Genomic DNA, 70,202 nt, shown 5'->3' on the forward strand with positions numbered 1-70,202 from the left:
CTGTTTCCATCATATTTTTGTCTAGTAGCAGGTTTTGCTGGATTATCTTCAACTGTAAAGGCCAGTCTTGGGTCAAGGTAGGTAGTCCTTTTGTTTATGTGGCTGCAAAAGAACACAAAAATTCAACTGCTTGAACCCTTCTGTACTCTGCATGTAGATTTTAAATGTATTTCAACCACTCTTGTGTACAATTCCAGTGGATCCTTTAAATTCAAAAAAATCAAGTTATTTTTTTCAGTTTTGTTAAAATCATCTCAATTACTTTTTTTAATCAAACATTTTTCCAGGTGTGACAACATCCATTACTAATTGTGTTCACACACATCACAAGCCATTCTGAACTTCATGTGAACCCCTGACATAAAAGGCAGAATTTTGTCAGGGAAAAATAAAAAATCTCATTATATTAGGGAAGATCATGTTCTCTTAGGAGGTCTACAAAAGGGGACTACACTACTCCTTGAAACAATACACCAAGGGCAAATGCAGCTCAGCACTTTTTGCTCAAACAACTGAAAAAAAGCAGCTTCACATCAGTTCAGCAAACAGCACAATTTGGACCAGGCTCACCTCTATAAAACCATGTTTTAGTTTCCTTCAGACAATTATCAGAAAGACACAATAAGCAACAACTTTCAGTCTTCAGCCCTTAGGTACAGGACAGAGAGGCTACACGTGCTATTTTGGCCTGGGAATATTCTTTATTCTAACAAGTCAGTTTAAGATAATTACCCCATTTCACTGTGCCATTAAACAGACACAAACAGAAACATGCCCAGAAATATTTTTCTGCTTCTGTGAACTTCCTCCCCTCCCACTTCTCTAAAAGTCTTTGCTAGATCTGTCCTCTTCTCTGTCCGTGCTTTACATTCCAGGCGAGTCAGAGCTGCAACAATTTTGGTTTTGCCTTGTATGTTTAAAGCATTACTGCAATGTTAACAACCAGACACAAAGTTCTGGGTAGGTTTTTAAAGTTCCTGATACAGAGTTTATCCCTAAAGGTACACAAACAAAATGAGCCTACAGAAACATTGCCTGAGGGTCAGCTCACATCCTGAGACGTGGATGTGCAAGCACTTCACCCAAGCGACTATTTCTGTGCACGTGGAAGAATTCAGAAGACCAGAAATGGGTGTTTAGACACTGCTACAACTCTAATATGTGCATATGGATTCTGAAGCTGTACTTATTAATCTCTTTGCCTTCCCAGCTCATACTGTCACAGCATCATAACTCAAAAGGCTACTCAGCATGTAACAGTTGTCCTCCTTGAACACATTCTACAGTTTGAGATACTTACTCTACAAAATAGACTTGTCCATTTTCATCAGTCTCCTGCTCCCATCCATACGGCAGATCTAGGAAGCACATAAAATACTAACTTTATTTTCAGGCATTACAGTACACTCCAATATGAAGTTTAAGTGATTTCCCAGACAGATGTGACACAATTCTGCATTATTTCTGTAGATGGTGTACTACATGCTGCACTTGAATATCAGAACTTGAAAGAAGGATTGCTTCCCTAATCACACACAACTGCTCTCTCATAAAAGTACAACATACAGGAGATCCCATACAAAAGTAACAAGTAGCAGGTTAAGTATAATCTAAAAGAAATCTTCATATAGATTATTTCATGTTATAGCACAAACCAGCAAAATGCAGTCATGCTTCCTAGTACACACACATCTACACTGCTCACAGTTTAGTATCTATCCCTGACAAAGTAAACAGCAAAAACCATTGAACTAAATGCAGGAAAAATTGAAAGATCACAACCCTCAAGTGGGCACGAGATACATTAAATCAAACGTAAATGATTCTATGAAGTTGGAAGGACAGAAAAAAGAACAAAAATGACAAATCTTTACAAAACAAATTCTTACATAAAAGATCCTACAGAAATACTTAACAGATGGCACTCTCAGTATTTTTAAACCCGGCTGAAAAGTCCTCATTTTAATTTGATCAACACAAGATCTGCTGAAAACATTCCACTTATAGTCAGACTGCCAGTGCCAAAAGAAATACGGTTTGCCAATAGTATAGTACCCCCAGGTGCACCACACAGAAGCTTCTGGGAAGATCTAATTTAAGGCACTGATCCAAGGCCCTTAAGAAGCCATTTTCCTCTGGAAGTGTCCTGCAACATTGTCAGCCTCCTGTTCCAGCACAAACATTCAACTGGGTTGGGGAAAACAAGTAAAATGAAAACTAACGAGACTTCCTTCTGTGCCAGGGATATTATTTAATGAAATACAGTCTTTGAAGAATATAATTCAACTATAAATATTATCTGATAGACACCAGGAAATCAGAACCCAATCAGAGAACTCCAGACTTGGACTATATGCTTTACAAGCCACACTAAAACAAACTCTCTAACCTAGAAATGGTACTTTGACTTTATGGAGCAATCCAAGAAAGCCATAAAACTGCAAAGTGATCACCCTACTTCAATCACAGAAGCAAAACCCCACTGAAATCATCTGTATTTTGCCAGCTCAGTTTGCCTTGGTGATTAGTGTCAACTAATGATCAGCTGAAGTTTGTGGAGGAAATTATGTTTGTAACATAATTTCAGTTCATTACAAAAGCTTAACACAAACCTCCTGCAACACGTTTCCTCTTCCCAGATTTAGGATGTTCCCACTGTGTTTTTTCTTCCAGGTGGCTGCAGGAAAAGAAAAGTTCAAGATTTTAGAAAATTGCCTAATAATCTTTCAGATGGAATCCAAAATATTGCCGCAGTTCTGAAAGTAACTAACCGGAGAGCACAGGAGTCTATAAAAATTCAAATAAATGTTTGACTTCCAATCTAAGTTTTGTTACTTATGAGAAGAAAGAAAACCCAAAACTTATTAAAAACTAACATTAACAGACTCAGAAAAGAATTCAAAAAGATGGTGAACCTTGGCAGGAATAAGAAAAAAAAAAGCCTAAGCTAGTAATAATAACACTAGAAAGTTTTCAAATTACAAAAGTACCTTTCTAAAACTCTTGCCTAATAATACTGATTTGCAGGCTATAAGCTAAGTAAGTTGGATTTCTACATGAGCAGTTGCAGCTTTGGACAGTTAAGTTTATCCACAGGCCTTGAATAGAAGAATATTTATTTAATATACTTGATAATGGTATCACATTACTCTCTCATAAGGTTTTCTGGACTACAGACTAATAGGTAAAGTGGTCTGCACATAAACAAGGTCTTAAGATATGCAACCTGATTTTAGTAATTTGGATATTAAAATCTTATCTTTCATTAAATATTTTTAAATAAGAACCAAGTTGTAATATTAAGAGTCAGGCAGGGATTATTTGAGTGTCCAAAATGACAGCTGCCCAAGCATGAAATAAAGACTGACAACAGCACTGAATAATATACATAAATAACCACTAACTCCCAGACCTAGTACCAACAGCAAGTTACACACAACATAAGCAACTTTCCCTTCTTACAACAACCCCACAGTGTCAACCTCAGGTATTACAGGAATCACAGCTGGGGATCTGAGACTAAACAATTGCACCTGTGTGACCTGCACAAGCTGCAAGATACTGAACCAAATTACTGCAGCCTGACAAAGAAATGACTGTCCACCTGTGTGCACACCGAACTCATCATAAACACCTTTAAAAGTCTAAAATCAAAATCATGCTATTCCAGCTAGGTTCATATTGTTGATGAGGTTAAAAACAGATTTCCAGAATATGCAGAGGTATCACAGATACAGAGCATACATTAAAGGTAGCAACACCTGTTCATGTCAAATATATTTTTAGACACACTGGGATAGATTTTCAGGCAGTAAAGATACATTCATTTCATGTCATTAAATTGAATCGGTCCAGATTCACAACAGTTAAGAAACTGTCCTGTTGAATTAATTGTGTAGAAATTACACCTAGTAGTATCTCATTATCTTGTAGGTATGGTACTTTCAGCAAGTGATTCCTTTGAACAAGAGCTTTTGAAATCAAAGGAAATATATAGGCATTCGGCCTAAGAAAAACAAACATCTAGAGAATTTGCAGGGTTTACAAACAAAGCGTGGATAAACAAAAACATTCTCACCAGTGTTTGTAAAGCAGAACTCGGGAGGGAGATGCCAACTCACCACAGGTGAGAATAAACTATACTTTCCCCCCTTTTTGTGGAAGGGAATAAATTTTGTAGCTCTAAACAGACTAAAACATATCCCATGATCAGCATGGCTACAGAAACTACACAAGAGGAGAAAGTGTATAAATATACATTCCACTGAGTTAGGTCCCTCTGTGGCACAACCCTTTGTAACCTGCGAGGACACAACCATTTCCAGTGGCACGAGCAGATGGTGCTAAACGCGAAACTTTCTCTCTTGCTCAAGTTGTGGCACATGAAGAGGTGAGGGACTGCACCTACAGCTCCTAACTTCCATCGGACCTGCTTCTCCTCTGCTCCTAGACGGAGGAAAACTAAGAAACCCACAACACTGTGTGAGGCTCAACACGGAGAGCCACGAGGTGCGCTGAAAACAGCTCCGCGACGGCTCCCTCCCGCATCCAGGAGCGGCTCCAGCATCATTCCCACGCGGGGCGGGCGGCGGTGGCTCCGCACCGCTCCGCACCGACCGCCCCGGGCTCAGCAGGGGCGGCTGCCGCTGTCCCTGCGGCTGTCACAGCCCAGCCCACACACGGAAACCGAGTCCCACGGACGCCGGTCCCGCCGCCCGAGCCCCGGCAGCTCGTCCGCGCTGCACCGGGCGGGACGCGGCGGGTCCTGCCCCGCACCCGCGCTCCGGGGCGGCAGCGCCGGCGGCTCCGGGTGGTCAGAGCGCTCCAGGCGGGCTCGCCCGCCCTGCCTCCCCTTACTTGGCGTAGTAAACCCAGCCGTCCTTGGTGGTGCGCTCCTCCCAGCCCGGCGGCAGCTCCTCCTCGCTGTCCGTGTCCTCCAGCCCCGCGTATTTCAGCGCCGCCATGGGCACGGCGCGGGCTCCCCCCCCCCCGCAGCGCCCGCGCTTCCGGCCGGCCCGGGCACCATGGGAGCTGTAGTTCCACGGCCGGGCCGGCACACCCCGGCCGCCGAGGGGCTTGCAACATCCAGGGGGTCCCGGCCGAGCTGAGCTCTGGGAATCTCGGGGTTCTCTGCCCCTGGAGCGCTGTGTCCAGTGCTGGGCTCTCCCCAGCACGAGAAAGACAAGGAGCTACTGGAGAGGGTCCAGCAGAGGCCACAGCGATGATGAGTCTGGAGCATCTCTCTTACGTGGAGACACTGAGGGAGCTGGGCCTGTTTAGTCTGGAGAAGAGACAGAGAGGGGATCTCATCAATGCATATAAATATCTCAAAAGCGGTGCCAAGGGTGCTGTGCCAGACTCTTCAGTGGTGCCCAGAGACAGGACGAGGAGCAATGGCCATAAACTAAAACACAAGTTTCACCTCAATATAAGAAAGAATTTTATGTTGAGAGTGTCAGAGCACTGGAACAGACTACCCAGGGATTCTCCCTCTCTGGAGACATTCACAACCCTCCTGGACATGTTCCTGTGCCACACGTTCCTCCAGGTGACCCTGCCTTGGCAGGGGGGTTGGACTCGATGATCTCCAGAGGTCCCTTCCAGTCCTAACAACTCTGTGATTTTGAGGGCATTAAATGCTTCCAGCCCTCTCTTTTCAGTGATGGGTGTGAATGTAGTGAGGCCTTAGAAAACCATGGGAAATGAACTGTTCTTTAAGCTTTTTGCTTTTGGGTGTCACCACCTGATCTCGGGGATGAGACTTTTCCTCGTGGTCGTGTTAGTCAGAGCTCCCCCATGGCATTTGCTGAAGGCCTGTCTGGAGAGGAATACCTGGCTGTGCTAACACCCACGGGGGAGGCTGTGGGCTGCCTCACCTGCCCGGCAGTACAAACACAGTAACCTTTGCCAAGCCTGGCTCACCTGGCGACACAAACACAGTCAGCTGTAAAGGCTGAAGCATTCCTGGCCAGTGAATTGGCAGGAATCTGCAGTAACTCTGTCCTGGCAGCCCCTGTGCAGCTGTGACAGATGGAGAGGGAATGACTGTTCCCATTGCTCAGCTGCTTTTGATTCCCATACTTGTATGCTGACATATTCCTATCTATTTACATAACCAGACGCAATTATCAGCATTTGTATCAGCACTGTTGTCCTTTGGCAGGTGTTTTAAACCAACGAGGCAAAGGCAGTGCTGGGTAGAGGCTGTGAGCACTGCAGACCACACCAGGTGGCAGTGCAACCCCACAGAAGCACCACAGGCTCTGACCCTTTGAGTCGCATTTTCATGCACTATTTGAGGCACTGACCTATATGGCTCCCTCACTCCTCACTAATGGCATCCATATCTGGCCAGAAAAAGCAGCCTGAACTTTTTTTTTCTGCCCTGCTGCTCCTGTCCCTTTGCAGGTTCCCCTGAGGAATTACATGTATTAAATTATCTCCTCCTGCTAGAAATAAAAACCCGTGCATCATCAAGAGCCAGTTTTCATGTGAGTATTACTGGCAGTATTAAAAAAAGCTGTGACCATACTTTCTTGGGTAAACATAAGGGAAGAGAAACTTCAGTGACGTGCTCACTTCTGGTCCAGAAAGCTGCTGAGATACTCCATAGTTGACTGAGTGGTGAGACGTGCCAGATCCCAAGAAAATAGATTATTTAAGTCAGTATTTGAAGTACAGAAGAGGAGTTTTAATCTAGCAATAGTACTGTAGGAATAGATAGTTGTTAGTTTTCTTTCTGTTGCAGTCTGTTAGCATTCAGCATCCAGTGCTCTGTGAATTGCATTCAGTCAGAATGTGGAAATCATTTGTCTGACAGTTATCCCATCCCAGCCATCTGTATAGCACAAAGTATGTCCTGAATGTGTCCAGCAGCATTACAGCATTTCAGTGATAAGGGTGTACAGTGTAACACCCCCCAACCCACAGATGAGGCTCACCCTGCCCATGGGGGGCAACCAGCAGACCCCTCCGGGCAAGCCAGCCAAGAAAGGCTCCTGGGCTGCCTGCCCAATTCTCAGCTCAGTCTTGGCAGTCTGCATTCCCTTCCCATGTGTCCAGGCTCTTCTCTGCCCACCCCAGGCAACCATGAATGTGAAGAGGCTCTGGGACCCTCTTCAGGGACTGGGACCAGTCTGGACCTGTACAAGGCAGACATAGACACACTGGAGCAGGGACAAGGACTAGGATGTAAGGAAATGATCCTTCCCAGGGAAGGCTTCATGCATTTGGAAAGGGCTATGGCCTGGAACATTCAGACCTTGATGGGGAGACAAACAGGAAGCCTGCAGTCCTGGTAGAGGACAGTGAGGCTGGATCTCCCAATGACTCTGCTCATCCCCTGAGTTGTGCAGCCATGGGTCTTTTTCCTCCCCAGTGGGTACCCCTTGGAACCAATCTCATTGGGCTACAGGTGGCAGCTGTCCAGCCTCCATCCACTCCTGACATATGGGGCATCCCAAAGCCAAAGCACCCCACAGCTTCCCCCCGTGCACCGTGGGGTGCTGGGCTTTCCTCCATGGGCATCCCTAGTGAGGTTGGTGGACAAGGTGTCCCCTCTTCTCCTCCCTGCCTGCCAAATCTCTGCAGGCAGGCCCCAGGTGGGCTCAGACCCATTTCCCTGCAGCATGTTGCAAAGAGCACAGCAGGTTCTCAACATCTTTATTAGTTTGTTGGTGTATTTCCAACACAGTAAATCCTCTCTACAGCAACAGGTTAGTTAAATCTGGTTTACATATTGCTGTCTCATGAGTGCTGCAGCCTTGATGCCGCTGTGACAAAATCAGGCTGCACTCAGACAGGAAAATGCATTAAATTCCGCTGTGACTGGGAAAAAAGGAAAACCAACAAAAATCAAAAGAACAAACCACCAGGGAAAAACAAACAAACCCACCAACAAAACCAAGGTGAGGAACTGAAGGCGAGCACAGCCACACCACCTCCAGGGAAACCACACGGCACTGCTTGGACAAGAATGCGAGGAGGAGTGAACCCAAAAACGTCAGGGACTGGGCAAACCCTTATATATATATTATGTATAGGTATTTATATATATATATCATCTGGAAAGACACGCTGAAAAAACAAGAGATCGCAGCAGTATCTACCATAAAAAGGAGCTACGCAGCTTTCAGAGTCACACCAAGGAGGAAGCACACAGCAGAACAAAGTGGGGGACAAACGGGGACACTGGTGTTTTGGGGTGGCCTTTTAATTTGTGAGGGGTCGTGTGGGGCACGGGTCTCAGGGCCAAAAGCCCTCATACACCCGTTGGGAGCCCCAGGACCTGTGTGTCCTTCACCGGGGAGCACAGATGGGGTCGGGGTGGGGGGGGACACGAATGCTTTTGTAGGGCTGGGTGGGACCTGCTTCCAGCAGGCTTGTTCTGCTCGCCCAGATGGTGGCACCTGGTGAGTTCCCTACAGGTGCCTGCTCAGGTCCCCCATGGAACACCTACAAAGACCTGAGCACCCATCACCAGAGCCAGGGCCTTACCTGTGCCTTACACCGGGCGCAGGAGGGGCTGGGCTCTGCTGCTCTGGCAGCTCAGGCCAATGGTGGGGTTATGGGATGACATGGATCTCCGTGCCGACTGTGAGAGACCAGATCCACCCAGAGTCCGGATGGGGCCCCACGGCTCGGGGGGAGCCAAGCCCTTGAGAGACGCCTCGCTCAGCGCGCAGGCGGAATGCCGGAGGTGGGGGCTGTGGATTTGGAGGGCCATGGTGGGTCTGGCCAGCTTTGTAGGCAAAGCCAAACACTGGTGTGCTCCCCATGTCCCATGGGTCACCCCACACTGCCAGCACCTTGCGGGGATGCACCCTGTGGGGCAGAGGGTGCTGAGGGTTCCCCAGCATGGCAGGGGGAGTGTCTCATCTTATTGCTAATGGCTCCACGGTGGTGACACCCACAGGCTGTGGCAAAACTGGAGGTGGGATTTGCTGTGTGACATCCCCAAAACCAGTGGTCTCTGGGCCCTGGCAGCCTCAGCCCAAGAGCTGGGAGGGGAACTGACAGTGTGGCAGGGACCAAGCAAGCTCACTGCCCCCTTCCCAGTGCATTTTTTGTGGCAGGCGGTGATTATCCTTCTTGCAACAAGGGACCAAGGAAGTGCCATCACAGGCAAGGGCATGGGCAGAGGCAGGGGGACACTCATGCCACCCTCCTGCCCTGATGGCTTATGGAGCAGGGCTGACCCCTCTCCACTTGCCCTGGGGCAGTGGTACATGACTAGGGCAAAGAAAGTTGGGGATGTGATTTCTCACAAGGCTCAGCCAGCTCTGGGGCAGCAGGTCCTGGGTGTGCTGGGGGATCCTGTGCTAGCTCTCCCCAGAAAGGGCCATCAGGGAGAAATGGAAGCTGCATCCCTAAGAATGGACCAGTGACCTCCCAATAAGCGCTGCTCCCTGTTCCTGTCTTCCTTTTGACTTGGTCAGCCATCAGTTGACCTTGGGGGACCAACCTACCTCCTGTGTCCTCTCCACGTCCTGTTCCATCCCACCATCCCGTCCCATCCCAACATCCCGTCCCCATCTCACCACCCTGACCCTGCTGTCCCATCCTGGCCCTGTCCCCTTGCCACCCACCCTCCCAAGCCGGGGCCAAGCCGATGCTAGGGAGGGTGAGGACCAATGCAGAACCATGTGTGACTGCTGGACAAAGCCTCTCTCCTTCTCCTGTACCAGACAAGGGGGTGAGGCCAGCGGCAAAGAAGACAAATTGACCCCAAAGAAGCGAGGGCCCTGGAGGATGTCCACGGGGCGGGTGGGTGCTGGCGGGATGCTGACGGATGGGAGATGGCTCTGAAGGAGACGTCGGTGGCGGGCGTGGACCTCAGCACGATACCTCCATGGTGTGGTTGATCTGCCCCATGGCCTCGGTGCTCTCCGAGTGGGTGCAGGCACGTGGGCGGGTGCCATCCACAGAGCTGGCGCTGGTGAGGGAGGCCGTGCGGGAGCGTGCCAGGCGGGTCATGCTGGCAGATGGCACTGCACGGGCACAGAGAGACAGCCAGGGTGCTCAGCTCCCTCCGAAAACCACCAGCACCTGAGCCAACACTGCGGCCGGTCCCACTCCCCGATGCGAATGAGCCCGGGCACAAGCTTGCAGCAAGCGGTGCTGTGGCAACATGAGCAGCTCCAGGCTGGTAAGGGATGGCAGGGCAGGGCCGGGTGGCCCTGGGACAGGCTGCACACCAGACCCACTCCTGGGCATGCAACCTCCAGGCATCAGGCAGTGGGGACCCCTGGCTGCCAGGCTCCAGGGAAGGAGCGAGCTGGGATGGGAACTCCCCCGGCTCCCCAGGGTGTGCAGGGAAGGTGACACCCTCCCCCAGCCAGGATGCCCCATGGGCACAGCTCCTGGACAGCTGGAGGAGAGCACAGTGGACACGCTGCTGAGGCTGTGCCTGCTTGGAGGGGGGCTTCTCCAAGTGCCATTTCTCAGCCCCCAGCCCCGGCTCAGGCAAAGCGGAGCGAGGCAGTGGGCATCTGGCTGGGAAGGGCCAGTCCTGCACCCAGGCTGCTCCCAAAGGTGCCCAGGCAGCTCGAGGGCACAGGCCAGGCAGGCACCATGCAGCAGAGGGCATGGGCTGAGCAGCTCTGAGCGGTACCTGTGCCTCCACTCAGCCTCCGATCCTTCAGGTGGGTGACTGGCAGGGGTGGAGCGGGAGAAGGGCAGGGAGGTCAGAGAGAGAGCATCAGCCCTCTCTGGGCTCCACTGAGCCAGGAGCCCCCACCCAGCCCCAAGTGTGCCTGCACACGGACCCGCACATGGGCACACAGAACTGCACACACACACACACACACACACACGCAATGGACCTGCAAACACACACGTGTGCACATGGACTTTTGCATGCACGCACAGGTATGCACAGACCCAAACACATACACACACGTGGTCATGGACCTAAGCACACACACGTTCACACAGACTTGTGCACATGGACTCGCTCGTCTTTGTTGCGCACACACAGCCCCTGCTTGTGCACACACAAACACACACACGTGTGCACGCTTGCACAGAGACCCTGTCCACACACGTATGTACACACAGAGCCCTTGTACACACGCCTCTGTGCACACAGAGCCTGTACATCCCATGCCCCTGCGGACACACGGACAGACATGATCCACACCTGCACATACAGAGTCACAGACACATGCAGCTCTCCATCAGGATGGACACACAGCAGTGCCAGGCTCCTCTCCGGCAGCAGGGTCAGTACACGTGCACAGAGGCACACACACATGTGCACACACAGTCCCACGCCAGCCCCACGCCCAGCCCCGGCACTCACTGTAGCCCATGCCTTGCAGGAAGTACTTGAAGGCTTCGGTCAGCTTGCCTGGCTGTAGGGAGAGAGCTGTCTGAGCTGAGGCAGCACCAAGGCTGAGATCCCCGCTCAGCCCCAGGCCACCCCTGGCAGCCCCTGCACAAGACCCCTATGCCCTCATCATCCCGTTCCCAGCTAGCCAGGGACAGCACCAGTACATGTCTCAGAGCCCAGTATATCCAGTTAACTGGGGAAGTTGTGGGGGCTCACCTGTGTGACCTGAGGCAGCCCACCGGAGTCAGCCATCTGCAGAGAGAAGGTCCTGCTTAGTTTGGGAGGGTGTCTGTACCATCCACCATCCCCTGGTACCCATGACAGGATGCCACTGCTGGGGCCACCCTGCTCTCCCCATACATCCCCAGCCCCAATGGCCAGGAGGGACCTGGAATGGGGAGATGGGGACATTCTGCAGCCCTGGGGCAGAGGGTAGTGGGGCACTTCATGGGCAGCAGGGACCTCCCAGCTGCCCCTTGCCACTGGCCTACCTTCAGGAAGGTGGTGTTGGTGGGATCCAGCTTGGAGTTACACTCCACCTGTGGGCGAGAGAAATGACATTAGCCCTGAGCCAAGCAGAAGTTGCCCACGTGCACCCCCAATGGCCCACAGCATTCCAGCAGGCATACCCCACCCTAGCCAGGAGGAGACAGGACACTAGGCGAGCCGTGAGCCTGCAGAATGACCATCCTGTGCCACGGGACAGAGGGGACTTTCCTTCTACCAGGCAGTGGCTGGGTGAGGGCTGGAAAGGGAGCTGAGGGTGGCTGGTGAAGCATTCCGTGTGTCACACACGTGTGTACACACACACACACAAGGGTGCTCATGTGCACGTTCACAGAGGTACATATGATGGAGGAGGGGGGCGAGTGTGCAGTAACACATTCCATACAAATGTGGCCACCTGCACACTACTGTGGCTGACTGTGCAAGGGTGGACAACCATGTGGATGTGTGGAAGGACCCCAGCAGCTGTTTGGGTGCACAAGGCCAAGCAGGGAGTGTGCCCGTGTGCCGACACATCTGAGTGGGCACACTGTGAGCACGTCTGGGCATATGAAAAAGGGGAGGTTTTCCAGGTGTGGCAACCATGCACAGATGCATGTGCACAGGTGCCCACACGAGCATGCTCCCACGCAGCTCCCATGGGAGCTGACATGTGTCTGAGCAGGCAGTGAACATGTGCGTGCCCACGCATGGGCATCATCTGTGCCACCCGACAGGCACTACACCATCACTCACCACCCCCTCTTCAGCAGGCGCGTTGTCTCCGACCACCAGCATCACGGGGCAGCTGGAAGTGAGAGGAGGAAGGGGCACAGTCAGGGTTTGGGCTGGGTGAACTCCACTGCCCTGGGACCCCTCCATGCCAGCACAACTCTTACCGCAGCGTCTTGGCATTGGGTACAGTCCCAGGCCGGTTGATGTCCAGGTCCCTGCGGCTGATGGAGGAAAAAGAGGGCCAGTGTGAGCCCATGGGCAGATGCCACCACCAATGCCATAGCACAAGAACTGTGGCACTGCCAGCCCTTGGAACAGCACCCAGCCCCGCTGTCCCAGCACCTTGTGGAAGGAGGATGCCACAGTCATCCCAAGCAGAGCCCATGCCATGGGATGCAGCACCCAGCAGAGTGGCAGGGCTCTCAACCCCCTGCACACATGGGACATCATCTCTGCCCCCTTTCCCAGGCCTGTGCCAGCATCCAGTGTGAGAGGAGACCAGGGGATGTGCACCCATGGTGGTGGGCTCTGGGACATGGCAAGCCTCTGGCACAGGTACCACCACTCCCACATCCCCAGCCAGCAGTGGCAGACAACTTTGCACTGCTGCCTGCCTATGCTGGTGATGACAGCACCCAACATGGGTCTGGGTCCCCACAGTGACCTCAGAGCCACCCACCAGCACCGCAGCCCCCCACCCTGGCACAGACAGGGGCTGCCTGCAGCACTCACCTGTTATACATGTTGAGGAAGAGCTGGAGGTTGAACTGGTTCACCACGCTGCCAATCTGCTGCCGGTAACTCTGCACCAACTCCGTGTTGTTCATCAGCTCTTCCTGTGCCAGGAGGGAATGGAGATCAGGTGTCAGGAGCATACCCTGCTCCCCCAGTCCTGCCCACGCCATGCTGGTTAGCAGGGACAAGGAGGAGGATGCTAGGCAGTGCAGCTGGGCACAGGGGTGCTGCACACCCAGGCAGGACGTGGGCATGAGTCACAAATTCTTCAAGGCTAATCCCCAGGTCAGGCAGGGCTTGACTAACCCTGACCCTGAGCATGGGTCAGGTCCAGAGGCACTGCAGCACCCGGAAGGGCACAGCCCAGGTGACCCAGCCGGGTGCTGGGTAGGGGGCTGGTGGCAGGGGGCCAACAGGATGCACAGCCCTTACCTGGCTGAACAGGTGGGACAGGACGATGTCCGGCAGTGTGCTGGTGAGGCCAGAGAGCTGTGGAGGGAGCACAGGGAGTTACAGCACTGCCATGGCTGGCTCCTGCCTCAGGGAGCCACCAGGACCAGCAGGAGGGGTCGGGTCCCTGCCCACCTTGGCAGCTGCCCAGTCAATCCAGCCTTTGCCATTGGGGTCGATGTTCATGAGGACCAGTCCTTCGACCAGGTCAGGGAAGATGAGCTGCAGTGAGCAAGAGAGGAAAGGCTCAGAGGGGAGGAAAGATATGCCCTGGGCAGCCCCCACTAGGGTCACTGCACAGGCATTGCACAGAGCTGATGTGGTCCTTGGAGCGATGGGAGACCTGTGGCGAGACTGCCCAGACACCACGGCCATGGCACTGCCATCCTGGCCCCACATCCCTCCACGAGCCTTTGCAGCAGCAGAGGCTGCCTGGAGGTGTCAGCTCCTGCTTTTCCCTATGCCCTTGGCTGACAGCAGGTACCAGCAACTCAGGGCCAGTCCATCCCAGCCCCAGGCTCACCGCAAACTTGGCCAGCACGTAGGCTCCTGCCCCAACACCGATCCCGATCACGTACTTGAACCTGCAAATATGGAGAGGTGAGTACATGTTCCAGCTCCAGTACATGTTCCCTGGGATATCCCTCCACCCACAGCATTGGGCAGAAGATTTGCAGGCTGCCAGCTTACAGGGACAACTCCCAACCCCAAACCCTTGCTTTCTACCCCTCTCCCTGCCCAGGACCCTCAACCAGCAGCCATGGAGGAGAAGCTGACTCACCCGAAATGCTGCACCACACTGGGTAACATGGCAGCCAGCTGGTCCATGGATGGATACTGGTACCTGTGGCACAGGGAGGCACAGAATGTTGGTTATGGACCCTGTTCAGAGTGGGGTATCTGGGGCAGCTTGCCTGCCTGAAGTGGGCAGGGAAATGCCACCCACTTGCAAACCACCCCATTGCTCACCCTGGGCCAGTCGTCTGCCACGGGCTTTGACACAGTTTGGAGAGACCCACAGGCAGGGCACGACTGCCAAGCAGTGACAACCCAAAGGGCAGGGAGGTGACATCCTGGTGGGCACAGTGGGCCACAGAACAAACTGGCACCTACCCCTGAGGGAACTGTGAGGCTCCTGCCTGCTGGCCCGGCGCATCCACATGGCACACCACAAAGTGCTTCGTGATCTCCTGCATGTCCTCGTAGTTGAAGAAGGTGTTGAAGCAAAGCTTGTCTGTCAAAGGGCAGGTGGAGATCAGAGACCAAACACCCTGGCACTGGGGCCTGGTGGGTCAGGGGAGCATGGAGAGAGGCTGCATGCCCTCCCTCTGCCCTTCAAGCGGGAGGTGAGATGCCACCAAAGCCATCCCATCCCCTTCCCTCCACACTCCTCATCCCTGCAGCAGAGACCACAGCTGCTGCAGCAAGGGCTGCATCCTACAGGTGTCGGGAGGCACAGAGATGGACAGACACAGCCAGGAGAATGAGGAGTTTGGGGTGAGCCTCACTGATGAGCCTTGGAGGGATGGGACTGGGGGATTCAAAGCCCAGGGCTGCAAGACCACCCAGCAGGCAGTGGGATTACCAGCCTGGAGTATTATCGGCCCCATCCAAAATCCCCAGAAAGGGCTCAAGCCAACATGGGATTTGAGAAACAGCTGCAAATCTGCCTGCTTGGAAACAGTCAAAGAAACAGGCACAGTGCTGCTGTGGACAGGCCCCTGCCATTGCAGTGGGATACAGACACTGCTGGGGCTTGGAGGGGTCCTGCCCCATGGCATCAGTGCCAGGATATCCCTCCCAGAATGTGAGGATGAGGCAGTTGGGGCCTATTGCAGCCAACATGACGTGTACCTGGACACGACAGAGCTGCTGTGATGCTGAGGCAGCTCACGTTGCGTGTCAGTGACTCAGCCTCAGCTGCCAGCAGAGCAGGAAATGCTTCTCCCTGCTCACAGGGAATTGGGCATCCTGGCTCAGCTGGAGGGCACAGCCCAGGGCAGGGGTCTGGGGTGCAGGACCAAGGCTGCAGGCTAATAGAAAGTGCAGCGTCTCCACATCCAGAGCCTCTGCCCAGGGTCACTCCTTCCCCTCCTGACAAGGTCCCTCCTTCTCTGCCATTCCCAGTCTCTTTTGTCCCCCACTACATCCTGCTGCCAGCTGGGTCCATGCTCTGAATACCAACAGGCTGGTGGCAGCAGTGGGGACCAACCCTGCACCCCCTGTGTGCCATCCCTGCCTGGTGTGGGCAGGCAGACAGACAGCACCAGGGTAGCCAAGCACTCCTGGCTGTGCCTGGCCTGGGCTTTGGGCTCTGAGCGTCCAAACTCTCCCGGTGCTTCCAGATGCCTGGGGGGACCGAATGAAGCCAGGGGACCCTCCACGGGAGGAGGCAAAGGAGCTGAGCCAGGGGTTTTGGCCCTATGTCCTGGCACCCCATGCAGCCTCGGGCTCACTCCCACCTGCCCTTGCACCCTCGGCCCAGGGAGCAGCACTCACGGTTGAGCCCCACGTCGTGGTACGTCAGGATGGCCGGGCGGTTCCCCTTGGGAGAGCCCCGGATGACCACGTGCAGCAGCCCATAGGGGGTCTCAATGTCATGTTCCTGGGGGAAGAGGAGAGATGGGGTGATGCCCACCTGCCCTAAGACATCCTCTCCTGCCCTGCCAGCACACCCTTCGCTGGGTGCATGCTTCCCCACATGGCTGGTCCCATGGGAGGACAAGGGAAAGAGGGGCAGCTGTTCCAGGGAAAAAAAAAACACCTTTGGGCATCCCAGAGGTGGTAGAAAGCAGGACAAATCACATACAAATGCTCCCAGCTTCCATCAGCTCCCGAAGGGAAGGGAAGGGATGGGAAGGGAAGGGAAGACTTTGGATAAGATCATAGCATTTAGGTTTGGACATGTGTATCATGGGATGGGATCGCAGGGTGGGATCAAGGGATGGGATCCAAGAGGGCTTGAGAAAGGAGGATCATGGGATGGGACAGGTGGACCACAGGACAGGACAGGAGATCTTCAAGGGCCTGGGACTGAGGAAATTTTGGCAACAGGGTGGGGCTTCGCAGCATGGCCTAGCTGGGAAGTGATTTGCTGTGCCTGGGACAAACAGGCAGAGGTCAGAACCCAGACACCATTCCAGGAAACGCTGCAACCAGCTCCCAAAATTACAGCTAAAGTAACTTTAGAAACCTTTGGTCTGAAATGCCAGTGCCCTCATACAGGGAACAAGACTACCCCGTGTCTCAGTTTCCCTGTTTAGGAGGGCTCCAGCCTTGCTGCCCTGGCCCTTGTTCCCAGCCAGCAAGGGAAACCAAGGCTGTGAGCCCAGGTGCTGCCCAGGGACAAGGGACCAGAGGTCCCCTCCAGATGCTCACACCTGCCAGCCAGTCCACTGGCAGTGACCTAGAGGCTGGGATCTGGTGGGTGCAGGAGCATCATGTGCTGGGCAGGGCGGGCAGGAGATGATGGCAGGGTGCCCAACCATCACGGTCCTCACTGCTGGCACCAGCAGCCCCATGGATGGGCTGGTGGGAGGGGAGCAGGTACGTGGATGCTCACGCGGGTTACGCGCCACCAAGGACTCTGAAGGACACAGGCCTCGGGTGGGAGGAACCCCCTCAGGACAGGGTCTCCTCACTGCAGTGCCTCCCCTCACTGAGATCTGCTGTCCCTGGGGGAGCACAGCACCTGAAGGCAACTCAAGGACTGTGAAGACAACTCTCGGCCCCCAAGGGCACCCTGACCCCACCAGCCCTCATCCACAGCTGTCCTTCCATCCCCTGCAGCTGCATCACGCAGCAGTCCATGAGCAGGGACATCCCTCTGCAAAACAGATTAGGAAACTGAGGCAGAGGAAGGGCCTGGCCCAAGGTCACAGAGTAGGAGGCATCCATGTGGTCTGATCCTGGGCACAGGGCTGCCTCCTTGCCATCACCATGCTCACGGTCCCCATCAGAGCCCAGACAGCTCAGCCTTCAATCCTACCCCAAAATCACATGCCCAAGGTAGTGGATCCATCCTCAGCACTGCTACCTCCTGCTCCCCACCCCCCGCCAAGCCAGGCACATCCTGCCCATGGTGCAGCCTCTGCAGCACCGCTGGGTACCACAGCCCTGCCCTTTGCCGCAGGGATGCTCTCTGGAGGGGAGAGGCTGGGGATGCAGGGGATGCAGGCAGCAAGGAGAGAGGGGCATAGAAAACCCACAGCCCCAGCGAGGAGGGGCGTGCAGGTCTCAGCACCCATAGGTGTCTGACAGAGCCCACCCATGTCCAGGTTACCTGCTCACCGCTGCAGTGCTCCCACCTCACTCACCAGCCTGTTGCCATCGGGTGTTGCCATCACCCAGAGGCCGGAAAGCAACCGAGGGATTGCTTCAAAACAGCAAGAGACCTTCTCCCTCTGCAACCCAGGGGGTGGGGAAGGGGCAGTGAGCCCCCCCATCAGCACACAACCCCAGCACGGGACGCAGCCACTCACCCTCAGCCTCGGCGCAGCATCTCCGCCGGGCTCGGGGAGGACATGCTCAAGGACAATGCGTCCCCAAAACCTGCGGCACGTCAGGGATGCGGCAGCAGGGCTGGGGGAAAGAAGGGCTCCCCAGCAGTGGGTCCCACCTGCCTCAATGCCTGACTGACCCACACCGAGCCCTGCTGGGTGCAAAGGCCCAGCCTGGGCAAGCAGGAGAGATACTGGGGCAAAATTCCCTGGGAAGGGAGGGCAGCGAACACGGGGACGGCAGTACCTACCCCATCCCAGCACTCCGGCATGGTGAGGAAGTGGGTGGATGAGGATGCGCTGGCAGTGTGGGCCAAGCAGGGGCTCCCGTCAGTGCAGAGGGCTGGGGCGAAGCAGAGCTCTGCGCTGGCTCAGCCTCTCGCCTCGATTTATAGCGGAGCCCCAGCCCTGCGCTAAGCCCTCCCTCTCCCTTCCCCCTCGGCAGGTTTGGCCTCCATTGCAGGCGAGCGCCGCGATGGAGCCAGCACTCAGCCATTGGCTGCCGCGGGAATTATTCATGCTCCAATTGGCCCCAAATACCCTTGTTTATGAAGAAAAAACGCCTGGCACCGTGCGGTACCTTCTCCATCTTCCCTCTTTCGGCAGACAGACGCAGGCGGGGTGTCTGGACCGGGCTGCACTCGCACCCCTCACGACAGACCCAGCACGGTCAGGGAAGAGCCCATCCATGCTCCCTGCACCCACTGCACACACATGGAACCCAGCCCCACACAAACATGCAGAATCATGGTCGAGCCCACAGCCAGCCGGGCCAAGGCCCCGCAGCGATGCACAGGCAGCACACACACAGCCACAGATGGACATGGGTACACATGAAACAAGCAGGAGGAGGACGAGGCAGGCATGCTCCACGTGTGCACGTGACCACGCATGTACATGCACAGGAACACGTACCAACATGGGCACACAGGGACCAGGCAAAACCACATCCGTGCATGCAAACTTCGGAAAAATCGATACGATACCTATTGAAGCACATGCACCCCACAAAATACTTGTGCACAACCCCCACGGGGCCAGGCCCAGTGTGTCTGTGTCAGCACATGTTCCTGTACACGTATGTCCATGGTCATGTGCATACTAAGAGCACGCCTACTGCATCCTTCTCCCGTGTGCTTAGCATGTATGCCATGGCCATCACTAACGCTCATGGGATGCACAAAAACCTGCACACATGCAGAACCTTGGACATATGTGCACAGAGGGGCACACACATGTACACACGTGAACACTGCACAGACACCTCTGTTACCTTACCCAGCAGCACAGTCATCCCACCTGCTGCGGGATGATGGCAGGCAGGGGAAGTGCAGGATTTAGCCCCGACCTGGACATCGTCAGTGGCAGGTAAATAAGGCAAAGGAAAGGTAACCCAGCAGCACCAAGGGGTTGGATCCTGTCCCTGGACTGACACATGCTGTGCACACACACACACATACACACACACACGTGTATCCCCATGTGTACATGCATGCAAGCAGATGGTTTCTCCCCTGATTCCAACAAGACTTTGTGAGAGAACAATTCCATCTGCCTGCAACTCTCACCCATGGACAGCCTCGTGCCACCACAGCCCCAAACCCCCCCAGCAATCTCTGGGTGCCATCCCCTTGCACCCTGCCTGTCCTTACCCATCCCAGCACCACTGCCAGCTTTGCAGAACTGGCACAAAGCTGGACAATCTCAAATGGAGAAGGAGTCCCACGGTCTCTTTGGTGCCCTTCAGGGAGCCACTAAAAGCTATGTCCTGCAAACAAGTCAGGGCTGGGCAGCCAGGGGGTCTAGATGTGGGAAAAAGGACAGACAGACAGGCAGAGGGGTGGCATTCACCTCACCTCCACCAAAGAGGCTTTATTCTGCTCTGCTCTGTCCTGCAGGGAGCTCAAACCCCGGCCTGGAAAGATGCATCCCTGCGAATGAAGGACTGGCTGTGTGAGGAAAGCCCAGCTCTCAGGTGGTTCCTGGCACAGGTACAAAGCCATTCACACCTCCAGGTGCCATTTTTGCTTTCCCCAGCCCTGCTGCCTGTGGAGCCAAAGAGCCTGAGCAGCCACAGCCCGTGGGAAAAAAACAAGAGATGCAGAGGGGCAAAAAAAGACAGAAGGTGGCAAAGGGGAGGAGAGAAGGGGTGGAAGAGCCATGGTGAAGTAAAGCATGAAAGCAAAAGGGTTGCAGGGAGATGGGAGGGCTGAGCGAGGCTGACTCTGCTTGAATAACATCAAATGGGATTGCCACCCCTTTGGCTACTAGCCCACTTGCCTGGCGGGTGGCCCAGACCTCCTGCTGGATGCAGGGCATCCAGGTCTCAGGGCACCTGCCCCTGGCACTCCTGCACCTTGGCTTATGTCAGCAGCCCCCAGGGCTTCACTTCAGCTGGCAGCAGTGGGGGTTTCCCACTCCCCACCACTGCCCCAGCCAGGCCTGAGCATCCTGCCAAGGGAGCAGTGACTGGCTCTGGGGAGGAGCAGAGGGACAGGAAAGACTTAAACTGGGGGATAGATTGAATTATCCCAAGGAGGTGAACCTAGAAAATAGGGTAAGATCTCCCCAAGAAATGGCAGGCAGCCCCCAGCCTCTGCACAGAGCCAACCTGCAAATGCCAGGGTGGGCAAAAGGAGGGGGTTGCCCTGGCACAGCCTGAGAAACTCATCCCATCCCTACCCTGAGGCTCTTGGAGTGGAACCAAGAGGGCACAGAGCCCGGCTGGCTTGAGAAAAGTTTCGTTGATCTTTGCCCAGTTCCTTTTTTAGGTCCTGAGGGGATGGAGACGCATCACTGTGGCATTTGCCGCCCATACCCGCTCCACTTGGCACCACCAGGGACGTGGTTCGGCATCACCGTGGGCCTATCCCTGAAATACTGGCATGCAGATTGTCCTGGGAGGGTCACTGCTCTTTAGCATCCTGAGTGCCAACCAAGCCCTGCCCCAGCACAGCTGAGCAAGAATCATACTGGTCCTTGTGGTGCTACTGGGAGGTCTGAGCAGCCTGGCACGGCCACCTCCCTCTCCTTCCACATCTCCATCTTCCTCTTTGCCCTCATTTTGGTGATACCAGATAGTTTGGTCTCCCCTCCAGTGGCCAACAGGAACCCTGAGCAAGCAGAGCAAGGAGCAGCCCAGCCCTACACACTCTGCCACTCACAACCCCAGCATCTCACCAGCTTTGGAGCTGCTGGAAAGGGCACCATTTCTTTTCTGACCACTGCCATTTTTTAATTATTTTGTGGCTTTCAAGAGGGCCACAAGAAGTCTGCCACTCTGTGAACCACAGCAGCCACCACGCAGCATCCTGACAAAAGGTCTCATTCCCTGATCAGCATCCTGCCACCACACAGGTGACAGACACCAAGCAGGCCAGCACCAGAAGTCTGGGCACTGATTTGGGGCTGCTAAAATAGGGACCTGTGCTCCCCTGTCCCTCTCCCAGGATGAATGAAATCCAGATTTATTTTACCCTTACAGGTGCTGTTATTTCAGCGCCAGACCTGTCAGGGCTCAGCCAGCACCACTCAAGCCCACCCTCCCAGTGGTCCCAGTTGCTAGCAAAGTGGCAAAATACAACCTCAAGTCAATTACTGGTGTCCCCTGGGAGAAGGGATGCTTTAGGAGAGGGACAGGCAGCAAGCTGGGGTCTGGCAGCCCAACTACCCTCCCTATCTTCCAGTCTCTGCAGAGGGAGCCTGGTGCTCGATGAGCCTGGGCAGAGGTGTGAGAGGGACAAAGACCAACAGAGGAGCCAGGCATGAGCTCTCCCCACCACGATCCCTGGAGCCATATTGTGGGGCTCCTCTGGAGAGGTGAAATGGAGGTACAAGGCAGGCAGGTGCTAGCCAAGGTAGCAGAGGGGCCATGTTCTCCAAGAGAGGTGGGTGGTACAGGGGGCAATGCCCCAGCCCTCCAAAAAAGAAAGAGGCTTTCAAATATCCTTATGTAAGCAGGGAGCTGGCATTGCCCAGGAAACCATTGCCATGGCAATGGTAAAGGGGCTGGAAAAGCAGCTCTGCCTTCCTGAGAAGAAATTGCCTGTTTTAAAGGTTTTGTCCCCAGCCTGTGGCCAAGTGCCCACCAGCCACATCTGAGCGCCAGCACAGAGCATGGCTGGCAGCATGTCCCCCATCCCCTCCTGAGGAGGACCACGATGGATGTGCAGCCCCATGCACAGGCACCAACCAGGCACTGCACCCCCATGGAAGGAGGGACAGCAACGTCCCCGGGTCCACTCAGTGCCCCACAGCCTTCCCCAGCCACAGGACGCTGTCCCACACAAGACCCAGGGTGGGGGACATCACCCATGGCTGGTCCTACCTTCCAGTCTGTGTCCACAGTGGAGAGGAAGACATCCGAGTTCTCCTGGGGTGAGAAGGAGCAGAAGGAGCCATTAGGGACAGAGACATCCCTTCCCTGCACCTCAATTCCACAGCGCCCTCTGCCCACCCAGCTCCCAAAGCCCCCTGACAACACAGGCACCCACTCCCCAGAGCCCACACATGTGCACACATACACCCACATCTACAACACCTGCACACAGGTGCACACACTACCTGTGTGTGCACACACACGAGTGTGTATGAGCATGTATGTGCCATGTCTGCACACACACCCCCCATCCCGTCAAACCCAACCCCGCGCTCACCCACACACACTGCACACCACACATGTGCACATACGTGTGCCCAACACCAGCACACACGCACAGAGTACCACACATGCCCCATACCAGCACACAACCCCTCCCAAGCACCTGCATTGTGTGCAGGAGCTGGAGCCAGTGAGGTCACCAAACTCACCAGCTCGGCGTCCTGTCCCCGCAGCAGCGGCTTCTCCTCGGTGAAGCGCAGCTCGTGCAGCCCTGCCATGGTCATCTCCTGCAGCAGCAGCCCTGCCCAGGGAAGGGAGGTGTCAGGGCAGGTCCTGCCTCTGTCCCCTTCACCCCAGCCCTCTGGAGCCTTTTGGGATGGGACCCAAATCAGCTTCACTCCACCCAGCTGCCATGGGAACTTGGTGCTTCAGCTTGTCCAGGGGCCGCAGCGAGCCCCTCCACTGAGAGCTGGAAGCAGGCACAGTGCCTGGATGAGCTCAGCTCCCAGCTCCTACCCTGGTCCAGTTCTCCCAGTTAAAGACAAACCTGTCTCCAGGGCACAGTTTTATTCAAACTGAGAGACCAACCTCATCTGTCCATGCTGGTCACCTCATAAGCACCAGGGCAAGAACATCCCAATTCCCATCCCAGCCTTCAGCATCAATCAAAGAGAGAAATTCCAACTCTTTGGCTGGTTTTAGGCTGCAGATAGGTACGGATGGGACAGAGGAAGATCTCCTTGCACAGCCAGAGCAAGGGGTGATGTTTCTCAGCCATGCCGGGAAGGCAGAGGGATGTTCCAAGCAGAAAGAGAGCAGAGAGACAGCCTGAAATTTGTATAGTAATGATGGGAGAAAACAGAATGTGCAGCCTTTGCTCCCAAAGTCTTCTCCTCGCCCATGAAGCAGGTGCTGGCCAGCCAGCACCTCAGCCCCAGGGCTTGCAGGGACAGACTTCTCCATGGAGCTGCCGCTCAGTAGCACTGTGAGACTTCGTGCTGCTGACCAGGGACTTTGTACCCCCAGTGCTGGCATCTCCACAAACACCCCCAGGCACAAGCCCAGCTCAGAACCAGAGGGATTTAAGGAGATCAGCAGCTGGCTGTGTACAGAGGGTGACAGACATGGGGACACAGGGAACGATCCTGTGTGTAGATGGGATGGGTAACTGGCAAGTCCCAGTGCGAGGGGATTATCTGCACTCAGGCAGGATCCAAACCTCAGGCATTGCCTTTGCAGCCTCTGTTTCTACCCATTTCCCAAGGCCAAGCCTTCAGACAAGTTGTTGCTGCTCCAAATCAGCCATCATTGATCCCAGACCCTCTCCACTGGCTCCCCACCCTGTACAATCTCCCTGGACATAACAGGGATGGTATGGGCTGTGCTTGCACCACAGCAGACACAGGCTCCACTCCATCTGCACAGCCTCAGCCAAGCCTGCTCCACACTTTGTCCACCTCCAAACCTAGATCAGCCTGGGCTGACAATGTGGAAAGTCCAAGCAATGCCATGAGCATTGACAGGGCCCCACGAACACAAGAGCTGGTCATAAACTCCCCTCTAAAGCCAGCTTTTGCTCATCTGACCGGGTTTTCTATTCAAAACTCAAGCAGGCTGTGCCACCTGCCTGCTTTCTGCAGACACGGCACTTTGCCTTGCTCCTTGGGAGCCATCCAACAATCCAGAACTGTTTGGAGGGAGAAACACCACTGTGAAGCCTCTCGGGAGTCCCAGGGCACCCAGCACCAGCAGTCTCCATGCACAGAGGGTCCCTCCAGGCCAGAGGCCACACAAAGCCCAAGTGGGGAGAGGTGCCTTCAGCCCCATAGGGAGTGTGCTCCAGGCTGGGCTGCTGCTGCTGGAGAAAGGGCTTCATGCGTGGGGAAAACCCTGGCCTGGAGCCCACCAGCACAGCTGAGACAACACAGCCTGCAGAGCCACCGACCCAGCAACCCCACAACCCCGGGGTAAAACATGGGATAAAAATGAGCCTCACCGATAGCTGGGTCTGGAAGAGAGCAGGAGCCGTCCCGCGCTGCCTGTGCCAACCCACCGTGTGGCCACGGCCCCAGGGTGGCCGGGAACAGCACTCAGTGTATGGTGAATGCCTTTATTAATTAAAGCCTCCAGCTAATATGGGCGGGAGGGTGGGTGAGCAATGAGCAAAGGCCCCGTGACCTTGCTCCCGTGGGGGGGCACAGCTGGCTCGAGAGGGACATGGCAGAGCCCTGCACCAACCAGCATCCTCAGTGCACGATGGACAGTCACCTGAAGTGGTGCTGAGTGTGGGAGCAGAGGAGGGATCAGTACGTAGGGGAGTCCCATGGGTGCCAAAGCCTGTGAGCAGGGTCACAGCCACTCTGCCACCTTCCCTGTGTGCTCTGCTTCCCTTGCCAATCCTCACCCCTGCTCCTGGCAGCGCAGCAGTGGGGCTGTGGGCAGTCTCACCCAGCCCAGTTGGGCTGCTATCAGTGAGGAGTGCTGGTGAGGAAGCCAAAACAACTTGGCTCCCATCTCATGCCAAGGTAATGTGTCCAAAAACAAGCCCCTTTCCTTGCAGCTCACCCCAATCCCCTCCAACAAGCACCCATTCACAGGGTGCCACCCCAAACAAACCCATCTCTGCTCCCACTCTGCCTTCCCAGTGTGATGCCACCATTTCCTGCACACAGCTGGGACACACCTCTTCCCTAATTCCCAATTAGTCCCAAACTCAGCAGGACATAAGTGCTTTGGCCCAACAGGGCCCTGGCACTGCGTATGTAGATGGGGTCAGGAACAGTCACGCTGGCTTACCTTCCCCAGGGATCTGCAGCCCACTGCTGGATTATTGGAGGAGAACCAGCTCATAGCACAAAAATATATTGTTGATGTTGTTGTTATTATTAATAATAATAATCATTATTATGCTGGTTGGAGGGCAGGGGTCACTCAGATATTGCACCAGCCTCACAGGAGTCTCCCCACTGACTACCTGTGTCCTGCCCTGGCACGGATGTGGCACCCACGGGATGTTGGCACGGATACTCCAGGCTAACTGAGCAGTGTGCAACAGACAGGGAGGCAGAGCTGGAGAAGTGAGGGTTGGCCCCTGCCAGGCAGTGAAGCCAAGGCAGCCTCCAGCAAGGCTGGGAGAGGGAAGAAGGGAACCTGCAACCCAGTCTGAGACACGGCTGCATGCCCACAGAATTGCCCCCCCCCCCCCCCCCCCCCCCCCCCCCCCCCCTCCGAGCAGGACCACTGTGTGGTCCCCACACTGTGGGGAAAACCCCAGTGTGACACCCCCGGGGCCACATCCCACCCCACCAGTGCAGGGTGAACACCCACAGCTTGCTCTGCCCCCATGAGGGGCACAGGTGTTCACCCCAGCAGCCTCCACAACCCAACCTAACAGTGTGGTGCAACTGGGGGAAGCAGAAACGGGCAGCCACACCACCAGAGCCACCAGGCCAGGGGACCCGGTGCCACTGACGCAGGGGCTGAGCATCGCAGGGTCGGGGAGGGGTGGTGGCAGCGGGGGGCTTTGTGGGGGCTCAGGCTGTCTCACAGTGGCTGTTGCTAAGAGCAGCCTCCTTCCCAGCCCAGCCCAGCCCATTCCTCGGGGCACTCAGGCAGCGGGGAGACTCCCGGGGGAGGCTGTCTGAGGAGCAGAGAGGCACCGCAGGGATGCTCCAGCAGTCCCCGGCCACCCCCACCCCCCGGCTGCCTGCTGTGCCGCCCCCCCTTGCCAGGGGGCTGCCGGCTCCGTCTCCCCTTCCCCCAGCGCCACCGGCCTGGGCTTTCCCCGCTGCAGCAAGGTATCACCCCCCGTACCCCAAAAACGATCCTACGGGCGGCAGCCCACACCTGGGGGAGCAAAGGCAGCGGGCCAGAGGGGTGGGGGGGCAGTTCCATCTCCCAGGCAGGGGCTGAAGGCTCCTACTCCCCGCACCCCATCGCCCCTCCTCGCTTCTCCCCCCTCCCCGCTCCCCAGCACGGGGGGACCGGGCCGTACCTGTCAGGAGCTCGATCTTGTGCCGAAGCACCTTCATGCCGGGGCGGCGGGTCCCGGCGGGCGGGGCGGGGCGGGAGGGGCGGCGGCGGCCCCGGCGCGGGGAGCGAGCGGAGCCGGAGCTGGTGCCGGAGCCGGAGTCGGTGCCGGTGCGGGGCGTGTGGGGCGGCGCAGGGGCTGGGCTGGGCACGGCCCCGCCGGCCGGATCCTCCCCCCGCCGGCGCCCGAGGGGAGGGACGGGGCCGCGATCGGGAGCGGGGGCGCCCGGAGAACGGCGGGCTCGGGACGGTGCTGGGGGAGGAGGGAGCGAACGGGAGATGGAGGCACCCTGGGGGCTACACAAGGGATGGAGGCTGTGGGGGTTTTCACGGGAGATGCAGCGATAGACGCTGGGGGGGGGGGGGGGGGCACACGTCACCCTGTAGGGTACCATGTGGATCCCAGAGCTGGACTGTGATGGTCAATGGGACCAATGGGTCCCTGTGGTTATAGGGTCGCAGGAGCAGGGCACAGTGGGAGCCTTGGGGAGCCCCAGGTATGGAGCCTGGGGTACAACGGGGTCTGGGTCTCCCCGAGAGGAGGGGGTGGTGATAATCAAGATGCTCGGGGAGGATCCAGGGCAAGAAGGGGCCTCTGCAACAGTGATACCTGGAACATGGCCATTATGGCTAAGGGGTCTAGGGAGTCCTAGAAAGTGGGGCCACAAAGGACAAAGGGCCTGGGAGTATCCAGGAAAAGAAACACGGATGACCTGAGGGTCCTCCGAAACATGGGAATGCAGGTTCCCCTGAGCATGGGGTGGTCACGGTCAAGGGGGTCGGTGGTCCTGGGATAAGGAGGACCTGTGCAGTGAGGGTCAGCACAGCAGGGTCTGGAGGTGCCAGGGAGTGCAGATGGTGATAGTCATGGAGTCTGAAGGAACACCCAAGAGTGAAGGCCATGACTGGGGGCATGACTCCCCCCCTCGTATTGATGCTGGGGGTGTTGGGTGGCAGCTGTTTGGGGCAGAGCAGGAGGTTCTGAATCACCTGAATTGTTCTGAATTGGGACAGCTGGTCCAGTGAGGATAGAGGGTCCTAGCCTGCCCCTAGAGCAAGGGCTGAATTCCACTTGTTTCTAAGCTGGGCAGACCCATTCTGCCACTATTCCTCTTTGGTATCAAGTTAATTCATTTTTTTCCCCACAGTTAGGGATGTAACAGCCTCCACTCCCAAGTTGCCTGAGGAAACTGCACAGGACATGCCATCCAAAACTGGCCCTTCCTAAAACAACCCCATGGGGAACTGCTGAGGACCCCATCACCTCCCCTCAGTGTGCCTGGTTCCTCAGCATCTGGGTTGAATCAGACCTCAGCCTCATCACTCCTCAGCCACGGTGGCAACAAACCCCTCTGCTTTGGGGCACCTTTCACTGCTGGGCACCTTGTGCCCACTTGAGAGAGTGGCCACGGGCAGCTCATCCTACAAACAGCTGCTGAGGGGCTGGAGGAAGGTCTGCCCATGCAGACATTCATCTCCATCCCCAGTACATCCGTTTTAACAGCTTGTCCCAGGCTTTTTGGATGGCGACCAGTTTTCAGCTGATTTCAACCTCTCCCGCTGAGTCACCGGGAGCTCTGCATCCAGGCTGCGTTCGCCCTCTCACCTCAAGGGGAGGAAAAGCCCGTGATGTCAGGGACCACAGGGACCCTTTAATCCCTCAACTAGGAGCCAGCCCAGCCCCCAGCACTTAAATGGGGCCAGATCTTCCCTGCATCCAGGGCTGCCTTCCACTCTCTTCTGTGGGTCCAGCAGCCAAGGCGTTTCCTCTGAACTGGTCAGGGATGAGATATGGTTGGATTCAGATCTTCCTGGCATTGGGCGAATTTAAACCTCCCTCTCTTTCAGTTGCCAGGGATCTCTATGGGAATAAACCATTTTTCATGCTTGGGATTTATCTCCTCCTCACCAGTCACGCCTGCAAGTGATGAGGCAGAGGGGCCAGAACTGCTGAACCCATTGATGCCATCGATGGCAAGAGGGAGGTGGCAGGACTCCGGAAGAAACCTGGAGAGATTTTATGAAAAAGAAGGAAAAGTCCGTGAAACTCTAACAAAAATGTTCCAGGATGATCCCATTCCTCCTCAAAGCTCCTGCTGCAAGAAGCACAGTGCTGTCTTGACCTGGCAGAAGTGAGTTGGGACGCCTAACCCCACTGCAGGTACCTCTGCACCCCTCAGCTACCCTCCCCACAGTGGCACCCAGCGCTGGCAGTGCCACAAGGACCCATCCTGTGGAGAAAGCTGGTGATGGACAGAGCACACAGCTGCCAGCAGCAGACAGGGACCACAGACGTGACCAGCAAGGGAAGCAGAGGTCTGAATCCAAGCCCTGAGACAGGCCAGGGTTTGACACACATCTGACAGCCCCAGGCTGCATCCTGTGCCGCACACAGGACTAATTTGGGGGCAGGAGGAGAAGCAGCCTGGGGCAGCTGTGCTGGCTGCCCATGTTGGCTGTGCAGGGGATCAGTGCAATCAATGGCCTGTATCGAAGGGTTTCACGGGGATTCGGTTCCTCCCCGAGGCACACACAGCCCAGTGACGATTTGCAGTGGAGTCAGAGCTAAATTTAGCCTCAGTTGTGCGTGAATGTGATGTTTTTATTGTTGCCCTTAAATAAACACATTGTTTGGAGCACGTGGCTTCTGGTTCTGCCTTGCTCAGCTCCGGACCTTTGATGGGCTGTTTCAGTCAAGCTGCTCAAAAGAGGGAGAAACAAGGAGAATTAGCAGTTGGTGAGATATATCCCAAGGACTTATTTCCAAAAACGCCCAGGAGCCATCTCCCAGAAAACAGCAGTGCGCTGGTGTGACTCTGGTGGCTGTGGGGAGGTGCTTGTGCTGAGGAAGAGGTTTCTGCTAATTAGAGCTGCTCCATGGGCATGGGATCACAGGCTGGAGCCATGGCCATAGTGATGGAGCTACCAGGCTGGCTTGGGCTGAAGCCAGCAGTGCTGGAGTACCAGCTGTTGGTGATGGGGCCCCTCCTGCATCCCACCTAGGATGGGCATCCCACCCCTAGGGCAGGCACAGTCTGCCCCAGCTTTCCATCTGCAAGGTAGCAAAAGGCCCACAGTTTGCTGGCCCCAAAATAATCAGTCAGAATGACAGCGGGGCAACTGGACTTTGGGCACCTCAAAAGAGACACCTCAAACCCTGCCCGGAGCTCCCAGATTGGTCCCAGGACATGTTGGTCCCCCCAGAACTGCTGGGCTTCATGCAGGACAAGGGGAGGCTGCACCGTGGCACTGCCTGTGTGTGAGCTCAGGGCTCAGGCTGTGGGCAGGGACAGGGGCAGACAGGAGCCAGCCCTGCTACTCCACAGCCTGACACCACACATTCCACTGAAGCTGCCTGGGAAGGTACAATCCTGCAGGGAGCTCAGCATTGTCTCCCTGCAATGCAGCCTGCGAGCCCAGGACAGGGAGCACGGCCTCCGTGACCTGGTGCAGGGCAGAGCTGTGCCCTGTATGCCCCACAAAGCATGTGCTGGGGCTGGCGAGCTGCCAGTCCCCCCTGGCTGCCTCCTGCCCTCCAAACACTGGGCTACCAGTAATTTTCCATCCTGGCTGCGGGCTCTGCCCTAACGAGATGTTCTCCTGTGTCCCTCTAATAGGGCTGGGCCCCATTCAAGTTTCTCTGTTCATTTAAACCCTGAGTCCCCCCCTTTTCGCTACTTGAGCCTCCCAGCAGTTCTGCAGGATGGCTGCTCCTCCAAACCCCGTTCTTCCCTGTGCTCACAACCCCTCTGCCTCAGGGCAATGGGATGATTTTGTCCAAAAGCCAGAAGAAAAAAAAAAAGCCCAACAACCAGCCAAGAAAAATTCCCATGGCTCAGCTGCACTCGGGCCAGGAACAAGGCAGCCCTGGGGACTTCACAGTCAGCTGTTTCCAAAGCTGCCTCTGCACAGGCACCTCTGTCTGGAATTGAAGGTCTGGGTCCATCAGCTGCACTGATCAGCCAAGCACGTCAGAGCAAAGTTGATTTACAGAGGAAGGTGCCTGGCCCTGGAGCACAATGTGCCCACAGCATGTGTGCAGCACTGCACTGACTTAAACTCCTTCTCTCAGTGATGAAGCTGCTCAACTCTGATCTCAGCTTAGGTGTTCCCTTTGTGGGTCTGGAGAGCCACCCACCAACAGGAGACACCTCTTCTGGAGGTCCCATTCCCATTCCCCAGAGCACACCCGCAGCCCCTCTGTGACTTTCTGGGCTGCCTTTGGGCCCACGGGACAACCTCCTGCCCATCTCTCTGGAGCAGCCCCCTCCCTCCCTTCCTGCCTCCTCCCAGCCACAGGAGCAGCAGCAGTGCCTGGTCGGGCTGTGCTGCTTTTGTCACGGCTGCATTTCAGAGCCAAGCCAGGCTTTAAATAAATACCTGTCAGCAGAGCCGAGCCCGGGGCTCAGAGCGACGGCATGTGTGTGTTTAGCAAGTTGATAGGCGTGAGACAGAGCAGTGACAGCAGGGTCTCTCTCTTCAGAGGCCAGAGGCTGGCACGTTCTCAAAGGCAGCATTAATCAGCATTTTCAATTGCACAGCACCTGTCACAATGGAGCAAAGTTGCCCACCCTTTCCTTCCTCTGGAGAACGGGATAATGCCCTTTCCAAGGGCTGACTTCTCTGGCTGCAAACTGCTGTGATGGTTTAAGGGCAGGGTGATGGATTGGGAAGTCTCAACTGTTCTCAGAGTTTCCACAGTTCCCCAGTCTCCAACTGTGTTTTGGGGACACAGGGGACAGGCGTGCATGGGCTGCAGCTCCACTGGCTGGTTAAGTGCAGCGTGACCAGAAGTTGGGGAGGGGGTCACACTCTTGCCTGGGTACCAGGGAGTCCCACAAGCACATACCAAAGTCACCTCATGCTGAGACCAGGACGTGGCAGCAGCTGAGGGCACTTGGGTCTCGGAACACATATCACTTTCCCAGGAGTGTGGAGGCGCTCAGGCTGGCCAAGGAGATTTTTTAAAGCAGATTATATTTGTCTTCTAATACTGGAAAGATAAGAAGCAAGCACAGGTGACCTCAGCAACCCTCCCACTGAGATAGCAAAATGCTGCTGATCCCTGCACAAGGCTGGATCTGGGTTCTCCCCTCTGTGCTCAAGCTGCAGCCCATTGCCTGCAGGCTGCCCATGAAAAAAAGCTGCTCTAGTTCAAACCTCTGCCTGGCTGGACACAGATGTCCCTGAGGGGGTCTCTCAGGGAGTCTTGCAGATGGTCACAGAAGCCCTGGGTGGCTTTGGCCCTCCTGTGCTTCTGCAGGCAGAGATTGATCCAGGCAAGCAAAGCCTGCTCCATTTGTGCTGCCCAGACTCCCAGGACCTCATCAGCACATCCAAACTAAAGCCAGGCAGGGGCCTTGTCCCAGCTTCTGGAGTGGGTGGCAGAGCCAAGGAAGGTCTGTCACAGAGGAGGGACAGCAAAGCCTTGGGCAAAACCAGAGGGGGAATGAATTCCCTGTGCTTGGGTGTGGGAGGAGGACTGGAGGGCTGGGGGCTTCCTCAGGTCACAGGAGTCTGGAGCATCAGGGGTTTTCCGGGGGTGCCTGGGTCAGGAGGGGATGCAGCAGGGCAGACCAGTACACATAGGAAGGGTTCCAGCACAGACAGTCCTTGCCCAGGCAGAAGAAGGTGTCTGGAGGGGCCCGAGCAGCCACCTGAAGTCTTTCCTCCTTGCTGGTCCCAAAAGCCTTTTCACAGGAGCAGCCACCCAGCTCCCCTTGCCTGCACCCCACCAGCTCCACCCCTGACCTTCTCCTTGGCCCTCAGCTGATCAATACCTCTGGCTCTGGGGGGATCCATCAATCCTAATGATTTCATCCCACTTCTCACTAATGCACTCTCCCATTGCACTGCATTTGGGCCACGGAGCTGGCAGATGCTGGGAGAGAGGCTGAGGGCTGGCTAAAGGCATGTCACCACTGTCCCAGGATGGCACTTTAACCCTTTGCAACACAGCCCTCTCCACCAGAAGCAGGTCTTCATCTCTTCCTCCCACAGCTCCTGGCTCACAGGACAACCATAAACTTTCCTCTCTCAGCTCTCCAGCTCCTTGGAAAGGCACGTTCAGTATGTTTTGAGTGCCCCAGCCAGGATCTTGGAGCTTTTAACCAAAACCCACTAATTTTTCTTCACAGTCTCTCATTGCTTTTTCACTCAACAATTGCTCCTCTCTGGAGAGCCTCCATCAAACTCCCTGGCAGCTTGTACCCTCCTTCCCTTTTTATCCCTGGCCCTTGTAGGAGAAGCACAAGACAAAACTAAGATGAAGTCGCCAAGCTGGTTTAGGGAGAGCTCGGGGGTTTTACATCCAATCCTTGTGTCAAACAGCCCTGGAAAGGGTGGGTTGCACCAGTGGGTGCCAGATACCCATCCAGACCCACTTCCCTTCCACCCTCCAGGTTCTCCCAAGTCAGGGGGTTGCACATCCCCGGGGTAAAATCACCCTTGATGTTGCTGCTGCCTGTGTGACCCTACTACTGATTTACAGCTGCTCCTGGCAGGGCTTCTCAAGTCCCATCCCACATGCTGGGCTGGACCAGACAGGGGCCTCTGACCCAGCCTGGCACTGACCTTTGCTGTGAATCTGATCACACGCACCCCATCAATAACTGAGTGCAGGATAACGAAATGAGCTGTCACAGCCAATTAACATGCTGGGCTTAATCGGCTTGTGGGCTTTCAGGGAGGAGGTGAGGGGGCTGGCTCCAGGCTGAAGGGGCCAGGGAGAGGCAGGGTGAGGGGTTCCATGGATCATATGGCTGTGGCATCATCTCACTGGTGTGGGGACACCCCAGCCCCGGGCAGAGCCAGCAGAGAGGGATGGGCAGCAGCGGGGTGACTGGTGTCAGACACCCCACACAGGGCTTTGGCCCCAGGGCAGACCCTCTCGCTAGGAGAGCAGCCAGCCACAACTGCCAAACCCAAAAGGGTTCCACTTAAAGCCAGGAGGGATCTCAGTGGCTGTTGCTGAGTGCCTCTCAATTAATTAGCATCCTGCTGATTCTACAATTGAGGCGATTGCTCAGGAGATTAAATCGGTCTCTGCTATGAAGCAGATGCTGTTCCCAAGGCCTGATTCGTAGTGATTTTCCTTTTCCTGTGCTGTCCTGCCCTGTTGACTCAGCTGAAGCTCCAGGGTGCTGGGCACAGCCTGGTCAGCCAGGATGCAGGGGAGCCCCAGGAGGGTGGTATTGCTCAGTTAAATGCCACTGCATGCCCAGGGAGGGCTCGCTTGGAGGATGCTGGTGTGAATCCAGAGCAGTGCTCATCAGGGGAGGCCTGACCATCCAGAGAGGCCACGATCTGCTCACCCCATTCTGCCTGCATCAGCAGGGACAGGCTCACAGCCAGGCAGCTAGAGCTGCATTTGTGCACCTGAGAGCCCAAACTGAAAGGAAAAATCACAGCTCAGCCTCCAGGCTTAGTAAGTCCACCATGACTGCAATGAACCCTGCTGATTTGGTGCAAATCTGGGGTAACACAGCTGGTCTCACTGGAGCCAGCCCAAATTCATGGGCAGTACAGTAGAGGCTTGGCTCCACTCCATCAGCACTCCTTGGGTCTCCACCAGCACAGCTGAGGGGAAGACTTTTCTCTGAAAGTCTTTGCAAAGGGTGACTCCCACCAGTGACTTTGTTAACAGTGCCCAGGGGCTGTGCATGGCTCCCCTGCCATGCCCAGGAGCCCTCCACTCCCTGACCCCTGATGCAGAGCTGCCCCAACAGTAAAAGTGGCCATTCAGCCACCCATGGGCACAAAGAGCAGTTAGGAAAGAGGCTGCAGGATCCACCAGCTCCCACTCCCCCAGGGGTCAATTAAACACCCAAAACCCAGGAATTTCATATTTGTAAGAGAGGTGAAGGGAAGAAACTCATCTTAAGTCCTTGCTGTGATGGGAGTCTGTGTGCTAAGATACACCCACCCTGCTGAAGATGATCCCACAGCAAGAGAAACAGGCACATTTGAGGACTGCTTTGATGGCACTTGATGACTGCATCTGCTTTACTGCTTCCTCCCAAGTGCACAGCTGCCAAGCCCCCCAGTCACAGGATGATGTCCTCCTGTGGTCAACTCCTCACTCCACTTTTGCCCTAATGCCTGAGAAAAAAAAAAAAAAAGCCACATTGCATCCCAAGCATTTCACAGTTTCTTGGTCTGAAGTCAGGGGAAAAAACTGTCTTTTATGTCCAGCAAATGTTTGAAAGGGTTTGTCACAATCCTCCTTGTGCTTCTGCCTTCCCTAGGGAGAACCCAGGGCCCTCAAAGGACCAACAGGACAGCTAGAGACAAGTTCAGTCTTATAAGCCACACAAGCTGAGAGAGGAGTTTTCAACCTCCATTTGTTTTTTGTCACATTTTTTGGTATCACAACATCACAACAGAGATGGAACAGCACCATCATGACTCTCAGGAGACATCTCCTTACCTATTCCTAGGCACAGAGAAATCTGAGGGGAGTAAGCCTGGGACTGTCTTGCAGTTTCTCAAGCTCAGCTGCAGGAAAACTGGTATTTCTTAGAGTAAAGCTGTTTTTCACTGATTTTACAGGATGCCAGCATAAACTGAAGACAGTTTCCAAGCTTTAAAGCAGTTTTCACCCTATAGGTCCCTCCTCCATTTCTTAGGCTAATTGAAGGTAACATGGTTTTAATGAGTAGCTGTCAAGAGGAACTTGAGCCTGAAACAGAGACAAGAGCAGCATGCAGAGCATTTGAGTGCCATGACTCCAGCATAGTTCTGATACCACATCAGGCATTAAAGACACACTAAGAAGAGAACAGCAGTATGAAATGGTCCTGGGGTGCTGCTGCACTCCTACACCTTCCAGCTAGAGATGGAGAGAAGCAGGTTCCATGGTTCATATTTCCAAGGGGGCTGAGCTGATGAGCAGAGGAACCTCCCCTTCTCTCAGGGAATGCCAGCTGCTTTCCCCGTGACTTCAGCATCCTGAATGCCACATCCTGACCCAGCAGGATGCAGTGCTGCAGATGTGGCCCTGCCCAGGAACGTGCACCAAGGCAGCCCCATCCCTCACCTGCTGCCTCAGCACAATGTGCTGCTCCCCTGAGACGCCGTGCCTGGAACTCTGCACCCAGACCCAGGCCCAACCAGGGAGCACCCTGAGGTGGAACACACTGCACTCTGCAAACCCCATCTCTGTCCCTACATGCTCCTCACACCCCAAACCCTGCTCAGCCCAGCTGCTGCCCATGCCTTGCCTCAACCCAGCAGAGGAAAAGTGGCTTCCGTCCTAAAACACAAGGGATTTCTGCCTTGCACAGGTTTAGCCGAGAAACCCGAAGAAGGTACATTTTCCCCAAGGTGTGGGGGAGCACTGCAAAGAGCTGCAAGTCCTCATAAAGGCTAACAAAAGGCAACAGACCGCTGTGTCCTGCCAATCCAGACAGAAAGGATACTAAGGCCACTGGCACTGCATGGCAGCCTGCCACGAGGAATAACTCTTCAAAAATAGAAGCATGCTAATCTCAGGAACCTGCTGGTATTGTCAATGACATTAATGAAGTGTTTCGAAAATCAGAACAAATGCCTTGGCTTTTTGGGGCTGTGCCACCCCTTGTAATCTTCCACACCAGCCGAGGAGTGGTCCGGGGGCAGCCACTGTTCCTGTGCTGCTCTGCTCCCCTGGGAGCAGCCCCCCGGGAGCAGCAGCCTGGGGTCGGCTCTGGCAGGATCCCAGCGAGCTCGGAGCCTGCACAGGGAAGCCTGGCCAGCCCTCAGGGAAGAGGCTCCCCCAAGCAATTTCCTCTGTGAAGCAAACCCAACCAAGCACACTCAATGGAAACAGTGCCCAGGGGAGGTGGGAGCTCACTGTCTCCTCTTCCCTTCTTTTCAGTCCTTGTCTAAAGCCCCCTCTGGGTTCTTTTTCACTCTCTCCAGCTCCTGCCTCCTCCTCTCCTCTAACCTGCAGTTTATCTCCTGAGATGTTACACTGTTTACAATGGTAAGTGAAGGCGCTGGAGAATGGCTTCAAATGCTGGGGAACTGCACTGAATACTACTGACCTGCCCCCTGAGAGCCTACCCCTCTCCCTTCCTCCCCTGCTTCCCATCTTCTCCCCTCTCATCTCCTGCCCAAGCAGACCCAAAGGGACTGCTGTGGCTGACATTCCCTGCCTTGCTCCATGCAGCTGCCTGCCTCCCCAGGCACACTGCTCCTATGGCCAGGTGCTTCCAGGGATATTGTGGGTGGCGACTTCTCCAAGGCTGCTTTTCTTTCTCCTTGGCACCCAGGACAGCTCCCTCCAACAAGTGGTGGGGAAAAGAGGGCAGATGCAGCTTTACTTCTTTTCCCTGTCTGTCATTGTCCCAGTAAAGTCATCAAGAATGTAGAAACGGGAAAAGCCAAAGGCAGAGCACATCTCCATCCACCATGGCCAGGGCCCACAGGACAGTAAATTTGTCCCTGGCAGAAGGGCTCTGAATTTCTGGGTAGTATGTGTTGAGCACTGGGCTCAACAGACAGAGAACAACCTGCTGGTCTCTTGCCTTTCTGATCTCTCTGAATCACAGCCTTTAAGCGCACACACAGTCAATCCTAACACTGCTTCCCGGGCTTTCCAGATGAGGAAGAAGCAAGCAGTACTTTGTGAAAGAAAGAACAGCAGAAGCCAGGGTGTTAAGACCTCCACAGCTCACCAGAGTGCTATAGGGCCCCTTGGAGCACTGACTGCTCCAGCACGAGGCAAGTCCTGCCCTCTCTCAGGTAGTCCCCAGGACAGTGCATGCTCAGCACATCTCACACCAGCTGAAGTGGCACAGCCAAGTGTCTGTCCATCTCCTTCCCTAGCTACTCTTTCTCGCCAGCTTTCTCCCCACTTCCCTCTTTCTGCAGCAAGCAGTAATGCTTCGTTTTCATTGCCAACCATGACATCCACTCTTCTTGTATGCTCAAATCTAGGACAAGGCAGCACAACTTAAACTCTGCTTTGAATCTCACTTGACCTGTGTTTTTGCCTGGCAGATGCAACAGAAAAGGCACTTTAGGCACCTAGTTTAATCTCACAGGCCTAATAGGGTTCTCATTACCTACAGCCAAAAGCAGTTGTGGTGGGACCTGCACAAAGCCAATGGCTTAAGCTCAGACTTGAATTAGATTGCTTCATCAGCACAAATCACAGCAGGTTACACCCACTAGAGTTCAGCTCCCAAAGCCAGTCCTGCAAAGCAAAACTATCAGACCTAAGTTGGAGCACACACGGCCTTCCCCCATCACTCATTCGTGTGACAGGATGAAACCAGACCAGTCTGTTATCCTTGCACCAGTTTTTGCCCAAAGTCCCGACAGTTCTGCTCAGGATTTTGTGCTCAGGCTCCATCAGCTCTAGGAAATGCACTGCTGTGCAGGCACAATCAGGAAAACAGAACTGTGGGCTGAGCACTGCCCACTTGGCCACCCTGCAGGGCAGGGGAGAAGAGCAGAGAGCGGGAAGAGCACTTATAAGTTATCAGATATGTGGCAGCCTTGAAGAAGCTTAGCAGTAAGGGTTTAATGGGACTGACCAAGGAAACCAGAATGATTTGAGGTGGGGAATCTTTTAGCTCTGACAAGCACTTATCAAGTAGGCATCTGAGCTCTGGCAGATGCAGCAGAGCAGTGGAAATCTGGTTGGCATATTTGCTGTAGCACTGCCTACAAACCAGAGGACAAAACACTCTCAACAAGGGAGTGTTACCTTCACTTGCCAAGAAACTGAGGCAAGGAACAGCTTTGGGTTGCCTCCTGCCAGGCAGAGGCAGTGCTAGATGAATAGCTAGGTTTATTTAAAAAATCATCAACTCCTGTGCCATGTGCTGTGTTCCTGGACAATGTGTTTTATAAAAGGCACATCTGGGGACAGAGGCAGCTCTGTGCGAAGAAAGCATTCACACTGTGAATTCACACTGCCTCTACTGAATTACATCACATCTCTGCTAAGTAACTGGTTCCACTAAAATATTGAATGAAGCTTTTGTAAAGTCTGGTTACCAAAAAATGGGTAGGAAATCACTGATAAAGATCAAAAAGGCTTGTGCTCCTAATTCAGCTGGGTGCCACCACTGTGCCTCTCATAAAAATAATATGTTGTGTTACAGTATGTCAGTTCTCAGAACATTTCTTCCTGCTGCTCCTCCTGGTTGCTGCTGGTCCAAATGACACCACCCATGGCTCCCAGGCTGGCAGGAGCAATCAACCTCTCCATTCTCTGACCGAAAATAAACCAATGCCAGGGGACAAACTAAGAAGTTGTGTAGAGCAAAGGAGATAAAGGAAGAAACATGAATGTTTTGTGAAAAGGTAATTTAGATAGGTGAGAAATTGTGTGTGTGTGTGTGCTGGTTGCAGAGCTCTTTGTATTTAACTGGGATCAGCCCTCCACGGCTGCCACTCTGGCTTGAGAAAAACACACAGAGGAGATAAACGAGAGGAGCTGAGAGTTTTACAAGAAGTTAATGTGAAACCAATTGAAAAAAGCTTCTTGTCACAGATGGACTTACACTTGCCTCCCTTGCAGCACTGAGCACAGCTCTGACATGGTACATGAAGTCTATTCCACAGTGCACAGCCACGTATGGATCCAGAGACAGCCAATTCCCACCTCCCACCCACCACTCTGCAACAAAGTCGAGGTAACATGGAGTCATCTCAGTCCATCTTGTGTTCCTAAAAATGCAATTTATGAAATCAATAGCATATTGATTGGCTGGCATAGTCTCTCCCACAACCTGAGCAAGGAGCCAGTACCCACATGGGATAACTCAGACAGGAATTACTTCTACCCTCACATGACTGCACAAATGTAGCTCCCCACTGCACTACCTGTAAGAGCAGAGGGATGATAGAAGCAGGATTGCATTATGTGTCATGGCCACACTTTATAAAAGACCTGGACTTTTCAATTTGATTTTTCTGCTGCAGGACGATTAGCAACAGACTTTTCACACTACGAGCATTTCCTTACAAACTATTTATTCAGCATAAAAATTCAGAAATGGACAACAGACAAAAGCTTCATGAAAATGCATAAGCTATTATGTGCCATTAAGTCATTAAGTGCAGCAGCATTTGACCCTGCCACATACTTAAAATACTTTTGTCAGGCACAGTTTCCAGTCTCCTGTGGCAGGACAGCTGGCCTCCTGCAGCTGAGGTGGAGTCACCAAGATGTTTGTGAAGCCAGAACACTGTCCCCTCTCACCACCTCCACAGGCTGAGCTTGAACTTCTCTGGCCAAGGAACAGCCACACACCCTCTGTACTTGTTTGAAGCATCCGATATCCAGGTGCATCTGCAAGTCCAGTAACAACTCCTCAGAGATCTGGATCTTGGTGTCACCTCCCAGTAACTCCCACAGAAGAGGAAGTGCTCAGTTTCATCAGGATCTGGCTCCTCCACTTAGATATTCTGCAAGGTCCACCTTCTACAGAGGCTTAGAAGCACCCATAAGATGTCTCATACCTGCTTCCAAAGGACAACCATTCTGATGACTGCAGGAACCAAGTCCTATGGAGATAACCATCTGTTTTCCGTCTGCAATCCAGTGGGACTTCAGATGATCTAGGTTTAAGGGCATCCACCACTGTGCTGTTTAGCAAGTTCCAAATCCAGTCACTTTTACTGGCAAGGATTACACTTAATAGGGTCATTTTGCTAGGATCATTTAGATGGATCAAAAGGAAGGAAACTCAGTTCATTTGCTCTGTCCCTTCTACTAACCAAACTTAGTAATCAAAAGAATTTCTCATGGGAAAACAGATAGCTCAGAGGTTGATAATGGGGGAGAATTTCCATTTTCTTGCCTTCTGCTGTCTCCTCTAAAATACCCCTCACAGAGACACATCCATCACAAAAGCCACTGGCATCAAACAGGAACATTCTCTACCCTGTGCAGCACCAAGGTCACAAGAGTCAAAAAGGGAGAGAGAGGACAAGGCAGCACATGAGACCTGTGCTACCACTTGTTATGTGGGTTTGAGGAGGTATTTTTCTCCAGGGCACTGTGTACAGAAGTCAGCAAAGCAAAACATTCCTGCCTCACAAAGAGTACCTGCTCCACCACAGTGTGTAAGAAATGAAAAAAAAAATTAATGCTGCTTGCACTGCATTTTTTTCCACATCACTGGGGCTCTCCAAAGAACAGGGAACCTGGAAACAGCTGTTCAAAAAATCAACAGCTGGTTCCAGGAGGTTGGAAGGGGAAGGGCAAGACAAGATACATAAATTACACTTTCTTCCAGATCTGGTATTGTAAACATCAGTTTGGAAGAATAATAAATATTAATTACCCTTTTAGAAAATCCTCTCATAGCCTTTCAGCCACCTAGCAAACACTTTATCTGCAAATCCTCAGGAGTGCAATGAGTAAGCTGTAAAGCTCTTCAGTGATGTCATGTGATCTATTTTTTATGCCCTTGCCCTCTGCCTTTAAAATTTGCACTAGTCCAATCCAAAGATGTTACAGAGAATTCCCATTAATGGACAGGGAGCCTGCCCCTCCCCAAATTGATTCACTTTGCTGTGACAGACAGGCTGCAAATCTCTCCGTGTCGCCCACTGTAGCTTCATGTTCTTCAGGCTTTTAACCATCCACTTCCGTGAACTTTCTCTTCCCATAGTTCTGGACCAGACTGGAAGCTGTGATTTGAGAAGCCTGTCCCTTTTCCCAGCACTGGAAATCATTCAGCCCTTTCTGGCCAACCTGAAACAAAGCTCGTTCCAACTCATCCAGCCGGGCCACCAGCGCCGACGTGTCCTCGTTGTAGGCGTTCTGAGAGGAGTCCATGATGCGACGGAAACGGCTGATGAACGTCTGAAAGGTGATAAAACACAGTTACTGACAGCTGACACAGAGGCCCCCTCAGCTCAAATGCTGCAGGCCCGAGCTTTCAAGACTGAAAGGCCAAAGGTTCAGGCTCCAGTTCACAACCAGCCCACGGTCTGCAACCAGCACTTATTAACCTTGGATACAAAGACAAAACCACGCCGTGCCTGAGCTGGGAGAGCAGGTGCCTGATATACTGGATGGGAAGCAAACACAGAATTAGATTTTGGCTGCTTCAGGCTCCAGGAGACCACAGGGCACAACACACAATCCACTCCATCTCACTTCACAAGCAACTGTTGCTTTAGAGCGGGTGGAACGAATCTCATGCCACAGCATCTGCTGCAGGAACGTACAGGCTGCGACTTGTGAACAACTTGGCAGTTCAGCCAAAACGCTACTGAAAAGTGGGTTTTTTTCAGTATGCTAGAAAAATTATGCTAGAAAAACACTTAGCTGTTACAAAAGTCAAACCCCCCCCATTCTACGACTTATAAATATCATCTTCAAAAGCTAAGCAACAAGACATATTTAAGGATTTTTACTTCCCTCTCTGTCTTTACTTTTGGGAGTGAAAAAAGAAAGGGTCAAAACTCTTTGAAAACTGTGCTGTGTTATTTCAGAAGCTGATTTTAGAATCATCAGAACTTATAGGAGAAATATAAATTAATAGCTCTGACTGTGTCACCAAACAGTTATACTTTGCATTTATTGTTCCTCAATATTTCAGAGAGGGTTTGTTTTTTTCAGTTTGTTCATTTTTCAAGTCAGCAAAACTCCCCTCCTGTTTGCTTTTAACAAAGCAAAAACCTTGTGTGCTTTGATTTTTCTGCCAATAAGTAATGAGTTCTACTGTGGGGTTTTTTTTCCCTAAAATGTCCATTAGCAGAAGGAGAAAAGACAAGGAAAGGCGTGGTCACCTCCTCAGTGCACAAAGCACGTTTTCAGTGGACAGCTCCAAGAAAACAGCAGCATTTTAAAGCCTCTCTGCATCAGCCTTAATGTAAAGTACAGAGAATGAAAAAAAAAAAATGCAACAGCAATCATCCCCAGCCCACTTAGAGACCTGGCTGAAGAGATGTCAGAGCTGTTAGTGGTTATGGTTAAAAGCTCAGGGAGCACTGAAGTCCGGAAGCTGGCAAAGACGGAATCTATCTTTCAAAAGAGAAAAGGGGAGATGGAAAGGGAGGAAGGAAGAGCCAGGGAATTATAAATCCCTCAGTATCAATTGCTGGAAACATAATGGAACGAGCAGACTATACATAAACTTCTGCAAGAGAATAAAAGAGTAACAGCCAATGTGGACTTGCCAAGAACAAACTCCGAGGGACCAGCCTTGGTTCCTGTTGTGGAAGGATGCCAGGCCTTGCACAGGGAGGAAAACAGTGGAGGGGTATCTGTCATGGAGTGTTCTTGGAAGATTTAGCCAGGCCACCCCATAGATGGTTGGGAAAGACAACCATCACCCATAGCTCCTGTCAGGAGGGAAGAACACACTGAGTGGAGTTCCACGGGGGTCTGTCTGGAACCAAGTACTGTTTGAGTTGTTAATTAATAAGCTTACTAAAGGAATAGAAGTTGTGCTTATTAAATCAGCAAATAACATGCAGGAGAAGGAGGAGGAGTGACTGCAGGCATGCTGTGGAGCAGAACTCTAATTCATAACGATCCTGACAAATTAGAAAAGTGTAAAAACAATAGGATGTAATTCACCCAGGACTAACATAAGGTTTTGCATTAAGGCAGAAATAGGGAATTGTACAAAGTCAGGAAGAGAAACAGTTGTCTGTGTATGAAACCTGTACCATCTCACTGTGGGCTGCAGACCAACCACAGAGCAGTCACTGCATCGTGACAAACAAGATACTGCACCACGATGAACAATGAGCATCACAGCCTAAAAAGTTCACAAAGGAATCCTTTTGTTTTCATCAGCACAAGTCCTGAGCACGAGACTGTGCTGTTCAGGGCACGGCAGAGCGGATGCAGATCCACTGGAAAGATCCCAGACATAAGGACAATCAGAGATTAGAAAACACGACCCACAGACAGATATCAAATGAACTGGGACTGCTGCAGGAAGGAAGAGAATACTCTGTCCTCAGCATTTACTTTGTGCAAGACAAACAGAACAGAGCTTTGTATTGCTGTGAAGGAGCTTTGGTTTAGACATCAGAGCAAACCTGCTATGATTAGGGTGAAGAAGCACTGAAACAGATTGCCCAGAGCAGTGTGAGGTCTCATTGTTACACAGTTTTAAAAACAGGGTAGAAAAACTGAAACAGTGAGTGAATTCATTCTGCCTTGCAGCGCAGGCACAATTAAATGACCTTACATCTCATCTACTCCTGTTTTATAACACTTTTTGAAACACCATATTGACAGTGTGGAAACTCTAGGCTAAAGTTACGCTCCTGGATGCACACTTGAAGCTTCCAGCAGTAGCCAAGAGGGTCATCCTACAGCTTGATCTAGAAATTCATAATCAGTCCAGAAATCATCTGGATAAAACCAGGATATTTTTCCTGAAGACTGCTGAGCAGCTGGGAAAAACAGGAAGACAGAAAAATGCAAAACCAGATTTCGAGCCCTAGTTCAGATACTTGCCTGCAGGATACTCTGAGCTATCTCAGGATTCTCTGGATTGTCAAAATTCAGGAGCTGTGAGCCAAATCCATAGTAGTAGGGCCCCATTTTATGCAGATCAACCACATTGGCATCAGCACTGAACACTGTCCTCCAGGCTTCCTTGTAGATCTTTGGCAGTTCCACCGAAATGATTCTCCTTTTGCTGTCATGCAGCCCTTTAGCAAGCCACAATGGGATTTCCAGCTTCGATCCCTGGAGGAATGAGAGAAACCAAAAGTTGTGCTTTCCATGAAAATACACATTAAGCAGCCCCGAAGACAGACGATGTACTTCCTTAATGAAGATCCAGCATTACAGAAACACAGTTTTCTTTTCGGGACAGCCTGCTGTGACCGCAGCACAAACCAGACACGCTGTAGGGGCGTTATTACTGCAAGACTCGGTAAGTGGGGTTTTTTATCGATGCTCTACAGCCTAAAAATTGTCAGATTATTAAACACCAGAAGGGAAAAAGAATAAAAATCAAAACCAAACAAAACAAAAACAAACAAACAAACCAAAACAAACAAAAACAAAAACAAAACAAATAAAAAAAACCCCAAACATACAAAGTGCATACGATAAAAGTAAAAATAACTTTTAAAAAAGCAGCGAGAAGAATCGATTTCATTGCGGTGACCACTGGGGGGTGGGACACGAGGTGGGGGCGAGGCGGCGGCCCCGGGGCAGTCCCGTATCCCCCCGGGGGCTGTTCTTGTCCCCGTCCCCGTCCCCCGTTACCTCCGGGACGGACTCGGCGCTGCCGGCCCCCTGCCCCAGCGCCAGGGCCAGGCGCGGCAGAGCGCTCTCGGCGCGCCCCGGCAGCTTCTCCTGCGACATCAGGATGTCGTCCAGCGACAGGAAATTCTCCTCTAGCCCCAGCCCGGGGCCCACCGGGAAATACGCCTCGGACATGGCCCGGAGCGGCACCGGGAGCGGCACCGGGAGCGGGACCCGCCGGCTCGGGGCTCCCGCGCAGCCCGCCCGGCACCGCCCGCCGCCCGCACTGCGCATGCGCGGCACCGGCAATGCGCGAAACCCGGCCTGGAGCGCGCCGGGATCGGGAATGGGGGGAAACAAGGACTGGATCGCCGCTGGAATCTCTAATGGGGAAAACCCGGACGGGATCGGGTCTGAGATCCAGAATGGGGGGAAACTCGGCCTGGATTGGGACTGGAATCATGAATGGGAAGAAACACAGGCTGGATCAGGGCTAGTATCTCTAAGGGGGGAAACCCGGCCCGGATCAGGGCTGGTATCGGGAATGGGGGAAAACCAGGACTGGATTTAGGCTGGAAGCTCTGATGGGGGAAACACGGACTGGAGCGGGGGGTGTGATCAGGAATGGGGGAAAACCTGGACTGGATTCGGGATGGAATCATGAATGGGGGAAACCCAGCCTGAATTGGGGCTGGAATCCAGAATCAGGGAAAGCCAGACATGACTGAGGTTGGAATCTGGAATGGGGGGAAGCCCAGACTGGATCGAGGCCAGGGTTGGGAATGGGGGGAAACTCAGACACGACTGGGGGTGGGATCCTGAATGGAGGAAAAATCAGACTGGATTAGGGCCAGGACCAGGAATGGGGGAAAATCTGACAAGGAAGAGGGATTGGATTGGGAATGGAGCTGGAGGTGTGGATCCACACAGCACCGTGTCCTGGCATCCCCCCGCTCAGCACCATGGTGGCTGCCCCGCTGCAGGCGGGCACATCCATCCTCCACACACCAACCTGCTGTGCCACAGAGCTCCAGGAAAATGGGGTCTTGGAGGTGCATCCGGGCAGGACAAGGGGGAATGGCTTCACACTGACAGAGGAAAGGATGGGACTGGGTATGAGGAAGAAATTCTTCCCTGTGAGGGTGGTGAGGCCCTGGCACAGGTTACCCAGAGAAGCCGTGGCCGCCCCATCCCTGGAAGTGTCCAAGGCCAGGTTGGACAGGGCTTGGAGCAACCTGGGCTAGTGGAAGGTGCAGGGACACCTCCATTCATGTGAATCCACCAGTGAGCCCACGGAAAGCCAAGCAAATGCTGCCCGGGGGGTTGGTTATGCCCAATTTTCCCCTTGGCAACTAAGGACACGGGTCTTGCAGAGCACATGATCAGGCTGAGGGATGTGGCTGTGCTGAGCAGGCAGAAGGCAGTACTAATGAGCTGTGCATACCTTGGATTTCAAGGAGAGGCTACATCCCAAAGTAATTTATTTTAGTGCTGCAAAGTAAATAATCAAGTCACATTTGGATGGCAGAATCAAATACCCCGTGCTAAATTCTGGGTTTGGTTGTAAAAGGATAAAAAGATGTGGTTATCCTCCATTCTCATCTGAATTTTACTTCGTATTAGAACATGACCTTGTGCTTTTTTCTTTTCTTTGTCCTTGTTTTGTTGCTTCAAAATTATTTCATTTTTCAACACTTTAAAGTTTTCTTGCTATTCCCTAAGCTATATATGCTGAAAACATTACTCTTTCTGTAGACAGTGGTCTATAAAAGAACATTGAAATAATCCATAAAATAACATTTAAATAAGATTTAAATAATCTAGTGAGCATTTCAGTCTTTCTTCTGCTGAGGAAGGAAAACAGACAATTGAGCAGAGTTGAAACACCTGACAATTTCCCTGAAAAATAATCAGAGAGTTATTTATAGGTGGTTTGATGATTTCTTTAATGACATTTTCAGTCCATGACTAAGGCGTAAGCCAATGCATCTTTAATTATCTTTTAATTCTTACGACCTCAGCATTCTTCCTGCTGCTGTTTCCTCAAGCTGGATCCACTGTGATTTGTTATTGTTTTGTCATCATTAATTAGCATGCTGGTACTTTAATACCTTCATCAAAGTCAAACCCATGCAAAATAATAAAATTTGAACCAGTTTATTAAATCTTGTGCTATTTTATTTCATTCCAAGAAAAACAGAGCACAGACAGTGCAGACTGAGGCCTCAGGATGATGTGCTTCCGTCACATATGTGTCCCTTAGGTACAGTATGTGCTGTAAAAGTCCAGCCAACAAAGAAATGCTGAGCTTTTTGTGAACAGTGGTGTGCTGGGTTTGCAAAAATCTAAATGCCTTTAATTTGTTAGACAAGTAGCTCTGAAGGGGCTTCAGTCCCAGCAGGGACAGTGTGGGGTGATGTGAGTGGGATTCCCAAAGTGGCTCCTGAATGGTTGGACAGGAAAATTTCCTTAACAGAGGCTCAGGAACTGAAGAAATTTATGCACATGTTTGTCAGTGTGACACCCCCACACTGCTGATTCCAGAGTGTCCCCTTTTCCCACTAGTCAGGAACATTAAATACTGACAACACTGGTAAGGGCAAGGAGTGCTCCTGCAGAGAGATTTAATGTAAAGGTCGTTTCTTGTAAGATACTGAATTTTTATCAACAGAACAGAAAACAAACATTATATTAAAGTCAGCAACATTAAGTATTGTTCTGTGTTTGTTTTGTGTTTTTTTTTTTAAATGAGAGATTGAATCTTTCTGTCTGGAAAATAAATCCTTCTATCTGTGCACATTTTCCAGATGAGTTGCAGGGCAATTTCCAAAAGCTCTTTCTAAAGGACAGTTCTGATAAAATTATAATTTGCTGAATTGGATTTGTAAAAATATTCCCTGCTTAATGAGGTTTAGGAAACAAATCTCTGTGCTAAATATGAAAGTGTGCACTGGGAGTGAGGAGAACTATGCAAGTGGAATATGCCTTTTCTAGGGTGCAGAACTAAGACATCTGGAAAAAGAAGAAAGAAAAGCACTATTTCCCTGTGTCCCAAGATGCCTCAGCCTGTGGTGTGTGATAGGGAAATGAGCACAGAGGTGTGGAAAGCCTGAGGCACTGTGTAAAGCTGGAAGAACACAGAAGGAAAGATGTTCACATTCCCTGCAAAATCAGTTGAAGAATTGTTCTTTTGTGAGAATTTTAAAGAATAATGAGTTTGATTGACAACATTGTGTCACCTCTCTTTGTAGTATGTTTGCCTTCTCATCCTGAGGAAGGTACCAGCCAGGTTCTTATTCTTGAACCCTTGTGTGTGAATCTTAGTATAAAAATGTGCATGATGACCCCAGCATCCTAAATCATATTATATTTTCATAAATATGATTTCAAGACCTTCCTGAAGGAAATGGAATGCCCTGTGTCATAACTGATATATGCCAAAAACTGAGTAATCATAGTCCAAAGTGCTACAGAATTAAGTTTGAGCTGTGATGAATAAAACCCAAATTACTTCAAGGTACAGTAGATAAATTAGAGGGTTGCAAAATATGGGAAAGAGTAAAGTCTTAGAAACTGAGGAACAGCTGTTGTGTCTCATCTATGTACTTCTTAAATCCTCAATACCACAATATTCAGCCAATTTAACATCAGATAAATTTGGGGAAGCATAATTATGTTCCCTGCTCCATCTAGGGATTTCCATTAGAGCAGGCTGATGTCTGTGTGTACTGCACAGTTGCTGAGCTGTGTCACATCAGTTTGTGCAGCTGAGGTTATGACAGAGGCAGCTGATGGTGCCATCGTGGATAATCTAAATAATATTAAATATGTGAAGTAAGTCAACTGAAAGAGCTGCAGGATGTTGATGGGAGAAGGAAGCACCACTCCCTGTGACCTCTCCTTACCTTAGGTCAAAGTGAGGGAGGAATCATCAGTCTCTACATATTGGATTAAATCACAGCACAAACTAAGGTTGGTCTTGAGCCCTTGTCCCCTCTCAGGTAGAGATGATTATAGCATGATTTGCTTTTCTTGTTTGCATTTGTTATCAAGCAATCAGAAATGCTGCCAGGGGCTTTTAACACCCCTAGATGAGACAACTGACTGCAGCAGGGCCAGGATCTCACTGTGTGATCCTGGCTGGAGGATCCCGAGTGCACACCCAGAACTCAGGCGTGTGGTGTTCACACTGCTGAGAGCAGAGCTGGTGGAGGGCAACACACTGGAGCACACATCCTTCCCCCACATCCCCGGGCTTTCCTGATGCTACTTAGCAGTTCCTTTCCCTCCTGGAGCTTACACTCGGCAAATTTGCATTTCCTAATCGGTTACCTTGCCTGTGGCAGTGGGAGTTCTTATTTGTAAATCGTCCTCTGTCTGTGCTACAAGCCTTTGCAACCCCTTTGTTGTGCAAATACAGGCGTATAACTCGAGTAAACCAATTGGCTTCAGCGGGATTATCCTGAGGGAGTTAAATGCTACCTCGTATACATAAATACTGCTCTCCAAGAGGCAGATTCTGCAGTCCAGTACAATTTTATTTTTTGAAGGAAAAGGGGTAGCAGCACAAACCAGTAGTTAAAACAAGGAGATAATAACTTTCCTCTTCAATTTATCTGCAAATGTGAGAGGTTCAGCAATGGAGTTAATGATACACCATATTCATATTTACGTTTCAGAGTGTCATTGCTTTCCACTTGGAGGAACTGTGGATTGTCACATTTTGCAGATAGGAGAACAGCCACAGATGAAATGTAGGGATTTAGGATAACCAAACATGCCGAGGGTCTCTCAGCCAGAGGGCAGCAATGGCAGCAGGGGCTCTGGCCAGCTTGTACAATGGCTTTCAAAATCTTTTAAGCACTTTCTAAAAAGGAGGGTTGAAGTCATAAGATAAACCAGATGCTGCAGCTGGTATTGCAGACAAAATTTTTGACAGAACAGAAGCATTTCTAGAACTCCAAAATTTTTCCCAGCTGTCCTTCACTCTTATTATGTGGGAGTGGATTCAGCAATTTCCAGGACTTTTTTAACCGTTGTGTAGTTTTTCTGGTAAGTGGAAAATCACAGTTAAATCAGCAGCTGGCATTTGAAGAAGATTTCTTTTTTTAAGGAGTGGTGCCATGTTGCTAAAACTTTTTATGCTTTAGCTGGGAGGGCTGCCAAAGTTGTTGGTGCTTCTTGCATTTGGAGTTCCCTAGATGACAATTTATTATTGTTTTTGTTTAGAAGTCTGGGAAAATTATAATTGTGATAACTGCCTTCAGCAAGAAATTAAAGAAAATTGCCGGTTACTGTGAAGAATTGTGTATCTGCAATAAATTCTAAAGTGCTGAGATTTCTCAAACTTTTGGTGTCTCAAGGTGACTGTGATGATGTGAGTAGAAAACTCATATGTATTTTAGTTTCTTTCACATCCACTCACATGACGAGGGTGAAAGAAAAGTACTGTGTTCATTCTGGACAGGGAGACCCTTTCCCACCTGTAAAGTGCTCAAGCTGCTGAGCAAAACAATGAGTGCTTTCCATGGCACAAAATACTAAACATCAGCAATTTCTTTTTCTTGTGTCTCACCATTCATATTAAATATCCTAGGGAGATGTTGGAAATGATGCTCTTCCAATTAAGTTGCATGAACTCCAACTCTATTCAGCTAAAGGCTGCTCAATGCCCAGAGACAAAAACATCTAATGAATCAATCTTTGTGCACAGAAGAAAGCTTTATTTTGGGAAATTACATAAAAACTAGAAACTGATGACCTGTCTGAAAGGAAGAGACAGGGGTGGGTTGCTATATAAGCTTCACTTTCTAAATTTTGGGAGGGGGGGGGGGATTTCTGAGCTATCCAGGATATTTCCAGTAAAAACAAGCTAAAATCTGCAAATTTTTCCCCTGTAAAGAAAAGATTATTCTTTGTCTTTCAGACTCAAATAAGCAACTGTAAATCTGACTACAGATTTTTTTCATCTTTTTCTCTTTATATCCTGTTACTCCTTTTTCATTCTAGGTTCTCACCCTCATTCACATAATTCTGGAGAGTTTTATTAAGTGAATTACTGAAAAAAAAAAAAAAAGCAGGCAACATTACATGTTTTTCAAGATCTGGAATAAGAGGTTGAATTATCTGCCATGCTGTCTATACACTGACCCAGGATCACAAGCTGGAGAGGATTCAGTCATCTGCATTTCATGTGCTCTTTGAACCATGGTTTCAGCATTACTCCAGCCCTTCATCCACCAGCACTAGATGAGCGGAATGCTGATATCCCGTGGCTTTGTCAGAGTGTGAATGCTCCTTTTTTTGGCCCAGGGTTTGCTCTCTTTGGCCAGCAGAATCTCTGAATGCCTTAAATCTGATTGCCTCTTGGCTGCTGCTTTTCGTTTCTGGGCTGTGGGTAAGAGGTCAGGTTGTCCCACGGGTTTTTTTGAGGCTTAGTAGAATAGGGAAAGATCCAAACTTTTTCTTTTCTGATCCCATGCAGGAAGGGAAATCTAACAGCACCTCTCTGGGGCACACTGCACCGTGTCAACAAGAATCTTGTTCATAACTTGTGAAGAAGTTTTTTTATCCTTCAATATGAAAAACGCAGTTGAACTGTCAGGTTACACTGAATACATACGAGAATTTGGCTAATATAATATGATTATAGTCAGAATGAGCACATCAGAAATTCTATGCCCCAGTAGGAAAGGCTATTAGTATAATAACAGGTAGGAGGTCCACGAGGAGCAGAGAAATCCAGAGTTTCCTGCTTGTGTTCCTCATGTCATGGGGAGACAGAGAAGTGGCTGCTGGGAATGACAGGAAATTGTCCAAAGGTGGGCTGAGAGCAGTAATTTCTGAGCTCCTCAAGGACATCCTGGGCAGAATGGAAGCTTCAGACCAGGTTTTACCAGGTGGATCCTCCCACTGAGTCACGAGGAGAAGAAAGGACCCCCTTGCTTTCTAAACTCCTTCTCAGAGAGATGTGGCTTGTTCCAACTCTAGGCCCAGGCTTGGTCAGTGGTATTTGTCTAAAGGATTATAAAGGTGTAATTGAGCCTTTGTATGACTTTGCTCGGCAGGATTAAGGTTGGTAAACCGAATATATTTACTTCAATAAAATTAATTAATTATTGGAATTTATAATGATTAGACTAAAATATCTTAATCAGAATTATTTACTACACAGTATAGGGAGCTGTAAGTACTAGCACACTGTGCTATTTATTGCAGCATTATTGAAGCAATTATATCAGAGCTAGCAAAATATTTATTAAGTAGAGATTGATGTTACTCACCCATACCAATGACCATGGGCAAAGCTCTTTTGCTCGGCCTCCAGGAGTGACCTTGAGAGGTGTCCACACTCAAGGGAGGGATCTCCACACACACTCTGAGAAGGGGTGTTTGAGAAGACCCTCCCAAAAGTGGGACTGGGCTGTTACATTATGAAGTGATGGACTGACAGTCAGATGTCTCCAGGCTGTGTCAGCTCAGCAGCTCTACATAAGTTATCAGCACTATCACCTGTTGGTTCCTTTATCAGGAACTTTGTCTGCCACTTCCTGACAGCTGCCAGTTTCTGTCAGGAAACATTGTTCCTGACAGAACATCAGTGAAACATCCTGTGGTGTTTAACTTTGGGACTGATGAGTCAGGCCGGGCTCAGAATTCTTCAACACCAAAAGCAGCTGACCCCCCTTCTGCATCCAGCACTGATCACTTTTGCACACAGGGTGAATTTTGAGCTGGTTTATCCACACTTAAGCAGAGCATCCTGCTGCAAATGGATGCCTGTGGGGAACTGCAGCTTCCTCTCTACCCACTATCACTTGCCAGAGCAGGCAAGTGATCCTGGGTGTCAGGGAGCTTGGGAAGCGTGTGGGGAGAGTTTGAGATGTTAAACACTGGAGTCCAGGGATTAGGGGGATGATGCAGTTCATTTTGAGCATCCTATCTGGAAGAATTCCAGTGATTCACAGTGTGTGGGAACGTGAAGCGGAGACAAGACAGGCAGCTTGCATTGTCTGCCAGCCGAGAGGCTCTGTAGTTCTGAGAACAGCCTGTCTCGGTGCATCCTCAGATCTGACAGCTTCGCTCTGTCAGGCATGGACTGCTCTGTGATCTTATAAAGTTTATCTTGGTTTTCATGAAACACCCCTGTACGTGCCCAGCAATATATCTCACTGCCAGCAAGTCAGCGGGGTGCAAGTGCCATCAGCTAAATATCCAGGAATTTCATATTGAAAAGTGACAAAGCCCCATGAGATGTTTTAAAAGCAAATGTGTTTTTTCTGGACTTTGTGGCTTGTACTCAGTGGCAGGCTTTATCACACAAATCCAGATGAGGATTTTTGACAGGGTTTTAACCTCTTCTAGGAGAAGCTGCGTATCTTTTGATTTTCTCTTTTTTTTCTTATAATCCCGTATTTACAAGCAGAGCTAGTAAAATAACAGAAAAGCATATTAAGTGGGGAAGGTTTGGCAAACCCAGCATAATCTCATTGAGATGACTGATGGGTTTAGATCCTGTTTTCAAAATATGGAGTTCAAAAACCTATCTCCTCAGAGAACTTAGGGCCAAAATATCTCCATGGTATAAATAGATGTAAATCCACTACAGAAAGTTCAGCTATATCCATTCACCGGGGCGACTTTTTGTTTTGTTGATAATATCTTTCAATATTACAATTAGCAGTCCTTAAAGACATTGATAGTTCTTTTAATTGGTGTTTCAGTGCAAATGCTCTGATTTTCTTCTCTTTTTGACTCCTTCCATGAGTGTTGTGTCATTACATTTTCATCTTTCCCTTATGTACAGATTTTTTTCTGTGCTCCATTTCTAAATGCCCACAATTCTAAGGCTTTCTGGTAGAGATGTCAGACTGGATGACAGTTGTTTTTTACTCCAGGTGAAACATGATAGGGTTTGTGGTTCCTAATGAGCTGGTTTTACAGACCAAGGCTCAGCTCTCAGACAGCAAAATGTGTGAGTCAGACCTTGAAGATAAAGGTCTTATGCAAATTGCTTAAAATTGCAGCAGGTTGTTTATAACATCCTTTGCATGCAAGCCTACTTTGGCTTTAAACATTAGGAATAATTTTGTGACAGAGCACTGCACTAGATCTGTCTGGGTTGGAGTTAACTTTCTTCACAGCAGCCTGTGTGGTGCTCTGCTCTGCTTTTACGTTTTCCCCTACTTTTACATTTTCCCTTGCATTTAATTTCCTTCCAAATAATTAGTGGTGGATGCAATGGCGTCATCTCAATTCACTCTGACTGTCCCCACCAAAACAGTTGGCTGTTTCTGAAAAGCTGATGAGTAACGACCCCCTTAAAAACAATGAATTTAAATCAGCATTTAGTTTTCAGAGTTAATGTCTCACAGAAACCCAGCCTTCTGAGATGTCAGGGGGTGGTATTGATTCCCTTCCCTAATTCAGCAAGTTGGTACAAAAATGTTTGAAAAGCCACTCTTGGACTACACAGCTTCAAAAGGAGCAGTTTAAAACTGTAGATTCATACAGAGTCTCTGCCCAGCTTTTTCATCTTGATGCCATTGCAAGGTCCCTCATCTGTGGAAGGTTCCTCACGAGGGAGGTCTGACCTTCACAGGAGGATGGATGAGCAGCTGGCCGGGAATGTGCTTTGTCTTATTTGCAGTCTCATCATTTCACTGGGTCAGTTCCAGATAACCTCTGCTGAGCCCATGGGCTCAGAAGCTTCAGCTCCATAAATGCAACTCCTGACTTGCAGCTGCCTGACTGATGATCCCCAAAGAAGTTTTAGTTTGCCGTTGCTTCCAGCAAGTTCAGCCCAGCCTCTGACCACACACACCAACCATGTTATCACATCAGTGGAGAATACAGTTATTTCTTCAAGTTTTATTGTTTCCTTCTTTTCAGCTTCTCTATTGCTTGTGCTTACTGCAGTTTTTATAGAAAGGTATATGAAAAAGGTGGGTGAACTGGTTCCTTATTAATTGTACTTGCTCTGTGTAATGATGGGTATTTCTAGCAAAATCCATCCTTTTAATCCGATTCTTTGCCACATATACACTGAGGGAAACAAAATGCCTTTAAGGCATCATATATTTGTAAAGAACATTAGTAATGCAGTGAGGTAGATCAGCTTCCTGCTTTCATTTGAAGATTAGAGTCTAAATTTAGAATTATTCCCAAATGAAAAGGGGCTTGTGGCCTCAATTCCAATAGCTGTTTCAATCCAAAGCTACCACAGGAGTTAGTGCAATGAGAAGTCTTTGATTTGGAGTCTGGGATGGAATGATAGATTAGAAGCTAGACCTCCAGCTTTCAGTGGAAATGCATGGCAGAAATTCCTTTTCCTTTGATCATTGCCTAGCCCTCTGTGAGCTCTTGATTTCACCAAATTCCCCTTGATTTCTGGCAGGTTACTTATAAGGCCAAGCCATCCCTGGATCTTATAATAACAAACCATTTCTGTCCTTTGTAGGTTCCTGGTGCTGAAAGCACAGGTTTGGCATTGCAGCCTCTTAACTTGCTTTCAGTGTAACATTCCCTGCCGTGATGGTCTGTACAGGGAAAGCCACAGCTCCAGGTGAGAGGTTTGTTTTGGGCTAGAAGTGTTACCCTGCTTTACCATCAGCACAGCAGTACAATGGCAACACATCCCAGAGCTGATGCGGCTGCCACTGTAGAAGACCTGCATTTAAAATACATTTTAAATACAAAGCATTTAAAAGTAGATGGGGCAGACTCACCAAGTTACTCTTGTGTAGCTTACGAGTGGATCTTACACAGCATGCAAAGCTGGGGTCAATTCTGTTGGGCATTTTCTCTTTCTATATTAAGTGTCATAATCTCTGCCCCTTGAATATCTGCGTAGCCTCCATCAGGGAAAATGGTAATGAGTTTGCATACCAAGGAGATATTAAATCCCCATTCCCCTTCAGTAATGTATAATGTCAACAGCAGCCTTTGATGAATACAGCTTCCTCTTAATTAGATGCTTGAGCAGGAGATTATTAATCCATTTATCTCAAATTCTAATTGTACCGTGAATTGCTCGGCGTTTCATGCCCAAGTTTATGATCATAGTTATCTTCTTACAACCTTTAAGGGGTCATACTCATAAGTGAACGTGCTTCTGGAAACTTGAATTGTTGTATTCTTACTTGCATTACTTTCCTCACTGTAAATACTCTGAAAGCCTGACTCCATCAGTCAGGGTTATCCTGCAACACAACAATCCAGCAATTGCAGCTTAGATGCCTTTTCCATGGTAGTGACATCGGGCCTCTAAAAAAACAAATTGTGGCACCAGTAAGGGGTACCAGGTGGTTATCATGGCAAAGGCTGGGGTTTATATACCAGAATTACCGAGTGGGTTTGATCTGGGGACCAGCCAGCTTTCAAATGCACGTTAAAACCATGAACTTCAGTTGTGGTACTAATGTATAATTACTAACGATCCTATAGATCTAAAAATCAGTCCTAGGACATTCGGGGTAAGCCAGTCCACTTGTTAAAAGAGCATGTAGTTGCCTAAGTGACGCACACTTGCCTGGATACAGCCAAGGATTCTTTTGAAAATGTCCTCACAGCAGGCAGAAGGTTTTTTCCCTTTGAACAGGCTGAACTGGCCTAGTTTTCAATCCATGGTGTATATACTGCAATGGCTCCATCTGCTGAAACAACTAAATCACTGGGAACTTCAGAAAGATGCAGCAGATGAGATATTTTCTCCTGTGGTCTGTGCTGCTCATGCCCTCTGTGTTTCTGTGTCTGGGGTGGGCTCCTTCAGAGGAGACTCAGAACATGTTGTAGCTTCTGTGTGTGTGTGTGAGCCCACACAGAGTGGTGGGATCAAGAGGCCTGTGGCTGACATTCAGTCAAGTGGAATATTAAAGGACAGTGGGTGGTCACTTTCTCAGTGTCCCTGTTTTTATAGGGGCTGTTTTTATAGGGCTTGCTGTGTGCAAAAAAAGAGCTTTAACGGCACCTTCTGAATGGTACAGCAGTATCTGGGAAGAGAGAAAGGTATTAGAGTGAGGGTTGGGGTTTTTATCTGTTGTGTTCTATGGTTTTAACTATCTACACTGGCTGCTGTTAGGAACACAAACAAACCCTCCCACAGTTCCTATTCTAAATACTGTGGCAGATGACAGCCCTTCTGGCACCTCTGGGCTCACGTGTTGCCAAACGATTGCTTTTCGGTGGTGTTGCTGATGTCCTCACTGACAGCACGTCCTGGTTGTCCTTTCCAGTGCAGAACATGTTTCTCATTAGGGTCCCCGTATCTCACTGCTGAACAAATTCCAGCCAGGATGAGGTTGGCTGCTCCCATCCTTTCAGTTCTAGGAGGCCCCTCATGGCAGACGCTGTGTCTGCGTTGACAATGCAGCTGGGCTGAGTTTAGTTCCAAGCATGTATAAAATAAAATTATACCTGCACAGCTGAGTGTCACTCTCTCTCATTTTAGACAGGAGAACGATTTTTAGATGTCTATTTTGAAGGCATCTGTCAGACTGTAGGAACAGAGATATCTGCAGTCAGATGAGCAAACATAGGGGAGTTTCTTGCACTGTCTGCACTTGGGAAGCTGTGGTTGGTTGGTGTGTGAGCTCCTGCTTCACTTTAATTGTTTTTCTCTTCTTTCTCTTAGTTGGAGGGCTGCTGACTCTTTTTGTGTATCTCATCATTACCCTGAAACTGTTCTACTACTACCAGGTGAATGGATAGCATAGGGAGGGGAGCAGGGAGCCTGCAAGAGGAACTGCCAGGAACTGAGCCAGTCCCAGAACCCTCCTGTCAGTGTGGATGGCAGCAGCCATCAGAAACCGTGATCTGTTTGTGCCTGGGCTGAGCTCAGAACTGGGATTTCTGCACCCTACAGTTTTCTGAGCCCCTCCCAGCTCTGCCAAGGAGGTACTTTGTGACTTGGAGAAACTCAGATCTCTCTTTTTTAGTTTCCATGTAGAGAGAGAGGTTTCGGGCCACGTCAACATCTCTTGCCTCACCAAGACTGCAGTGTTAGCAGATGCTGAGGGGGGTTTTTTGACTATAGTGCATGCTTCTTTTTAATGAAAGTCTTATTTATTCTGCTTTTTAACCTCTCTGCTGTCCTCTTCTTAGAATATATGAATCTTTTTTAACATGGTACACAATGTTTTCTGGTTATACTACAAGCATTTTTTGAGGGGCATGACCTCAAAGTGGAGATTGTTCATTACAGAATCTCCTTTTAATTAATCCAAAGAATGACAGTGTTGGGTCCAGGCTTCCCATGTTGTCTGTGTGTGGCACTGAAGAAGTCGTTCATGCCAGAAGCCAAAGAGGTACCAAAGTGCCCAACTCACAGCTGAAACAGGATCACAGAACCTTAGAGACAAGAGGAAGTGATGCTGTGGAGGAGGTCAGAGTCAGATGCCAAAACACAAAGAAGCCCAGTGGTGGTGACAGACCTGGTGAATCCCAGAAGACAGAGGGGAGGGATCCCTGATAAAGTTTGCTGGAGATTGCCCAGGGATCAAAGCAAAAGCAGAAGGGGATGAAATATTCCTGCTGATACCATCACCTTGACTTCACCAGAAGTTGACCGGTGCAGGATCAGCCATTCCTGATTACAAAACTCGTTTGTGGCCTCGGATTCGTTTGATCCCTTTTATGCATTTTGTTCCCAGCAGAACATTCCAGCCACAGCCCCAGGAAGGATGAAAAAGCGCGGTGAGAGCAGATCACATACCCAGTGAATCTGAATGTGAAAGGTAACTAACTATTCATCCTTTTCCAGCACCTTCTCTGTCAGCAGAGTAGGATTTTTATAACAGATCCTACCTCAAGTTGCTGAGGTATGCCAGCAAGTGGGTAGCTTCTTCTTCCACCAAAGGAATAATTATCCCTTTCATAATCTCTTAGATGTCACATAATTCCTTCAAGATCAAACTTTTGTTGGAAATCACTGTTTTTAGAAGTGACCTAAGATTGCCACCTTCAAGCTTAATGTTGTATATTTGACAGCACTTTGGGTATAAGAAGTTCTGCCACCTCCTCTTGCCTGGTCTGGTTTGTGTGTCTATGTGTCTTTCACTGGGCAATGGGGCCAGAGAAAAAAAATTCAAATGGAAAGCATTTTTGTAAAATCACAACTGTTGGTGACTAGTGAGTATTTCAGGGCACATGCAGGTCATGAGGACAGTTCCAAATACATTTTTTATTCATCCATTCCTGGAGGCTGATAAAATTAATTAGTAACTTTTTAAAAGCCCCCTTCACTTGGGCTCTTTGGGTGTGGTGGAGCTTTTTGTGCTCTGAAGGTCAGGGTGTTCATTTAGGTTCCTAAATGGCAGTCTGACATTAGATACCTGTTTATTGGAAATCCTCAAGCTCATCATCACGAGTTTCACGTGTGATGCATGTCTCACAGGCCTGCAAGTCATCAAGCAAGCCAGCCTGTTTTGCAGAGGACTGGTGATAACGCCTGCACGCTGGGGAGCTGAGCAGGAGCGCTCTTTGATCCGCTGGGCAGAGATAAGGCCCTGCTAAGAGGATGTATTTACCTTAGAAGCTCTCTTTGATGAGTTCTTTCATTCAGGAGAGCTCTGTGTCTGCCAAATTTCTCTGAACAAACACCACACCAGCTTTTTAGCACAAGCTTTGGGGTGCTGTACCTGTGCAGCTTGCAGAAGGTTCTGTACCAATCGTGACAGGGCAGCAGCCAGGCAGCCCAAGGGACAAATGCAGTGGGTTTTATGTGCCATCCAGTGCAAACTGGGGCTTATGTGGCTCTTTCAGCTTTGTCCTCAGATCAGTGTTAAAAGTCTGATGAATGCTTGGTCACTTAGGATATGCAAAAATAAATAGAGAACAAATTTTTCACTGCCCCACCCTTCATTCAGTGTGATCCCATCAGTGTTGTGATCCCATCAGTGTTGTGATCCCACACTTGGCATCATCTGCATCTCATTCTGGTTTTTACCACATTGTTAGTTCTGAAGGGAAGCTTAAAGTCCCCGTTCTTCCTTTTGCATGAGGTTAACTTGTGGCAGGGATTCAGTGTTGTGCCAGTCGTGGTTCTCTGCAGTCACAAGAGAATGTATATTCCCCATTCCCGGGGCTGGGAATGGTCTTCCTAAATCCTGAGGCTCTGCTTAGGATTTCTGTATCTACATGGGTTTCAACAACAGGGTGATTCCCATCTATTTCCCAGCTACAACTAGTGAAGCCATGGCAAGGTTTGCACTGATACAGCACCCAGAGCTCCACAGAACAAGAGGGATCTGATTTTTAGGTCAGATTGACTTTTCACTAGATTTTTCACAAGGAAACAATGTAGTGTTTCCTGTCTTTCTTTCCAGACTCATACTACTTTCTGCTGCTTTCAGACACCACAAAGTGATATTTTGCTAATCAACAGGGATTTTACTCAGCCCTTTCTAATCCCTCTCCCCTTTTTTTAGGATATTTGAATCAAAGTTACTATTCGATCACCACGGATTAAAAGAACTCTTGAAAGATCTGCTGATTTCACAGAGGTGATATGAACTGTGTGGGACTTCCACCTCCTGCCAGTGTACCAGCCCAAATTAAGCCCTCTAGCAGCAAATCCCAGACCCATTGGCCCAGCCAGGCCAGGCTGAGCGTGGTCCACTGCCAGTGCAGGGAACGTGCACGGTGAATGCTCTGAAACACTGACAGTGAGAAGAGCCCTTGCTCTGATGTGTTGACATCTTGTGTTAGAGTGAGTAATGTGCTGGGATGTGTGCCAGCCCCCAAGACCTTCCTGGGATGGCAGCAGCATAAGCAATTTCAGTGTCAGTTAATTACACTTGAAGACACTGTGGTGGTTGTGGTATCTAAACACAAAATAGATGGAAAAGCAGAGCGAAGTCTCAGGACTTGGTGACTTTAGTGTGAGGGAGTCAGTGAAGGGCTTTGAAGTCATGTCTTGTTTTCTTTGCAGATGTTTCTCTTTGATCTCATGCTGGTGCTACTTCAGCAGGTATTGCATCTTCTTTATGGGTAGATTAATTCATTATATACTTTAGCCGGTAGAACCCCCTTAATACATGTTAATACCAATTGCACATATATGTATAGACATATGTATTTATATGTATATATATATTTACTATATATATCACTAATTATTCTATTGAAAAAAATATATTGAAAAGTTAAATGTTGAATGCATGGAAGTTCTGGCATAGGTTTCCAAACAGAACAGGAACATGTGTTGACTTAAAAGGGAAACAGGATCTGCAATGCCTTAAAGGAATAGGGTTTGATCTGAGACATAGGTAGGTAGATAGATAGACAGATTTATGTAAGATCTGATGTTAATAAAGTTGATTTTTGTCTCTCAAGTAGTGTCATATTTGTCAAGGACAGAGCCCTTTGCTTCCAAACATCATTAAAAAAATTAAATGCATTCAAGCTTGTGAATACTTAATGTAGATATTGTAGTATTACTTTATATGAAAAATAAAAATCAGCTACACATGCAGCAGGTGCTACATCAGGGCAGGGTGCAGGTCAGACCTGCCCTGCTCCCTGCTTGTGGTGGCAGTGGGATGGAGCAGGCACAGGATAAGGAAACCCTGTGCCAAGGCATCCCTGGTCAGTGAGATGCTGCCCAGCACGTTTCAGGCTGTGTCATTGCTTTTCTTTCATTTTCCAAGGTGCTGTGAGGAGCTTTGTGTCCTTGCCATATCCTCTAAGCCAAAAAGATATCAAGTGTCGCAGTGTCTGCTCTCTGGGGATGCTGGCTAATAAAGTGCTCTCCAGCTGGCTGCCAGTGCCTGATTCTTAAAAATAACCAGAACAGAGGAGGTTACAGAATCCATTAACCCCAGGATGTGTTATTATCCCTAAACAACAAGGATTTTATGAGCTAAATCACAGCTTTGACAACAATATATTTTAGAAAATAATTATGTGGGATCTAAAAGTCATGAAGTTGTCTTAGAAGTCATAGGTTTGGGGGTTTTTCCAGCAGGTCTGAGATTTATTTTTTAACGATATTATCACTATTATGATGTCTACTTCTCAAAACTTTTAAGTTTTCAAAAAGTACTGAATTCTTTTCCCCCGATGAAATGTGGCTCCAGACCTTGGGCTCTGAGAAAACTGGTAAATATTGCAACATGAAAACATGCCACAGTCTTCTAAATCCTAACTGTTAATTTTTAAGACAGTGTAAATTAAATGTAACTCTTTGACACAGACCCAGTACCAAAGAGAACTGCAAGACTGCAGTCCCCAGAGTATAATCAGAAGATGCTTTCTTTGGGTGCTTCGTCCTTTTCACTGCCGAAAGCATTGTCAGGGAGAGAAAAATTTAGTATTTTGGCAGAGTCAGTGACAGGGCAGCGTGTGCTGGTACCTCTCATCTAGCAGATGTTTGTCACCCTGACTGACCAACCATTCCAGTTCTCCCTGACTGCCACAGCTTCAAAAGAGAAACTGGGACTGGTGCTGTTTAAATTACAGGTTCAGACACCTTCAGCCCAACATTGCAGCAGCAGCAGCACTGAACATGCCTCACAGGTCAGGTGCAGAGCCTGCAGAGAGGTGTTTTCTTTTCTCCTCCTGGGAAATACCTACGACTGGCAGCTAATCTCTGGAACACCTTCCAGCACCTGATTTTGCTGAAATCTGAAGCTGCTTAGTTTTAGAGGCTTTCTCTTGGTACCCAGGACTTCAGACATGCTTTCACAACTAAGCCTGATAAACCTTTCTGGCTGCCAAGGGCCAAAAAGTATCTATCAGCTTTAAGTTAGGTGATTTACCACACCAACTCTGCAGCTGTTACCTTGTGTTTGAGATCATGGTCTCTAAACTCTAAATCTGGAAAATAAAATGGGATGCTGTCATAGGGAACACCAACATTCAAATTGGCATGGTTCACAGCAAACAGCAAGTGCTGCCTTCATTTCTGGCTTCAAGGGTGGAGGGGAATCCAGCTGCTCACAGGAAGGTTTCAGCTGTGCTGTGATAACCAGCCCACATGGAATTTGCTTTTTAATGCACCTTTACCTCACCCATGAGGAAGAATGCCCATCCAGGGTGTGTGTTTTCTCTGGAGCTGTGTAATGAAGCCTGGTTTAACTCTTCTTCTCAAAGGAATGTAGATTCTCCCTTGTAGCTGTGGTCCAGGTGGAGCACCCCAGCCCAGAGATAGCTAGACAAGTACAACACCGGCTTCTGCATGCTGCAGTTAACATGATCTGTGCTTGAAAGAGGAAATACTGGTGCTGGGAAATAAGTAACATTGGCCATCTTCATTCTTTTTTTTGAAGAATGAACTCGCTATGGATAATGGATATGTCTGTCTGTCTCCTGTATGGCTCCGAAAGTTTGGCTGGCTTGAAATTTAACTTGGAGGCATTGTGATTAAACCTTGGCATTTGAAGTAATTAACGAGCAATTTTTGCATTTTAACATAATCCCAAAGGAACAGCAGGGTGCTGACAGAAATGAAATAACTATGTTAATTTAAAAGCATCAAAGTTTCTGTAAGCGTGTGGTCTGTACTGTTGGTAACAAGCTCTTCAGAAATGGCACTGTCGCCCCAGTAATCTAAATCCCAGCCTTTCCCTGAGGAAAGATTGAAGAGAGGGGTCCCACTGCAGCAAACTGATGGCCAGAGTTAGTATTCCCCATCAGGGAATATGTCCTATATCACTACTTCTGCTCTTTCACCCCAAAATCTCAAGAAAATCCAGGAAGCCCAGGCTGTGAGCATCTCCAGGAGTTGTGTAGGAAGGGGGCAGATTCCAAACCACTGCTTAATATTTCAGCCAGAAAATGGATCTTACTTACATCTATAAATAGCCAGAATATATTTCTTTCCATCAGTGCCTCTGGGAGGCTGTTCACTGTCACATGCAGATTCAGAAAAGTAAAAAATAATGATGTCTTTTAGCCCAGAAGCCTCTAGGAGAGAGACTCGGTCACCTCTCACCCACTGCCAGCCAGCAAGTGGGCACTCCAATCAGGATTGCAGCCGTTTTGCTGCTTGAGGAGTGTTGAAAAGGCAGCAGTGTAAATACCAAGCCTTTTCAGTGAAGAGGTCAGGACTGGCAGCATCTGTGAGGATGACTCACCCCCTACAAAGTCACAAGCATTTTGTGGAGTACCCTTGTGTCAATCTCTTGTCGATAAGAGGTTTTGCCAAGCTCGAAAAGGTAGTTCATAAATTCAGGCTCCTGAGGCCAATGAACCAGAAGCCAAATAAAGGGCCTCAGATGTGTTCGTGGCATTCAACAAGTACTGAACACTCACGAAAACCAGACGCAGGTTGCATGTTTTCAGTGCCCTCAGTGTTAAGAAAACTTCCCATTCTGACCATTCACGAGACTCTTTGGCAGTCACACTCCCAACTTCACTGCTGGGACCAAAGTCCTTCACAGTGGGTGGCTCCAGTGAGGCAACAGGTGCCCCACTAGACTCCCTACACACCCACCCACACATTTGGACCAGGTTTACTTGCTGGTTTGAACCCAGGTCTCCCACAGCAGCATCTCAGATGTCTAGTTCTATAAAGCCATTTATTTATGGCACGATAACACCAAAACAGCCCGAGCTGGGTGCCTCCGAGGAGGGACTCCAGCAAAGAACCTCTGGACTTCTACTCCTGTCCCCCTCTCTGTGTCCATGCACCTCGCTGGTGTCACCTCTTCATCTCTTTTGTTATCCAAAAGCTTGGCAATTCCCAGCTCCTGCTGTGTCAGTCAGTGCCGATTCACCTAGCTGGCAGTCACCCATCCTGGTGCCCTTTGTTATCCCAAAAGTTGGCAGCTCATGGAATCTTGTCTCAGGCTCTCACACAGAGCTCAATCTGCATTTCAAACTGCATCTCAGCCTGCAGCTTGCAAGCCAAGCCAAGCTACCTGGACCAGATGTGTCCCTCAACACTCAGTACAGGCAGAGAGCCTAACTTTGGAAACCCATTTGTTAAGTTCTCCTCCTCCTGTATCAGTAGATTTCTGATGTCTGCAAAGTAAAAGATGCAAAGGAGGGATTAAAATTGATCCTGTATCAAAGGACATGGGGCTGGGCAGTGTGTGAAGGTTTAGACCACATCAGGCAGAAGTTCAGGGCAGCCTCTTGCCGAGTTCCGTCACTCAATGCCGAGCTCTTACAAACCAACCACATTTCCAGCAGTCACTTTAGCTGTTGTGTGAGATCCTCCGTCATTTGGATACAAACCACATTATCCTCTGTGTGATTAATTATGCTCTGTGTGATTAATCCTGGTGTTAGTGACTAACAGTGCACTGGGAACAGTTTATCAAGTTTCTTCCCATTTTTCTGTGCTCTTTAAACAGACACGTCTACAGGCCCTTCCTGCGCCATGGTTATGACAAGTGGCAGCCCCAGCTGGCTGCATTCCTTCCCTCTGTGTATTCCTGCAAGGCAGGTCACAGCAGCAGCCATCCTGGTCCAGCCACAGCCTCTCAGTCACAAAACTCCCAGCTCTATGTGTCGCAGCTCAGACTGGGTGATTTGCTCTGGTTGCCTGCAGACCCCAAACCCAGCTGGGTGCCTTGTGCTGCATCTAGACCAAAGGGATAAGGCTTGGGGTTGGGACTTAGCTAGGAAATGGTTTTAAACACTGATGGGAGTTCTGATGAGAGGAATCACATTGCAAAATAACACTCGAACTTGACAAACTGATGAGATTAGCACTCCAGCATGCTCCTACTGGCAGTGCTGAGTGGCCAGGTCCCCACTGCATTAGCAGCTTGAGTGCTTGCAGTTCCTGACCTTCTGCCCATGCTGACAAGCTGCTAGCTTGGGTTCAGAGTAAGCTTTGGATTAAGCTATAAAAATCAGTGGTTAGAGGAGAGATCTTTAGCTGGCCTTTGAAGAAAATTTTTAGTTTCCCAGGACCTACAAAACAGTGGCTGGGAAAAAGAGTAGGGTCAGGTAAAAGGAAAGTATGTCTGGAGGAAAATGACAGTGTGGCAATTCAGCGAACGTGGACAGGCTGTGCCAGGCTCTGCCTCCCATTACAAAGGATCCAGTGCCCAACTGGCAGAAATGTCCATGAAAGATCTGTGCACTGCATCTTGGCCCTGACCAGCTTTCTGTCACAGACCATTAAGTCTGACTCTGTTCCTCAGTGCGAACCATTTCATTAATCACTGGGTGCTCTATCAGTCACTCATGTCTTTGGGCATCCTGCACAGCTTTACAGGTGTTAGAACAGCCCAGTTCCACAGGGATTAGGGATAGGTCACACAAGAAAATTTAGGGAATTTTCATACCCTTACACTTATGAGGCAAGACAGCTGGATGTAGGCAGGGATGAAAGCAGAAGCTGGGAGAGCTGTCTGTCTGCATGGCTTCTCCTCCTAGCATAGAAGAATTTGTAGCAGATTACCAAGAATGTCACTTTGTGACTTCCAGGTATCGCTCTGGGGAAGCCTGGGAAAGCCAGTGGTGCCCCAATCCAAGGCAGGGACTGGAATGTTAAGGAGACTTCTCTTTGTACACTTCTGATCCTTGCTGCTTAGACCATCAGAAAAACAGATGAACAGATGAACAAAGCTGGAAAATTCATACTTGGGACAGGTGTCCTGGCTGGCCAGCTCAGTTTTGCTCCACTTGGTGGGAACAGTGCCATAGACTGGTGGCCTGACAGAACCTGTGAATCTCAAGGCCTTCTTTCCCTTTTTGGACTCAAGTTTCCCTCCAATGTGAAGTCAATGAAGTCCCACTAGTGCTGGGTCCTTCATGCTTCCTCAACTAGACCTCCCCTGCTGCTGTACAGAGCCAGTACAAGACATGATCACACAGATTTCCTCAGTGTAATGATCTGTCAAATAGCGATGATTTCTGAATGCAAAACCTGTGTCCATCTGTAACCCTGCCCATCTAATCTCTTCCAGCCTTCAAAAATAATTCCATAGCCTTTCCATTCCCACGATGTCTGTAAATTTGGCAGCTCTTGGTTGTGGGAAGGAAAAGACCCTTTCTGTGCTAGCCTGGTGAGATTTTAGTATTAATGGAGTTTTTAATTGTTTTATTATGAACTACACAGGCACAGAGCCCTTTGGCAAGGGCGCCCTGTAGAAATAAATTGAGTCATCATCCTTATAATAGAAAAGCTAATTCGGTATGGATCTGTCCTCCAGTTAAGGGCATGCACATCCCTTAGAGAATAGTATTACCAACTGACCAGACTTCTGCTAGTAACTGCTGTTTGCTTTTCCTGACGGATCCTACTGTCCTGCCTATGGAAATGGCTTATTGATGGCTGCCACAGTAATGTGTGGGATCAGCCTGGTCCTGGACCCTCCTCTAACGGTGCTGCTCTTCTTCCAGGTCTACCACATCATCCACTGCAGGCAGCACCCTCAAGAGTCTCCATGTGTGCTTTCATAAAAAAGCAAGGTTCCCATCCAGAGGTGTATTCCAGGAGCTGGCTAAGTAAGCTGTACAGCAGAGCTCCTGTGCAACAGCTCTACCTGCCTGGTGTCATTCACTGCTGGCCACACAGTCCCAGGCCACCTTCTCTGAGGGTGGCAAACACCATTGTCTCTGGGTGTTAGGTGGGTTTGCTCATGTGTGCTCCACATCTGCTGAAATTAATTCAACCAAGAGGAACATGCTGGTGGCCTCATCCTGCTGGTACCTGACCCATTCACCATGGAAGCTTTTGTTCCAGCTGCTGCCTCCAGAAACAACACTATCCATCTCAGCAATGCAAGTCCGGCAGGATTACTCACAGGTGGTTAAAATTTTGTCTTGAAGTCAAGTCTTGCCTTGAGATTTGTCTCCAAAGCAAGATTTGAACCATCTGTGACTAATCCTTGTGAAACTTGAAGGCATCAGTGGCCAAAAGTAGTTTTCTTGCAGAGTTCCTCAGCGATAACAAGGTGCATCATTCCTGCAGGACACCTGGCCAGAACTTCTGTCACCAGGAGTCAGGACCTTAGTGCCAAGGCCAGCAGCAAGGGGAGCAGTGTGATCTGGAAACACAACAAGAGAAACACAAAAGAAATGCCAAGCAAATGACATAAGAGACTTGTCTTTGCACAACAGGGAACCGGGCCTGGGGAAGGAAGTATCTCTCAAACATCTCTCTGCGCTTTGGTAACACAAGATTTACTCAAAGCCTCCACACTGGTGGTGTTGCAAGTACCACAGAGAGTTTGTTTTTCTAGGTGGCAAACTGAATGGACACATCCTGAAGGCTGCAAGGGTTGTGCTGCACAGACTGGTTTGGCTGGGTTGGTGCTTTACTGCGGTCAATAGATTTTTATCAGATGCTTTTACTTGTTAAATTTTCCTTGGTTGTGGGAACAACCCAGCCAAAAGTAAAAATGATGGAGCACCAGGAGACATGCAGCCAAGGAGATCGTTTGTTTGGCTGGATCCTCTCCTGCACAAGGGAGGCTTTGTGTGAGCTCACAGAAGCGCCGTGTTCCTCTTGCTGTGGGCAGAGCTGGCGGCAAACTTGGGGCTTTGTCTCTGTGCAGAGTCAGGCCGGCTTCGTTCTCCACGGAGATGAAAACTCATTATTTCCGAGGTTAAAGCCAGGCTGCTGGGAGGCCACAGTTCCTTGTGAGAGGTGCCTGTCTCCCAGCAGCATTGGCAAGGAAGCAGCTGGTCCTTTGGGGAAAGGAAGAGGTTCATACTGGCCTCAGCGGGGGAATCCCGTGCTGCCCGTGACACCTGCTGTGAGGATCATGCTTCTTTGGCAGTGCTGACCTCCTCTGGGACCTGAAAGGTTTTGAGATGAGGAAGAGGGGACATATGTGGCATAGCCTGGAGGTCCTCAGGTGGGATGGGGTTCCCATGAAAAAGCTCAACATGGGGACATGAATTAAAAGCTGTCTACAAAGCAGTGCTTGTGTGCACTGGCTGATTAACACTGCAAAGGTAATTATAACATCAGATATCTGCACCAGCCCATGGTTGAGATGCTCTAGCCTGAGACAGGCAATATTTCAGTAGGATGGGGAAAGGCAGCTGGGTACCCAGTGGAGTCATGATAGGATGGTGAGCAGGTATGGCATCAATGGAGAGCCCAGAGGTTTTGCATCTGCAGGAATGTGGGGTGCAGGTTTTAAGAAGTTTATAGCTCTGTCCAGCAATACACAAAGCTTTTTAGAGGTCAGCAGGAGATCCAGTACACCTCTGCCAGGGGATTTGTCCCTTGCCAAACACCAGACTGCAGAGATCTCGTCTTCAGACAAGATGATATTTTTAATGGCTGAAAATATATTTTCCCTGACTTTGCTCTGGGAAACAGCTGGACCTTTCTGGCCAGATTTGAAAATAGTAATAATAATAATAAAATCAGCCCACTAGCATTGCAGTGAAAGTAGGTAAAGCTTGGCAAACTTCCCTGTAACTGCAAACAGGGCTTTTTGCTGTGGGAAGTGCCGAGCAGCATCAGGAGCCAGCAGGCACCAGGCAGCCAAGGCGCCAGCTGGAGGAGCTGGCAGCACACTGGCTGGCTTTCCTGCCAGGAGTCAGCCTGGCAAGCCGGTTTGGTAGCCTGCCTGTGTCCCACTGGAAAGCACCAAGGCAGATGTCCCCAGCGAGGAAACTGCCGACAACCCAGCCATACACTACCGGAAAAGTTATCAATCAGAAACAATTTTGCCAACTTGATGTTTGAGTGTCTCTGCCCAAACAGCAGCACCCTGTGGAAGGCAAATCTCCCTCTTAACACAGGATTTTGTTGTGGTCCCATGCAGAATGCACTAGGAGAGACGAACACCTCAGCTGTGTAGCAGGGCAGCTCCAGCTGTCGCTCTATGAAACAGCCACCTGCACAACCTGTGTCTCAGGTGTCAGCCTTTGCATGTGCTGCCATGAACTCCAGTTTATGCAGGGGCTGACTGCTTTGCTTATGCATTTCTGTGGCTCCTCTAGGTCCTAAGAGATGATGTTCATCTTCATTCTGCAGCCCTGGTAGGAAGGGCTGGTATGCTGGACTCTGGAGTGGCCGCCTTCCCCAAGGACAGCTGATTTTCCTCCTGCTTTGTTAGGACAGGTTCAGCAGGAGTGGGTGTCACATCTGCCTTTTCTCCCCAGGGCTGAGTGCCCTGAGAGAGTGAGACTCATAAACACATCCTCCTTGTTTTCTAAAGATCCTGTGAAAGTCTTGCCTGGACTGCCTTCAGTATAAAATGATAAAGTCCTGATGGTTTTTCTCATCATTCAGTCTCAGGCACCTGG

The 70,202-nt window shown here is 50.5% G+C and overlaps 3 protein-coding genes across 9 annotated transcripts in view; all 3 read right to left on the minus strand.

Annotated features, from left to right (window-relative positions):
* WWOX (WW domain containing oxidoreductase) overlaps positions 1-4,981 on the minus strand; it is a 493,697-nt gene extending 488,716 nt beyond the window's left edge. For all 4 annotated transcript variants that reach the window (XM_039382880.1, XM_039382881.1, XM_039382883.1 and 1 more), the window contains exons 1-4: positions 4,858-4,981; positions 2,613-2,677; positions 1,301-1,358; positions 1-102 (exon numbers count right to left, since the gene is read on the minus strand). The exon at positions 1-102 is cut by the window's left edge and continues 77 nt beyond it. In XM_039382880.1, the coding sequence (XP_039238814.1) occupies positions 1-102; positions 1,301-1,358; positions 2,613-2,677; positions 4,858-4,964 (332 nt within the window). In that variant the 5' untranslated portion in view covers positions 4,965-4,981. The remainder of the gene's footprint in view (positions 103-1,300; positions 1,359-2,612; positions 2,678-4,857) is intronic.
* A 2,664-nt stretch (positions 4,982-7,645) lies between these two features.
* On the minus strand, positions 7,646-26,946 carry NDRG4 (NDRG family member 4). 4 transcript variants are annotated; one of them, XM_027734019.2, is made up of 17 exons: positions 26,832-26,946; positions 23,047-23,138; positions 22,565-22,609; positions 16,238-16,343; positions 14,852-14,972; positions 14,520-14,582; positions 14,262-14,322; positions 13,874-13,960; positions 13,721-13,777; positions 13,286-13,389; positions 12,718-12,774; positions 12,575-12,626; positions 11,824-11,871; positions 11,549-11,584; positions 11,303-11,354; positions 10,613-10,651; positions 7,646-9,989 (listed from the first exon to the last, which is right to left on the minus strand). In XM_027734019.2, the coding sequence occupies exons 1-17, from the start codon at positions 26,866-26,868 to the stop codon at positions 9,835-9,837; spliced, it is 1,212 nt and encodes a 403-aa protein (XP_027589820.1). In that variant the 5' UTR covers positions 26,869-26,946; the 3' UTR covers positions 7,646-9,834. The 4 variants fall into 4 exon arrangements, with proteins under 4 accessions (XP_027589820.1, XP_027589817.1, XP_027589818.1 ...); XM_027734016.2 differs by lacking the exon at positions 10,613-10,651 and having other exon boundaries at positions 26,832-26,944; XM_027734017.2 differs by lacking the exons at positions 22,565-22,609; positions 23,047-23,138; positions 26,832-26,946 and adding an exon at positions 18,489-18,595.
* A 12,868-nt stretch (positions 26,947-39,814) lies between these two features.
* On the minus strand, positions 39,815-45,291 carry GINS3 (GINS complex subunit 3). The gene is made up of 3 exons (XM_027734020.2): positions 45,057-45,291; positions 44,295-44,528; positions 39,815-41,675 (listed from the first exon to the last, which is right to left on the minus strand). Exons 1-3 carry the CDS (start codon positions 45,228-45,230, stop codon positions 41,445-41,447), a joined length of 639 nt encoding a protein of 212 aa, XP_027589821.2. The 5' UTR covers positions 45,231-45,291; the 3' UTR covers positions 39,815-41,444.
* Between the last annotated feature and the right edge of the window lie 24,911 nt (positions 45,292-70,202).

This window comes from Pipra filicauda, unplaced genomic scaffold (genome assembly GCF_003945595.2).
Source record: "Pipra filicauda isolate LSUMZ 115617 unplaced genomic scaffold, ASM394559v2 scaffold289_size944018_pilon, whole genome shotgun sequence".
Classification (NCBI taxonomy): domain Eukaryota; kingdom Metazoa; phylum Chordata; class Aves; order Passeriformes; family Pipridae; genus Pipra; species Pipra filicauda.

Coding starts and splice junctions, on each gene's coding strand:
- NDRG4 (XM_027734019.2), bottom strand. CDS start 26,868: ATGAAGGTGCTTCGGCACAAGATCGAGCTCCTGACAG. Junction 23,139..26,831: donor CAAGATCGAGCTCCTGACAG/GTACGGCCCGGT, acceptor TTCCCTGGGCAG/GGCTGCTGCTGCAGGAGATG. Junction 11,585..11,823: donor CCAACACCACCTTCCTGAAG/GTAGGCCAGTGG, acceptor TTCTCTCTGCAG/ATGGCTGACTCCGGTGGGCT.
- GINS3 (XM_027734020.2), bottom strand. CDS start 45,230: ATGTCCGAGGCGTATTTCCCGGTGGGCCCCGGGCTGGGGCTAGAGGAG. Junction 44,529..45,056: donor GCGCCGAGTCCGTCCCGGAG/GTAACGGGGGAC, acceptor TCATTCCTCCAG/GGATCGAAGCTGGAAATCCC. Junction 41,676..44,294: donor TAGCTCAGAGTATCCTGCAG/GCAAGTATCTGA, acceptor ATCACCTTTCAG/ACGTTCATCAGCCGTTTCCG.